At 40.7% G+C, this 72,089-nt stretch overlaps 1 long non-coding RNA gene across 1 annotated transcript; it reads right to left on the bottom strand.

Annotated features, from left to right (window-relative positions):
- Positions 1-33,079: 33,079 nt before the first annotated feature.
- On the bottom strand, positions 33,080-67,987 carry LOC132405138 (uncharacterized). The gene is made up of 3 exons (XR_009515773.1): positions 67,848-67,987; positions 35,118-35,272; positions 33,080-33,365 (listed from the first exon to the last, which is right to left on the bottom strand). It is a non-coding gene; the product is annotated as an uncharacterized LOC132405138 (long non-coding RNA).
- Between the last annotated feature and the right edge of the window lie 4,102 nt (positions 67,988-72,089).

The raw sequence follows: 72,089 nt of genomic DNA, 5'->3' as shown, positions 1-72,089 counted from the left end.
CACTTCTACCATCCTGAAATGGCGCAACTTGTCAAGGCCACCTGCCCTTTTGAGCGACTGAGTGTTGACTTTAAGGGCCACCTTCCCTCCACCGACCGCAATGTCTATTTTCTCAATATTATCGACGAGTACTCACGGTTCCCCTTTGCCATTCCCTGCCCTGACACCACTATCACGTCCGTCATAAAACCCTGCGCCAGCTCTTCACTCTGTTCGGATATCCCTGCTATATCCACAGTGATAGAGGGTCCTCCTTTATGAGTGACAAGCTGCGCCGGTACCTACTAGCTAGGGGCATTGCTACTAGTTGGACCACGAGTTATAATCCCCGGGGAAATGGACAGGTGGAGAGGGAGAATGCCACAGTGTGGAAGGCCACACTTTTAGCCCTTAAGTCAAAAGGGTTGCCGGTCTCTCGATGGCAGGAGGTCCTCCCTGAGGCACTCCACTCTATCTGCTCCCTGTTATGTCCACCAATGCCACCCCTCACAAACGCCTATTCTCTTTTCCCAGGAATTCTGCCACTGGGACCACCCTACCAGTTTGGTTGACATCCCCAGTGAGGAGCAATAAATACCTCCTGCTGCTCGAGAGGGTTCACCTTCTACATGCGAACCCCCAGTATGCCTACGTGGTCTTACCTGATGGGCGGGAGGACACGGTCTCCGTCCGCGACCTGGCGCCTGCAGGAGCAGCAGACCACTACCCCAAACACTCCCCGGTAACTAGAAACCCTGCACCCGAGGTGACACCACGCACACCAGGCCCTACACAGACTCCTCATGACACTCATATACTGGGCGTTTCATACGCGTATATACCATGCGCCTCGCACGTGCGTGAGGGATCACTGACGCCTCGTGGGCTAACACCTCTAGTTAGGCCGGAACCAGCACAACCTCCGTCTCTGGTACAATCACCACCGGCACCTGTGCAATCACAGCCGGTGCTACGTAGATCGCAGCGACAGATTCGACCACCTGATAGACTTAACCTGTAAGAAACTTTGCCACATGGGGACTCTTTTTTAAACAAGGGGGTGGGGTGAATGTGGTGAACTACATATACCTGTCTGGACACGCCCCCTTCTGACTGCTCCTGTGGCTCCTCCCACAGACCCTGTATAAAGGTGATTGAGGCCGGAGCCCGGCCTCTCAGTCTCCAGGATGTAGTATGGTGGTCACTCACTGCTTGTTCCTTCTTCCAGTCAATAAAAGCCGATATCTCGCCTTTACGTCTCGGAGTGAGTTATTGATGGTGCATCACCAACTCACCCATGCTTATCCAGATGTCTGTCCCATGTGCTTGCATTTGGCCACATCCCTTTCAACCTTTCTTTTTTTTAAATATTTATTTATTGAATTTTCAAAATTACAAAGAATAAATGTAAAAGTAAAATAGTAAGAAAGATAATATTAACTCCCCTCCCCCTAAACCCCCCCCCCCCTTAACCCTTATCTAAAGAAAGAAAAAAGGAAAGAAGAAAAAGATTGCCTGGATATCGGAGGATCCCCACATGCTCCATGGAGTTCAAAATAATTTTGATATTTATTTTTTACTTTCCCCAATTACTATAATTTTATCTTCAAAGGACCTATGTATTTAATCCTATCTTTTGTAAGTATGGGAGCCAAATTTTCAAAAATATATCATATTCATTTCTTAAATTATACATAATTTTTTCAAATGGAATACAACTATGTATTTCATTATTCCAATGATCCATAGTTAAATATAAATCAGATTTCCAACTGATTGCGATAACTTTTTTGGCTACTGCCAATGCAATTTTTATAAATTTTTTCTGATACTTGTTCAACTTAAGTTTCGGTATTGTCCCTTCAATGTCTCCTAATAAAAATAATATTGGACTATGTGGAAGTTGTACTCCAGTAATATGTTCCAATAAAAGTCTTAACTTTATCCAAAATGGTTGAATTTTAAAACAAGACCAAGTAGAATGTAAAAAGGTACCAATTTCTTGATTACATCGAAAACATTGGTCAGACATATTTGAATTTAATCTATTTATTTTCTGTGGTGTTATATATAATTGATGTAAAAATTATATTGTATTAATCTAAGTCAAACATTTATTGTATTTCTTATACTATCAAAACATAATCTTGACCAGTTTTTCCCTTCAATTTTAACATTCAAATCAGATTCCCATTTTTGGCTTGATTTATGAATTAATAATTTAATTATTTGCTTTTGAATCAAATTATACATACAAGATGTGAATTTTTTAATTTTTCCTTTCTGAATCAATATTTCTATTTCACTAGGTTTTGGCATCAACATTGTTTGTCCCAGCTTTTCTCATAAATAGGCTCTTAATTGAAAATAACAGAAAAGAGTGTTATTTGATATTTTATATTTATTTTTTAATTGATCAAACGACATCAATATACCTCCTTCGAAACAATCACCTATATATTTAATCCCCTTTTGGAACCAATTATGTAAAAGTTTATTGTCCATTGTAAAAGGAATAAGCCTATTTTGGATTAAAGTTCTTTTTGCTAATAAAGATTTCTTTATCTCATCATCTATATTTACCTTATTCCATAAATCAATCAAGTGTCTTAATATAGGAGATTCTTTTTTTTCCCGTATCCATTTGGATTCCCATTTATATATAAAATCTTCTGGTATATTTTCTCCTATCTTATCCAATTCTATTTTAATCCATGTCGATTTTTCTTCATCAAAAAAAGACGCAATAAATCTAAGTTGATTTACTTTAGAATAATTCTTAAAATTTGGAAGTTGTAACCCTCCTAGATCAAATTTACATGTCAATTTTTCCAATGATATTCTTGACAACTTACCTTTCCAAAGAAATTTCCTTACATATTTATTCAGTTCTTGAAAAAACTTCTGAGGTAATTGTATTGGTAAATTTTGAAATAAATATTGCAATCTAGGAAAGATATTCATTTTTACAGCGTTAACTCTACCTATTAATGTTATTGGTAACATCATCCATTTATCAAGATCCTCTTTTATTTTTTTTAATAATGGCAAATAATTTTGTTTATATAAATTTTTTACATCATTATCAACTCTAATACCTAAATATTTTATCCCATTCATTGACCATCTAAATTGAGTTGCTAATCGACATTGATTATAATTTCCTTTGGTGAGGGGTAAAATTTCACTTTTATCCCAATTTACTTTATAGCCTGATACTTTCCCATATTCTTCCAATCTAAAAGATAATCTTTGCAACGATTACAATGGGTTTGTTAAATAAAGCAAAACATCATCAGCAAATAAATTAATCTTATATTCTTCTTGATTAACTTTAAAGCCCCCAATATCTAAATCTGTTCTAATTAATTCTGTTAATGGTTCTATTGCCAATACAAATAAAGCAGGTGATAATGGGCAGCCTTGTCTGGTTGACCTCGTTAAGCAAAATGGTGTTGAAATCTGTCCATTTGTAACTACTTTAGCTTGAGGATTAGTATTTAAAGTTTTAATCCATTGTGTAAAAGATTTTCCTAACTCATATTTTTCCAATACCTTAAATAAAAAATCCCATTCCAATCTATCAAATGCTTTTTCTGCGTCTAAAGCAACTGCCACACTTATTTCCTCTCTTTTTTGTGCCAGATGCATAATACTAAGTAACCGAGTTATATTATCCATTGATTGTCTATTTTTAATAAAACTTGTTTGATCCATATGTATTAATTTTGGTAAATATTTAGATATTCTATTAGATAAAATTTTTGCTAGTATTTTATAATCTGTATTCAACAAAGAAATAGGCCTGTATGATGCTGGTTTTAAAGGGTCTCTATCTTTTTTTGGCAATACAGTTATGATCGCTGTTAAAAAAGATTGCAGAAGTTTATGCATTCTTTCCACTTGGTATATTAATTCCATAAAAGGAGGAATTAATAAATCTTTAAATTTTTTATAAAACTCAGGAGGAAAACCATCTTACTCTGAAGTGATCCTAAAGCTTCTTTCAACCTTTCTGATCCAAGCACCTGTCCAAATGACTTCTAAATACCATTTGCACAGGCCTGAACCACTTCTTCTGTCAGCTCATTCCACACATGCAGGATCAACTTCTTTAAATCTTTTCCCTCAAAACTACGGCCTCTAGTTTTTCAGAATTAGACAGAGTCAGAAATAGATTTAGTCAGAATCAGGTTTAACATCACCAGCAAATGTTGTGAAATTTGTTAACTCTATGCCAGCAGTACAATGCAATACATAATAATAGAAAAAACTGTGAATTACACACATATATATATATAGACAGATAGATAGTTAAATTAATTAAGTAGTGCAGAAATAGAGATTTAAAAAAATTGAGATGTAATGTTTATGGGTTCAATGGCCATTCAGAAATTGGATGGCAGTGGGGAAGAAGCTGTTTCTGCTGTGAGTCAGCAAGTGGAGCAAAAAAGCAGTTCCTGAATCGTTTGTGTATGCCTTCAGTTTTCTGTACCTCCTTTCTGTTTTTGATACCCTTTCCCTAGAAAAATACTCTGTCTATGAACTTATGATCTTATATATTCTCAATAAGGTCACCCCTCAAAGTCCTATGTTCGAATAATTAACTGCTCAACCTCTCTCCATAACATGAACACTCGAGTCTCAGTAGCATTCTTGTGAATCTTCTTTGCTTCACTCGCTGACTCACAACACAATAAGCATGTGCACAGTTCTTGTTGATGGAGACCCCAGTACTCACCAATGAAATTCCATGAACCCAAACCATGGTCTCATTAGCCCCTTTATGTCAAAGAGACAAATCTTTTATTGAAATTGCTAATTCAAAATGCAACCCTTCCTTTGAGATACCATGTGCTGATTCATTGATGTGCAACACAGCCTTTAGCTCCAAATTGCTCTTTCTCAAATTTTTTTGCAAACAATACATACAAAGTTTTACCAAACTGTTGGCTAACTTCATCCCAAAAAAGCCTCCTGTTTCAATGTTTACTTCTTTTTTCATACCAAGGAGATAGAGGTTTACAGAGGAATGATATACCAAAAATCAAATTCCAGCAGTTTATCCTATTTTAAGTCCTAAACTGTTTTCCTTTGAGTTGTTTTCTTTTGAACATCATTGCAAGTGGAGGGCAGGAAACTGCACCCTTGTTTCATGTCTGATCTCTGTAGCTGCAGTAACTTTTCTTTCTGAATCTCCTTTCAGCCCTCAACCTTCCTCCATAAAACCCGATTGTGACAAATTTAGAAAAAACTCACAGACTCTCTCTTGTCAGTTCTGTGAAAAGTTGAATACCTGGACAAAGAAGTTCATAGATCTGATCTGTTTTCTATACTGAGCTTAAGTCTCAGTTTAATTATCATTGAACTATTCATGAATATCCATGAGTATAGCTATATGAAAGCACATTCCTCCTGGGCCAAGGTGAACCCACAGCACCCACAGTCATACACAGCATGAGGCACAAATAGCAAATATAAGATAGCAATAAACATACAGTCATACACAAAAAAATATAAGTAGCCCACATTCCTGAGTGAGCTGTCCTGTAAACTGATGGTGAATGGGTGTTATCAGCCTGAACAAGCAGCTCTTAACAGTCTGCAGATGCACTACACACTCAATCCAGCTTGTCTTCCACCAAGCAAACACTGGATGCAGCATCAATGGGAGGGGCTAGACCCTAATCTAGTGTGGACACTGTGCAGCATCACCTCTGGCATCTCCTCTCCTGGACTACTGCAACAGGCAAGCCTGTGGCTTGAGGCCTAATCGCCATACAACTGAGGTAATGCAGCTCCCCTTGCTATCGGCCTTATCAGTAAACAAGGGAAACAGACTTACTGCATTTTACATTACCAAAGTCCAGCAGAGTCTTGTGATCACAGGAGAAACGTCCCAGATAAGCACTCGCTGTTAGACCGCACACCGCCTTCACACACTGACGCCAAAACCTTTTTGTAGCAGGCCCCTCCACCAATGAGCAGCTCGCTGCTGTGGTAGACCTGCAGTGCTTGAAGTTCTTATGTCCAACATTGTCTTGCAATCATAAAAAAAATACAGTTTAAAAAGATACAAACACCATTGGTTTGCCCCCAAGAGGCCATGGTGTCCAAGCATTCTGCCATCTTACAGGAATTCAAGAGGTGACTTTTCTCAAGTTTCCTAAAAGGTTAGTAATCTCAATTAGGAAGAAGTCAGGCACTCAGAAAAATTTAACTCCATGACACTTTCTGAAAGGTCTGCGGAAAATTATCTGATGCTGCTGAGATACTCACTACTAGATCCACTTTTAAGCAGCAATCACATGAGTGAGGTTCCAAAGGGTCTAGAGGTGTCTTGTGATCCTTCAGGAGTAGCTCTTCATCAACAGCAGTCAAGAGCTGGATTTTCAGATGTATTTAAGGATGGGCAATAACTCATGGCCTGGCCAGTGATGCGCAGATCCCAAAAATTAATTCAAAAAGACAGCTCCCTTTGGAAAGCAGGGTAGAAATAATTGAAGGTGAGTGCAAGACACAACAGTGTCATTACATCAGTGATGTCTATTTAACACTTCAGTAATATTTGGCTAATATTGTAAATATATCATTTGATTAAATATTATTTGTTGTTCACAAAATACATTGTGGGGTGTATGTAAAAGTAAGTGAATGGCATACATCACTATGCCACCACATCACATGTGTGTGTGTCATTATATAACCATGTAACATGTTTTACCTTGCAAAAGTAAAAAAAATTACACAGATCTCTTGGGTACCCTTGTTTTTCTTTCAATGAGTTTTATGTTTTAGAGTTTCAAAGCGTAACAGTGGCAATAAGGAAGTTTTAAACAATCCCGAGGTGACTACCTGCCTGTTGAAATGTGGCGAGAAATTTGAGTTTACAATAAATCACAGCAAAATGTTTTTCTTCCCAAGTGGAGAAAGACATTGATGTTAAAAAAAAGGCAGAAAATGGACAAGTTGACAGGTTCATAAGCAGTGAGTACCAAGTAATAGTAACAATAATAATAAAAAAGAACAAAAATAGCATCAGAAAGATAGATGTGTTTGATTGCACGAAAGATAACTGGAATATATATACTGAGTGAATTGAGCAGTACTTTGAAGCAAATAAAATAGCTAATGGAGAGCAAGTGCCAGTTTTGCTGAGTATAATGAGTGGAAAAGCATACATGTTGCCTAGAAATTTAACTGTTCCAACCAAACCAGCCGAAATTCGCTTTGCTGATATCATGGAAGTAATGCAGTAATAATTAGATATGAAACTATTGCTGACCCGAGACTGTTTCAGGGTTCATAAGCAGAATCAAAAGGAAGGGGAGTCCATTTCAGTGTACATGGCTGAACTGAAGTTAACTAAGCATTGTCAGTTCAGTGCTAGGCTTAATGTTGCACTGAGGGATAATTTAGTTGGTAGAATATTGCAAGAGAGCATTCAAAATAGCTCGTAACTGAAGCTCAACTCACACTTAAAAGAACAGTTGAAATCACTGTGTCAATGGAAACTACAGACAGAGATGCAATTGAGTTGTAGTCAGGAATGAAAGTGAACGTGAAGAAAATTTTAACCTCTAAACAGAAACCTACCTGGCTGAACAAATTGTGTTACCATTGTGGCAGGGGTTCACATACACCCAACCAATGCACATTTAAGGGTGAAATTTGCAGAAAATGCAACAAAGTAGGATGCATACAAAGAGCACGTTGGGCAGACAAACATAAATGGACTGCATGGGGAAGAGAAAAAGCTAAGAAGTCAGTTGCAGTTGTAAAAAGAATACTAGTCTGCAGGCTGTGGATGAAAAATCTGATAATGATGAGAGTGACACAGGATTGGGTAGTCTTAAGATTTAAAATGGGAAAACTAACAATAGACAAGAAATATGGCTTACACCAAAGTGAATGGCAAATTAATTAAAATAGAATTGGACTCTACCTTGGCTGTTTCAGTTACTCTACAAAATGAGTTGGAAAGCCATTTCAAAGATATAGCTCTGACACCTGCAGATAACCAACTCAGAATTAATTCTGGAGAAAAGATAGCTCTTGTGGGAATGACATTTGTAGCAGTGAAGTACAACAACCAACAAGGCACGTTGGGCTTGTGTGTGGTAAAAACAGGAGGACCAGAATTGTGCGGTCATGGGTGGCTGAGACAACTACAACTTGTTTGGCGATCTGTTCTCCCTTCGCAAGCCACACTCCCTGCAAAAGTGTCAACTAAAAGCAAATTATCAAAGGTACAGGATGATGCCACAACAGTATTTGGGGATGGCAATGGAGAAGTAATACTGTCACAACCACGGATTTGGCAGCACAGTAGATAAGGCAATTGCGCTAATGAATATGCACTTGTCAGCTAATTATTATTTCATTGTGATGGTATTTAACTCCATTCTTCTCGTCATAGCACTTGTCGAGACTTGAGCAAAGCACAGCAACATTTCACAGCCTGCTTGCATTTGTCCTTGCCTGAGAAATTGGACAGTCGATTCAACTGACTCTGAAGACTAGCGATATTCATTTAATATTTAGTTATTCCTTTCAGTTGCAGTGTTGGCTTCACTTTCCTTTTGAGAGTTTTAGCTAATGGCTCTGTTTGGCCTAGCATTTATTGTTTTCTTTTCCCTCTAACTGTTTGTATTAACTATTTGTGAACTATCGACCCACTTCAGTGTCTCTCGCTCTGCACATGGGTTATATCTGAACATAGTAACGCATACATATCAAGCGTAAAGTAGCATTAAATGAAAATGCCACACCCAAGTTTTACAAAGCCTATTCAATTACCTATACCAAATGTGATAAAGTAGCCAATGAACTGAATTGCATGAAGACTGAAAGAATTCTTTCCGAAGTTGAGTGGAGTCCATGGACAAAGCCAGTGAATAGGTCTGCTTGTCAGTGAATAGATCAACACGGTACTGAAAGTAGATAATACCCTCTGCCCAGGATAGAGATACCTTTGTAGCCCTTTCTGGAGGAAAACACTTCAGTAAAGTGGACTTAACTGAGGCTCACCTACAGATGGAGATGGAAGAAGGGTCTAAAATATTTCTCACCATAAACACTCAGAAAGGGCTTTATTGCTACAATAGGCTATTTTTGGAGTAGTATTTGCACCTGCACTCTGGCAGAAAGCTGTGGACCAGGAGTTGCAAGGCTGCCCAGGAACTCAGTGTTACCTGGATGACATCATTGTAACTAGTGAGGATGACTAGGAACATCTACAAAAATCTCAAGACTCAATGAAAGGATTAGGAGATAAAGTGCTCAGAGAATAATGCAATAAGCATGAATTTTTAAACAAATGATAACTTACTGTGGTCACATGGTTATTACAAGTGTGCTGGTGGATGCCCCAAGGCTAAAGGATATATCCTAGTTGTAGTTGTCATTGCTTCTCGTGCCCCACAAATGACCAGGAGATGCAGAAGATTCTTCAAGAAGTATTAAACTTTAATTTGCAAATCAAAGCTGAGACAGTCATTGAGCTAGTCGCTGATTGCCCACCAATCCTTGTACATAGCATTTTTTATAGCAATCTCCTGGTTTAGTTGTATTAGCATATCCAATCGGTCTATAGTTGCGTATCACAAGTACATCCGCCACTATTGTTTCTACCTATTGACTTAATCATGTTCTAATCCACATCTCTTAGCTACCACTTATTAACACACCATTGTCTTCTACATTCTTAAGATTTCATTCTCCTACTAAATTGGATACATGCGTAGCAAATAGCAAACTCAGACTACATAATCTACATCAAAGCTGACTACATAGTTTTGGTTACACAGCAAACAATGCAACTTTTATACTCCAATATATCTCCCCTTTGAGATCCATGGGGTCTCACACAGAGAAAGAAGACTAACAGTCCGCGCACAAAAGCCCCAATAAACTCAAGCACTTATTCCCAAATCTCGGGTTAAACGATAATTTTCTGTGCCAAGACCTCAAAGTATTCTCTCTCTGTTACCCTGGGCCGCTGAGCCAAAAACCTGTCCCTTTGTACCTGAGACAGGGAAAAAAACTCAGAAGCCCTTACATTCTACTCCCACACTGTCGTTTTGCTCTTGTTCATCCTGCAGGTGTTGTAGGCTGTAACAATACATTTTCGGTGTTTCTTTCTCCACTAAGCTTGCTTCAGTAATTGCCATGAGCATCGGAAATTGTTTGGCTGCAGCACGCACTACAAGAGACTTGGACAAGGAAGAAAACAGCACAGCACAAGTGCACAGCTCAACAATACAATACTGACAGTTATTGCCATTTTAGTCAGCCATGCTCCCCATCCTCCGAGTCTACTTTCTAACCAGTCAAATAACTGATGTCCGAACCCTGCATTCTGTGCACATACCTCACACTGTGACAAGACAAAGTCCACTGAAGCCTGTAAATAAGGTGACCAAAACCCATCCTTCTTTATTTTCTTTATCACTTCCCCCCTTGCACAATGGTCAATCCCATGCGGTTCTGAAATCAGAATCGTCAGTAGAGGGGTGGGCGCTACCAACAAACCGTTTTCCATGCTCCACAAGCCTTCCGGGTTCTGCTTGACCCCCCTTCGTCTCCACATTGTCTGTTCTGCTAAAGTTGCCTTACCTTGTATTTCAATTAGATCCTCTACCTCAGGTTTTGGAGCTATGCTTATCTGGGGGGTAATGACAGCTGATGTACATCCAGATGCTTTTCTGGCTGCCTCGTCTGCAGCTTGATTTCCCTTTGTTATTACATCATTTCCCTTTTTATCTGCCTGGAATTTTACTATAGCCAATGCTTTAGGTTTCATTATGGTTTTTATTAAGTCTAGAATTTACTGACAATGTTGTATGGGATCTCCACTGCTTTTTTTAAAAAAACCTGTCTGTTTCCACACTGCCCCGAACAAATGGCATACTCCATGAGCATATGCCGAATCAGTATAGATGTCTACTTTCTCACCTTCCATCACTTCACACACAGCTGTCAGGGCTTTGATTTCCGCTAGTTGGGCAGAACACGGTTGGGGACAGGACTCCATCCTAATAATCTTATAGCTCGACTGATCCTGCTGCACGACTGAGAACCCTGCATGATTTCCATCATAATCCCTATAACAAGAGCCATCTACGAACAGAACCTTTTTATCTGTATCCTCTAGTGGTTCTGACCAGAAATCTGTTCTCAATTTGGCAAATGCCATCGTCTTCCCTACACAATCATGTGGTTCTCCTTCATAGCCCAAAGGGACAAAATCAGCTATATTACTGGTAGTGCATCTCTGTATAGTTATGTCTGGAAATGTCAATAGCATCTGATACGCTGCTATCCTGGCTGGCGTCAGAACAAATTTCCCTCTTTCCAGCAATTCTGCTACTTTGTGGTGTGTGTACAGAGTCACAGGATAGCCCAGGGTTACAGATGATGCCTTTTCATATGCATAGTACAGCGCCGCCAATCCCTGATAACAGGGTGGATACCCCTGAGCCACCTCATCTAGTCTCGTACTGTAGTATGCTATTGGCTGCTTTCCTTTTCCTGTGCCTGTCTCTTGTGTTAGAACCATTGTGACATAACCCTCCTGTCGGTTTGATACATACAAATGAAAAACCTTCTCGTAGTCAGGCAAAGCTAATGCTGGTGCTGACTGCAATTCCTGCTTAATAGTATTGAAAGCTATCTCCGCCTCTTCATTCCACTGTAAGCCGTTCTTCAAATTTGTATGTCCTGCTTCTTTCATTATCTTTCTCAAAGGTGCCACAATCTCAGCATATTCTCCTATCCAATCTGAGCTGTACCCTGCCATTCCCAAAAACATCATCATCTGCCCTACAGTCTGCGGTTTTGGGGCCTTAGTTATTGCCTGAATCTGATCTGGTGCTATCGCCTTCACTCCCTTGGATATTACCCTGCCTAAGTATTCCACTTGCTGCGTGCAAAATTGCAGTTTCTTCTTGGATACTTTATGTCCTCCGTGCGCCAGCTTCTCTAACAGAGTTATAGTGTCCTGCTCACACTGTTCCTTACTGTGGGAGCAAATCAACAGGTCATCCTCATACTGTAACAATGTACTTTCCAATGGTATGCCCTCTAGGTCTGCCTTCAACACCTGATTAAAAACATGTGATGAATGTCTAAACCCTTGCGGCATTCTGGTATAGGTATTCTGAGCACCTCTGTAAGTAAATGCAAACAGATACTGACACTGGTCGGCCAGAGGAATGCTGAAGAAAGTCAAACACAAATCAATCACTGAAAAGTAACTTGCTTCTGGTGGAACATCAGTCAAAAGTGTGCGTGGGTTGGAGACTACCGCTGGCCAGTCCTCTACCACATCATTTACTGCTTGCAAATCATGCACCAATCTCCACTTAGATTTATCTGCTTTTAAGACCGGCAGCAACGGGGTATTGCATGGACTGTTTATTCTTCTAAGCACTCCTATTTCAAGCAATCCCTGCACTGTCGATGCTATTCCCTCTTCTGCTTCTGGTCTTAGAGGGTATTGTGGTCTCCTGGGTGGAATTGCTCCTTTTTTCAGCCTTATTTCCACCTGACTAACTGTTTTTATTTTCCCTACGTCCATGTCATGCTGTGACCACAGAATAGATGGCAACTCATCTAACCTTCTATCTTTCTGCTGGCCTCTTTCCTTTCCCAGCAATGGCATGTGTGGTTGGGGAGTTATTTTGACCTCTTTCACTGTCCCTACAATATCTACACTTACCATTATTTTAATGCAATTGTTGTCTTCTGATATCCACACCTCTGGCGTGATTTTCCTCCACACTGTTACGGTTTCAGCACTCTTAACTAAGGGTCCTGAGTCTTTAGACTGATATCATTTGTTTACCAACAATGTTACGTGGGGTGCAGCCTCCGGTATCCTGTACCATTTTCCTAAAAAGGTGTTCCACTTAACTTGTAAAGCTGCCCCTTGCTTTCCAATTATCACAGCCTCCCCTTCCAGGTGCTTTGGGGTACATGCCTCCAGGTGCCATCTCTCCTCTAACTCCCTGTTCTGAGTCTCGTCAAAAATCACTGTACAATGTAGCTCAGATTTGGGCATTACAGCCCTGGGTAATATAGCCTGCACGCCCTTTTTCCATTTCTCCCAGGTTTCCTGAATCTGATCTGCGATGTCTCCTATCCAAATGACATTAGCCTTCTTGTCTTCTCGCACTATCAATTGAGCCCCTGCTCTTTCCACACTCAGCCCATTTCTGGTGCATTCTAATTTTAATTACAGTTTAAATAAGGCATCTCTGCCTAACAAATTAATCAGAGTTCCTTTAAATACTAGCAGCGGCAAAACAATTCCTTTATTTCCCATTCTCAACTACACTGGAGGCGTGCACTGTGTCAACTGTGTTTTCCCTGAGAACCCTACCATCTTAATAAACTTTCCTGACATGGGAAGGTGAAGGGCATACTGTGGCTGTACACAAGTGTACGTGGCTCCAGTATCTATCATCATTGGTGTCAGTTGCCCTTCTAACATAACCTGAACAATGGGTTCCTCATCTGCCTCCCTTGTTATCATTGGGTAATGTCCCTTCCCACTTGAGTTCTCCGGGCACCCCTAATAACTCGCATAGGGGTTCACAGGTCTGCTTGGGCCTGTGGGGGCTGGTCTTTGGCTAGACTTTAGTTCCCTTCTTATCAGTTCCTGTTGGTGTATGACCGGCCAAGGGGTAAACGGACAATCTCTTCTCATATGACCTGGCTGATTACATCCCCAGAACAATCTCTCTACCTCTCTTTCCCCGTTTATTCACTGGTCCCATCTGCCCATCGCTCATCTGTCACCCTCCTTGGGACTTCCAGTCCTGTCTGGGCTGTTTGAATTTAGTCTGTTCCTGATAGGGCATTTGTGGGAATGCTCCTCCAAAGATGTTGATTATTGGCATGGGGTTTTCCGGCCCTTGTCTTACAGTATGATCGGTCCCTCCATATAGCAGTGCTTTGTCCAGTTCGATGGCTGTACTCGGACCGGTGGTTGCTGGCAGCATCTTTTTCCTTCTTTTTGAGTTCTTCGAGCTGCATTTGTATTAACTTTCTTTGCACCTCTTCCTGCTGCTCAGCCAAACTTCGTTTGTCTTTCCGGTATTTCTCAACCGCATGGACTATGTGGTCTTTAAATTCTTGTGGGATCATTGACGTCAGCCCAACCACTTCCTCCATTTTGGATTTTACTTGCGGAGGCATTGCATCCAAAATGCTATGTCGGAACAGTGTGGTGATAAATAAACTATTTTCCCCCTCTTGCTCAGTCCCCAGTCAACACCTTTTCAACTGGTTTTCTACGTAGGCTGCTGGGTTTTCAGTGTCTCCCAGTGGATCCCCCTTTAAGGCTATGGGGTCCACTTTGGGTGGATAAAGCTTCCTGAGGGCCCGCCATACCCTCTGCCTCACTCTGTCAACCCCGTCTCCATCAGTTCTCGGGTCATTCGAGTTTACTATGCCAGCCATTTCCATTAGTTCGTTAAATTTGGAGGTTCCCATCAACCTTATCAATAGTGACTTCAAATCTCCCATAGCCAATAATCGTCCCGCCGTTTCTTCTTCAAAGGCTGTAATCCATTTTCCTGCTCCATGTAGATTAGGCAGAGTGTTTTTCAGCCCTTCTAGGTCCTGGGATCCCCAAGGGATGTACTGTACTTGTCCTGATCCCTTAACTAACAACGGCATCATTCTTCCTCCTTCTTCCCACCTGCCCTGGCTCTCCTCCTCACCTGACTCCCCATCTGTCTCAGGGTATGTCTTTACTGCCTCCCTCACAAATTTCTCCAGGGTCCTCTTCTTCCCTCGGTCTCCCTGTGGAGTCCTTCCTTTCCTGATTCAATACTTGGTTGGCCTCTGGAGTATTTTTCGCATCTCCTCTGGCAACCCCCTCTCAGTAACTTATCTAGCTCGCTCTCTACTTCCGCAAGTCGCTTCCCTACCGCCTCCTTCTGCTCTTCTAGGCTTCTGCCTCCTACCTCTTCCCCACAAATTCTCGCATCCTCTGTCTCTCCACTTAACTCTTGCTCCTCCAATGAGTCACCTTCTCTTTCTTCCTGCCCGTGTCTGTACACCTGTGGCAGGGACTCCTCATGATCCTTACTCGTGCTTGACTCCCTTCTCTCGTGTTTCTCCAAGACTCTCATCTCCTATCTTTTTTCCACTTCCTCTTGAATGCCTCATCTCTTCCTGCCCTGATGAGCCACTTTCTTTTCTAGTCTGTTTATTTCTATGGTATAACCAATACTCCTCATACTCCTTTTCCTCTCTCAAGTATTTCATCCGTTCAATCTCTTCTTTCATTTCTCTCTGTGCCTGTTCCACCTTTATCCTTTCTGCCTGTATCTCCTTCCATATTACTGCTTTTTCCTTCTCATATTGTCTTTTTCCTTCATTATCCCAAACTTGTACTTCTCCCTGCATGTTTACTGTTCCCGTCAGCAGGGGGCACTGCTTAGGGGTTCCTTCCTCATTATAGGGAGGGGGCTTTTCTGTTTCTTTCGCATCCGGGTACGGAGCTGAAGCCAGTTTCTCACCGTACCCTCCTCTCTCTCTAACAGGCTGTTTCTCCAGCACCTTAGTGTCTTCCTCGCTTGTAATCAATATTCTACCTGTCCACCTCAGCCTTTCTCCCTCCGTTCTGAAGAGTTTTAGCACTTCCATTTCTCATTCTCTTTTTTGCCCTCTTTTCTTAGATTTATCTTTTGGTTTGTAATTTTTAATTAGTGCCTCCATTTCTTCGCACAAGCTTACATCAAACATTCCTTCTCTTGGCCATTTTGTGACCAGGTTTTTGGTTCTTTTTTCCCATTTTTCTGAAGTTTTTGTGATTTTTGTGATTTCTCTACTGCCATTCCTTTACCTGTCATGTTGTTCTCTCTTTTTAAGGTATTTCAGAGATTCACAGTTCTGTTACTGGATAATATTATTTACTCTAATTCTATGCCTAGTCTATCGTCTATCTACCAGCGCTTTAAACTATATATTGGACTGTCCTTGTTTCCTATTCTGTTCTGCCCGTACAGACCTCTATTCAGAGCGGTATCCAGAGAACTTTCTCTTTGCACCTCGTCTATTCAGACCCTTATCTCTTAAGGCGGTATCCACGAGGATTTTCTCTATTTTTCCTTTCCCTGCCCGTTCAGACCTTCGTTTCATACGAAGCGGTATCCACAGGGATTTTCTCTATTTTCCCTTTCCCTGCCCGTTCGGACCTTCGTTTCATACGAAGCGGTATCCACAGGGATTTTCTCTATTTTCCCTTTCCCTGCCAGTTCAGACCTTCGTTTCATACGAAGCGGTATCCACAGGGACTTACCAACACCACGTGGAATTTTTCTTCACTTAACTTCTTATTAGCTTATTTGTACTTACCCTCACTGCAGAGTTCTTGATCAATCCTCTGAGCCTCCTGTTAACCCCCAATTCTGCCAGATTCTTTGGACTGGAGAGACCCTTCGGCAGTGGTTCCACACTTCTGAGACTCCAAGACCTCCCCAAAACCAACAGTCCAAATTGTCGCAAAAAGCGCTTACCTTTCGTTTGGGTGCACCCTTAATTCTGTTAGCCTTGTGGGGGTCCCTAGAGGACTGGGAAGCGACCCCAATCTGTCGTTCCCTTTCCGTGGATCTCTTTCCAGTCCTGCCATGGTTGTCAATTTTGTCATGGTTTCTCATGCCCCACAAACGACCAGGAGACGCAGAACATTCTTCAAGAAGTATTAAACTTTAATTTGCAAATCAAAGCTGAGACAGTCATTGAGCTAGTCGCTGATTGCCCACCAATCCTTGTACATAGCATTTTTTATAGCAATCTCCTGGTTTAGTTGCATTAGCATGTGCAATCGGTCTATAGTTGCGTATCACACGTACATCCGCCACTATTGTTTCTACCCATTGGCTTAATCATGTTCTAATCTACATCTCTTAGCTACCTCTCATTAACACACCATTGCCTTCTACATTCTTGAGATTTCATTCTCCTACTAAATTGGATACATGCGTAGCAAATAGCAAACTCAGACTACATAATCTACATCAAAGCTGACTACATAGTTTTGGTTACACAGCAAACAATGTAACTTTTATACTCCAGTATGGTCCTTTTTAGAAATTGTCAATTACTATAATAGGTTCCTGCCAAACCAGGCCACTATGCTCCTCTCCTTGAATTCATTACTACAGATCAGGAAGAAATGGCAATGGATAAAGCAGTGTGAGGTGGCTTTCTAGAAGACAAAGGAAATAGTGACATCAGACACTGTTCTCACACGTTATAATCAACATCATCCCGTAAAGCTTGCCTGTGATGCCACGCCCTATGGGACAAGTGCAATCATGTCACATGTTATGAGTGATGTAAATGAACATCCTATAGCCTTTGCATCATGTTCCCTTACCGCTACAGAGAAAAACTATGCACAAGTTGACAGAAGGGCCTTGAGTCTGGAAGAAGCCCCAGAACCTGAGATTATTAACAGCCGCAAGTCTCTCCTGCCATGCAGAATGACTCCCCCTTGTAAGGAAAGGACAATATCCCACAAGATTAAGAAAGCCTCCACAGCGATAAAAACATTAGGCCTGAATGGGATAATTTTAAATTGATTATGCTGTGGCTGTCTGCATCTTAGCTGTATTATATATACTATGTATATAGTTGAGGTGCATTCTATATTGAGTGGGATTTGATACAGTAGAAGAGAGTTGCGTATTTAATATTTGAACGATATTATAAATACTCCGTTTTATTAAACATTGTTTGTTGCTAACAAAATGCACTGCAGTTTATATGTAAAAGTATGTGAATGGCATACGTCATTAGACCACCACATCACGTTATATGTGTGCATCTTGCAAAAGGAAAAAAACAAAGTTTACACACGTTTCCGTGCTTCTTTGTTTTTCTTTCAATTAGTTTTATGTTTTGGAGCTATAAAACATAACAATTAGCACTTCAACCTGGTTAAAATTGTCTCTGATTTCTTTGCTTACCAGTCATAAGTGTGTGTGCTTTTTGAAATAATGTCACTTTTAGATTGTGAGTGAAGCAATTTTTCTCTTTCCCACTGCCTTCTGTGTAGCACTGGATTGCATCTAACACTGAGATTGTGAGATAGCCTTTTTAAACATATCCATATCCAGGAACTGATCCTTCACGTGGTTGGAAAGTGTCCCATGCTAACCCTATCTACACAGGTCAAGATCTGTGACCCAGATCAAAGATATTTTGCCAAGAAAGCCTAAGGGAATGGCCATGTCTCTTGCTGTAGGAAGAGCAAAAAGAGAAGTTAAGTTAAGTCTCCAAATAGGCTTGCAAACGTAACAAAGCATGATCTGCTGAATACTGCAAATGATGATTCTGAATGGGTTCAAATGGTCCAGATCAAGAAGAAAATGTTTGTCTTTGTGCCACTCATCCCTGAAGCTTCTAACTATCAAGCCTTCGAACTGACCTAGCAGAATCAGAATCAGGTTTATTATCACTGGCATGTGTCCTGAAATTTGTTAGCTTAGCAGTAACATTTCAATATAATACATAATATAGAAGAAAAGAAGTACATAAATAATAAATAAATAAGTAAATCAAATACAGTATATGTATATTGAATAGATTAAAAATGATGCAAAAGAACAAATAATATATATTTTAAAAGTGAGGTAGAGTTCATGGGTTCAATGTCGATATAGAAATCGGATGGCAGAGGGGAAGAAGCTGTTCCTGAATCGCTGAGTGTGTGCCTTCAGGCTTCTGTACCTCCTGCTTGATGGTAATGATGAGAATAGGGCATGCCCTGGGTGCTGGGCGTCCTTAATAATGGACGCTGCTATGCTAGTTCTAATGTACTTTGTAGGCTAGTACCCAAGATGGAGCTGACTAAATTTACAACCCTCTGCAGCTTCTTTCGGTCCTGTGCAGTAGCCACCCCCCCCCCCGCCCCCCGCATACCAGACATTGATGCAGCCTGTCAGAATGCTCTCCATGGTACAACTATAGAAGTTTTTTTTATGATACCAAATCTCTTCAAACTCGTAATAAAGTATAGCTGCTGTCTTCCCGTCTTTATATCTGCATCAATATGTTGTGATGAGGTTAGGTCCTCAGAGATAATGACACCCAGGAACTTGAAACTGCTCTCTCTCTCCACGTCTGATCCCTCTATGAGGATTGGTACCCTTCCTGAAGTTCACAGCCAGCTCTTTCATCTTACTGATGTTGAGTGCAAGGTTGTTGCTGTGACATCACTCCACTAGTTGGTATATCTCACTCCTGTACACCCTCTCATCTCCATCTGAGTTTCTACCAACAACACTTGTATCATTAGCAAATTTATAGATGGGATGTGAGCTATGCCTAGCCATACAGTCATGGGTATAGAGAGAGTAGAGCAGTGGGCTAAGCACACACCCCTGAGGTGCACCAGTGTTGATTGTCAGTGAGGAGGAGAGGTTATCACGAATTGCGCAGATCGTGGTCTTCCAATTAGGAAGTTGAGGATCCAATTGCAGAAGGAGGTACGGAGGCCCAGGTTCAGCAACTTCTCCATTGGGATTGTAGGGATGATGCTATTAAATGCTGAGCTATAGTTGGTGAACAACATCCTGACATAGGTGTTTGTATTGTCCAGGTGGTCTAAAGCTGTGTGAAGAGCCACTGAGATTGCATCTGCCATTGACCTATTGTGGTGATGGGCAAATTGCAATGGATCCGGGTCCTTTCTGAGGCAGGAGTTCAGTCAGGTCATGACCAACCTTTCAAAGCATTTCATCACTGTAGATGTGAGTGCAACTGGGCAATAGTTATTAAGGCAGCTCACATTATTCTTCTTAAGCACTGGTATAATTATTGCCTTTTTGAAGCAAGTGGGAACTTCCACCCGTAGCAGTGAGAGGTTCAAATGTCCTTGAATACTCCTGCTAGCTGGTTGACGCAGGTTTTCAGAGCCTTACCAGGTACTCCATCGGGACCTTCCGCCTTGCACGGGTTCACTCTCTTTAAAGACAGCCTAACATCAGCCTCTGAGACAGAGATCACAGGGTCACCATGTGCAGCAGGGATCTTCACAGCTGCAGTTATATTCTCCCTTTCAAAGCAGGCACAGAAGTTCATCTGATAGTGAAGCATTGCAGCCATTCATGCTATTGGGTTTTGCTTTGTAGGAAGTAATATCTTGCAAACCCTGTCAAAGTTGTTGTGAACCCGATGTCACCTCCAACCACGTTCAAAATTGTCTCTTTGCCCTTGAAGTAGCCCTCCACAAGTCATTCCTGGTTTTCTGGTACAAGCCTGGGTCACCAGACTTGAATGCCACAGATCTAGCCCTCAGCAGATGACATGCCTCCTGGTCCATCCATGGCTTTTGTTTTGGGAATGCACAGCAAGTCTTTCTGGGCACACACTCATCCACACAGGTTTTAATGAAGTCGGTAACAACTGCAGCATACTCATCCAGGTTCGAAGATGAATCTCTGAATACGGTCCTGTCCACCGATTCAAAGCAGTCCTGTAGCTCCTGTGTTTCCCTTGTCCAGACCTTTGTGGTCCTCACTGCTGGTGCTGCAGTCTTCAGTCTCTGCCTGTACCACGGGAGTAGAAGTATAGTTAGGTGATCTGAAGTGAGGGCGTGGAATAGCACGGTAGGTATTCTTGATGGTGGTGTAACAATGGTCCAGAGTGCTGTTTTCTCTGATATTTCAAGTGATCTGTTGATGGTAATTGCTTAGTGATTTTTCAGATTGGCTTGGTTAAAATCTCCCAAAACGATGGTGAAAGCGTTAGGGTGCGCTGTTTCGTGCATGTTGATCCCATTGCTCGGATCATCTAAAGCCTGACTGACATTGGCCTGAGGTGGAATGCATACTGCTACCAAAATGATCACCATACCTAACACTTGATTCCAGCAAACCTAAAATAGTAGCAGCCACCTAATAAAATATTGTAAAGTAATAATATAAACCTTAATAATATCTAAACTGTCCAGGTTCAGAAAATGACTTGACATGTAAAATGGCTCCTCCTACTGGCTTTATTTTTTTCTGTTTGTTTTTATTGAGATGCGGTGCAGAATCAGCGCTTGTGCCTCTTTGAACCATTCCGCCCAGCAACCCCCATTTTAACCTTTGCCTAATCATAGGACAATTTACAATGACCAATTTCAACCTACGAACCGGTGCGCCTTAGGACTGTGGGAGGAAACCCAGAGAAAACCCTTGCATTCAAGGGGAGGACATACAAATTCCTAATAGATGACATTAGATTTGAACTCCAAACTCTGGCACTCTGAGCTGTAATAGAATATCAGATCTAATAATAATGGAGCCCAATACTATTTCATAACAGTTCTATTTCACAGCTGAATTTAAATGCACGAAAACGCTGCTGCTTCCTTGTGTGTGTGTGAGAGAGAGAGTGAAATATTAGTCTGATCAATGCAATATAGGCAAAAATTCTAACTTACTTTTGTTATTTTCTATTTTTCTCTCAATTCAACTTGAATTTTCTATTTTAAAGACTTCAGACAAGATTTGTGTGAATTGCAGACTGATGATTTACAAGAATTAATCTTTAGTTCCTTCAAGTTAACCACATATCGGAGGTGAAATTTTATTTTGAAAACTGCAAAAATATATATTGTGGTATTCTACTGTTAAAGTATTGGTCAGGCTGTTGATATTAGGTGGAACTTGGTGAAATGAGGTCTATTAAATGTGGTGCATCAAATTCCTTAATATTTCAGGAAAGTCACTGAAAACTGAAATAGAACTACAGCTGTTCAACTTTCTGCACCTCATCTTCCTTGATGTTTGCTTTCTTGTGTTGTTCCAAAGGCTTGGATGTGCAGTTAGATAGCTAAAACTGTACATATTGTTATAATATTTGTGTAACATCCAGGTTTGGCCAGCTGCGTTGATCTAGGGGGAGACAGCCCTCCGGCCTGGCCAAACTTAAGAAATCTCATTTGCGTGGATGCTGTGTGATGTTTCCCCTGTTACAAATCAGTACCATGAAAAAACAAATCAGTACACAATATGCAATTAAATGATTATGCTTTAAAATTCTTAATTTGACTATAGGGTTAGTAAAGAAAACAAAAAGAAAAAGGGCCTATTTTAGTGAAACGTTCTAATGTGCACATTGGAGCTCACAATTTCCTGTCTGTTCGTTCTCCATCGATTTCCCCCAGCATCGATGACTCCTGACTCTATTCCAAGTCTGCTCAGCCCTGCAGTCTACGACTTCTCTATTCCAGCATCTTCTCTCTCCATCTTCTCCCGAACAAAAGCATGTGAGTCCCTCCCTCTCGAGCACACAAGAAAGAAAACCACTCCCCTCGTGGGATGCTGCAAATTCCAAACTCCCATTATCTTGAGTCATAACCCAAACATTGCTGCTACAGAGAAACCATTACATTAGCAGTGAAACCTTTCCTCGGGTATTACATTTGTATTGTATTGATTAGCTGCATAATGTAATTATTGGAATGCATTTTCAAAATTATAATTTCCATTGATTTTGTGCCCCAAAGCTTCTTCCCAGTCATAAAAAATTGTAGAAAAATTAATTTATCCATAGATAGGAAGTTATACATTTTCAGTTTGGCTGATAGAAGTTTGATTTTAAATCATTCCAGTGTTGATATTAATGAGGAGGTATGAATAATGTGTGTTCAGGAAATAAGACAATGTTTGGAAAATTGGGCATCACCATGAATGTGCAAGATTGAAAATAGAAATAATGAGACAATTAAGATAGAGAAAAAATAGCAAAGCTGGACACAACTGCTGTTAACCAGAGAAAAGTACGTGCTCTGAAAAGTATAGACCATGGGAGACATACAGCAGCAGCACACGTTCGAGGACTGACATGGAGCAGAGAGAGACTGCAGACTGTGTTCAGTTTAGTCACCTTCTCTATCATCATTCTCACCTCTCCAACATCCTGATGAACCACAAATGGAGGAGGATTGAGAGCCTGATTTTCCGAGTTCCTTTAACTGACACTTTACTGTCACCATGGAGACCTGGAGGGAGGTGGATAATGGAACAAACAAACACACACACACACACACACATACACACACACACACACAGTTATTTTAACCATACAGCTCACACACTGTGTTCTGCACCAGCTCCAGTCGGCACTCCTCAGCTGACGTTCTGCCCTCTCCAATTCCCAAACAGAGCTCAAACCTCCACACTAGGCAGAGGGGAAGATGACTAAATATCCACACAAACACAAGGAAATCTGCAGATGCTGGAAATTCAAGCAACACACACAAAATGCTGGTGGAACGCAGCAGGCCTGGCAGCATCTATAGGAAGAAGTACAGTCGATGTTTCGGGCCGAGACCCTTCGTCAGGACTAACTGAAAGGAAAGATAGTAAGAGATTTGAAAGTAGAGGGGGGGGAGGGGGAAATCCAAAATGATAGGAGAAGACAGGGCAGGGAGGGATAAAGCTAAGAGCTGGAAAGGTGATTGGTGGAAGGGATACAGAGCTGGAGAAGGGAAAGGATCATGGGACGGGAGGCCTCGGGAGAAAGAAAGGGGGAGGGGAGCAACAGAGGGAGATGGAGAACAGGCAAAGAGTGATGGGCAGAGAGAAAAAAGGGGGAAGGGGGGGAAATCAATAAATAAGGGATGGGGTAAGAAGGGGAGGAGGGGAACATTGAACATTGATTTCTCAAACTTCCGTTAATGCCATTTGCCATTTGTTCAATCCCTCCACTTTTTTCATCGTAACTGCTCACGAAACTCGCCCACCCTTCTAATACTCCTACCACTCATCTAGTGTAACCATTTAACCTGCCAGCACTATAGACTGGAGAACCCTGGGGAAATCCAACAGTCACAGTGAGAGTGTGCAGTTATCACAAAGGTATTATCAATAAGGTCAGATTTCTACTGGAAATAGGTCATCTGAACAGTTATTGCTGTAATCTGCAGCCTGGAATTTCCCTTTAAGAAAAGCATTTTCAATTCTTTCTAAATGCACTAGCAATCTTTACGATCTCCTGATGAGTCTCGATGGGCCTGACTCTCTGGAATGCAGGTATAGCCTCTGGAACCGGTCAGATGGCTGCCATAGTTCTAGAACGTGTGGTCATTGCTGGGGACTTCAGGCCAGGCTGAAGCGACAGAGAACACGAGCACTGCTCCCCACGTCCACCTAGCTAATGTACAGTCACTGAAGAGCAAGAGAGAGGACTTAAGACCAAGATTTCTGTATCAGAGGGAAACGATAAATTGCTGCATTCTTTCTCACTGAGACATGGCTCACCACACACACACAACTACGCCCCAACCCACCCCCCCCCCCACATAGTCTGGACACAACACTCCAGCCCAAGGTTTTCCCAAACCACTGGATGGACCAGATGACTGCATCAGGAAAGGGCAAAGGTGGCAACATCTCTTTCATCATAAACTTATTGAAGTGCTTGGATACATACATCAGGATTCTCTTTATCGGCTACAGTTTGGCATTTAAAAATATCATCCCCTCAAAACTAATCAATAGGCTTCAAGACTGTGGTCTCAATACTTCCTTCTGCAATTGGATCATCAATTTCCTCACTAGCAGTCCCTAGTCAGTTCAGACTGGTAACATCTCCCCCACATCCTCCATCTGCATCAGTGCACCACAAGCATTTAGCTCCCTACTCAACTCTCTTTACACCTATGACTGTGAAACTAAACGCAGCTCCAATGCCATATTCAAGTTTGCTGATGACACTGCTGTAGCGGGCTGAATCAAAGGTGATGATGAATCACCGACTTTGACAAACTTCCATTGACGTGTGGTGGAGAGTACACTGACTGGTTGCGTCACAGCCTGCCATAGGAACAGCAATACACTTGAACTGAAATCCTACAAAAAGTAGTGGATGAAGCCCAGTCCACCATGGCTAAAGCCCTCCCACCATTGAGCACATCTACATGAAACGCTGTCGCAGGAAAACAGTATCCATCATCAGGGACCCCCAGCACCCAGGTCATGCTTGCTCCTCACTGCTACATTCAGGAAGAAGGTGCAGGAGCCTCAGGACTCACATCACCAGGTTCAGGAACAGCTATTACCCCTCAACCATCAGGCTATTGAACCAAAGGGGATAACTTCACTCAACTTCACTTACACCATCATTGAAATGTTCCTACAACCTTATTTTCAATGACTCTTCAACTCAAGTTCTCGACAGTAATTGCTTATTTATTTATTATTATTACTATTTTTTTTCTCTGTATTTGCACTGTTGTATGTCTTTTGCACACAGGTTGAATGCCCAAGTTAGTACAGTCTTTCAATGAATCTGTTGTGGATATTATTCTATGGATTATTCTATGGTTATGCCACAGGATTCTGAATCTTAGGGTTCTATATGGTAACCATATATATTTTGATAATAAATTTAATTTGAACTTTCAATTTTGAGCATATGGAAGAGAGATTGAAAATTTGGCTGAGTGGTGCCACAACAACCTCTCACTCAATGTCAGCAAGATGAAGGAGCTAATTATTGATTTCAGAAGAAGAGAATTAGACATCCACGTGCCAGTCCTCATCAGAGGAATTAGAGATGGAGAGGGTTCATCTGTATTAATTTCCTCTGTATTATTATTTTGGAGAATCTGTCCTGAGCCCAACATGTAAGTGTCATTACAAAGGGAGCACGCCAGCGCTTCTGCATCCTTAGAAGTTTGTGAAGGGTCAGCATGTCATCTAAAACTTTGACAAACTTCTGTAGATGTGTGGTGAAGAGTATATTGACAGATTGCATCATGGTTTGGTATGGAAACACCAATGCCCTTGAACAAAAAATCCTCTAAACAGTAGTGGATACAACTGAGCCCTTCCCACCATTGAGCACATTTATACAGAACACAGTCACAGGAAAGCAACATCCATCATTAGGGACCCCACCATCCAGGCCATGCTCTCTTCTCACTGCTGCCATCAGGAAGAAGGTACAGGAGCCTTAGGACCCATACCACCAGGTTCAGGAACAGTTATGACCCCTCATTTATACCCCTCATTTAACAGATATAGTACCATCATTCCCACAGACCTGATTGATAAGCTGCAAAACCTGGTCTTTTGTACCTTCCTCTGCAATTGGATCCTTGACTTCCTAACTGGAAGACCACAATCTGTGTGGATTATTGATAATATCCCTCCTCCTCACTGACGACCAGCACTGGTGCACCTCAGGGGTGTGTGCTTAGCCCACTGTTCTACTCCCTCTATAACCATGACTGTGTGGCTAGGTATAGCTCAAATACCATCTATAAATTTGCTGATGATACAAACATTGTTGGTAGAATCTTAGATGGAGATGAGAAGGTGCACAGGGGCATGATATACCAGCTGGTTGAGTGCTGCTGCAGCAACAATCTTGTACCCAATGTCAGTAAGACCAAAGAGCTGATTGTGGTCTTCAGAAAGGGTTGGACAAGGATCACGAACCAATCCTCTAAGGATCCTTAGAATATTGGTTTGTGATCCTTGTCCTACCCTTTCTGAACAGTGGAGAGAGTGAGCAATTTCAAGTTCCTGGGTGTCAAGATCTCTGGGGATCTAACCTGGTCCCAGCATATTGATGCCGCTATAAACAAGGCAAGACAGTGGCCATACTTCATTAGGAGTTTGTGGAGATTTGGTTTGACAGCTAAAACACTTGAAAAATTCTACAGATGTGCTCAAGAGAGCATTCTGACAGGTTGCAAAACTATCCTGTATGGGGGTCTACTGCACAGGATTGAAAGAAACCACAGAAAGTTATAAAATTAGTCAGCCCCATCTTGGGTACTAGCCTCCACAGTATCCAAGATGTCTTTAAGGAGTAGTATCTCAGAAAGGCAGCGTGTTTAGCTTTGGAATTCCAGCATCTGCTGATTTTCTTGTGTTTGTGATCAGGGAGGGATGCTCTGTGAGAGGGCTTGCATGCTATCGCCTCCTACAAAGCAGAACCAAGCAACATAAACGACAACAAATTTTCACTCCCAGATGAGCTCAGTTCATTTTATGCTCACAGAACAGGAAGGTATCTTCATGAACCACCACAGCTCCCGATGACCAACATGAGAGCATCCTTTGGGAAGGTGAAGCTATGGAAGGCGTCAAGCCCAGACAGAATTCCTGGCTCTTGAGTCCTTGAAGACCTGGACTAACAAGTGACTGGAACGTTGACAGACATCTTCAACTCTTCAAAATTAGGCATACTGAGCGATCCACCTGCTTATGCAAGCTTCAATTATACTGGTGCCTAAGAAGTATGTGGTAACCTATCTTAATGACCCTTATCCAGTACATTCACTGTGAGGAAGTGCTTTGAGAGGTTGGTCATGAAGCACATCAACTCCTGCCTAAGGAGTGACCTGGTGCTTTCCAACTGGCCTACCGCCACAACAGGTCAACAGCGGTATCATTTCATTGACTCCTCACTCGGCTCTGCAACACTTGAACAGTGAAGGTGCATGCATCAGGGGACTCTTCCTTAATGGCAACTCAGTACTCAACACTATCATCCCCTCAAAACTCATTACTTAGCTCTAAGACCTGGGCCTCAATACCTCATGTTCTCAGTATCCTTTTTTAAATTTTCATAGTTCGTTTACTTTTGCATATTGGTTGTTTGTCAGTCTTCGCTTATAATTAGTTTCTCATAAATTCAATTGTATTTTTTAATTTTCCAATAAATACCTGTAAGAAAATGTATTTCTAGGTAATACATATGTACTTTAATATATATGTACTAATTAATAAATGTACTTTGAACTTTGAACATTGAGGTTGGGACCAATCATTAAAACTGGTGAAGGGTCTCAACCCGAAACATTGACTTTCCCTGTGTAATACTGCCGGATCTGCTGATCACCTCCAGCATTTTATGCATTGCTCTAGATTTCCAGCACCTGCACTTTCTCCTGTCTTCCTTTTTCGTTAGATCAATTTTCAAGAAACCATTGTACTAATCTGACATTTAATGCAATAAATATTTACTATGTCATCCAACCCATTTACTAGGAAAGGGCAGCTTTGTAATTTGGTTCCAGAATAAGTTGGTGCCAGTGATCAACGCTACCACTGACAATGTTCTCCAGGTGATCCGTGAAACCGTTACTTTCACTTCTTTTTCTTTTATATGTTGTTCCGGTACTGCAGGAACCTCTGACCAATAGCTTGATGGTCTGTTTTCATGCGATCGAATGATCTGGCGGTTTGCACTTTCCAGGAAGGTTCAGAGAGGTGAGCGGCCTCGAGGCCAAGAAATGGTGGGACAGGACCTGAGCCCATGATCAACTCCATTTCTCGCCGATCTAAGTGCCAAGGAAGATTGAAAACATTGAGGCGAGTGCAGAAGGTGAGCAAATGTTCAGCACCATCTACCATCCTCTCCCCCACTGCTGTCGGAGGAAGGTGATGGTCTCTCTCTGTCCCTCACACCCACTGCATCCGAGAGAAGCCCCCTGCATTCGAATGGTCTCTCTCTCCCTCAATGCTGTCCGAGGATGGTTCTGAAGTTCTGCATCTGTGGTTTATGGATTGGACTGTAGTTCCCAGTCGCTCAGTTGCTATTTTTCTATCTTGGTTAGCTTTGAATTGGGACGGCCTGCGGATAATGAACACTGAGCTGACTGAATATGGATTCTTTTGATGTTGTGTTTTTATCTCCTGTGTTTTTGCTTGTTCTAACTTGTTGCTGTTGGCACAATTAGCTTTTAGCATGGTGGGGGGGGTGGGGTTGTTGATGTTTCCCTTTGACAGGGGTTCCATGCTGTTCGTTGTTTTGTGGCTATCTGTGGAGAGGTTGAATCTCAGTGTTGTATATTGCATAACAAATGTACAAGTATTTTGATTAATCACCAAGCATTGAAAAAGAACATAAAGTACAGCATGAGGTAAGAGAGCTTAATGCACTGCAATGAACATTCATCAAAGTTATTCCACAACAAAATCTTTGCATCTCTAGAAAATGGTTCATTAAACACTTGCTGCCTGTATTGATAATGCCCACTGCCTTTTCTTGAAAATACTTGCTAAGTTGGCCAAAGTACATGAAAAATAACACTGTCACATTTTAAGCACCAACTCACATTGAGATGACACCTCTGTGCTTCCCTTTTTAGTCTTTATGAAGAATTTTGCAGCTGCCACATTCTGACCAAAGGGAAGCCTGCCATTGAGGGAGGTAAAACATGGGGGAGGAAGAGGATAATCCATTCTCCAGTGTGCCTGTGCACAGGAGAATGGTGTATCCCCTCCCTCCCCCATCAGATTAACCGGGCCAATCCACACTGTGATTTAGAGACCCCAGGACAATCTGTAAGCAAAAGCCTCAATGATCACATCACACTGCCCAGAACTGATTCTTCAAAAGAAAGCCTGTCCCCAGTAAAAGGACCTCCAGTGAATTAACAAGCATAAAGCTGTCCATTTGAAAATAAAGCTGAGTGACTAAGGGCGATAGGGTGTTCTGAACCTCATGGTGACCCCAACTTGTCATATCATTCCCAACACCAGCGGGCTTTGCTCCTGGCATTCTTAGCAATGAAAGTCATAGGCTGTCTGAAGGAGGAAGTACATATAGTATGTGCTGTGTGACCTCTCTCATTGTTAGCTGTCAATTAAAATAGGGTGAATGTCAAATATGATACAAGTGCCGGAACTAATTTCCCAATGGTTGATAATTACACAACAGTGGTGACTAGCACAAAGTGACTTTAACTCCAACGCACTTCATCATCACATGTCAATGGATCCAAAATGTAAACAGCAATGTTTTGCCGTTGCAGGACCCAATGTGTTTTATTTAATTTCTTTCAGGCATGTTTGTTCTTTATTCATGGAAGAGTGCACTTGCCAATTTTATTCACGTACCATCAATTGTGTGGTTTTACAATCAGTACAGTATGAGTTTAAAAGCAGCTCCTCTCAATGATTAATGCTGTCTCAGTGCACAAAACATAATAGCTGAGATAGAGGCGTGGCATCAAGATTCTTTATCCTCCAATTCTGCACCAGCCATCAATCACTCCAATCCCATCCCATTTTACTTTTCTCATATTCCCATCAATTCCCTGCCACCCCCAAGATTCTGTCACTTACCTACACATTTACAGTTGGCACTTAACCCACCAGCCTGCATATCTTTGTGATGATGGAGGGAACTAGAAAGCCTGAATCAATTCACATGCAACAATGAGAATGTCCAAACTCCACACAGAAGACAACAGAATTGAACCCAAGCTGCTGGAGTTGTAAGGCAGCAGCTTTACCAACTTTGCAAGCTGCACCATTCTGTTGGCATCTGAACGAGGTACAAACTGTGAATATTCACCATCATTACTCTTTGAAACTCAAGGTGACGTTTGTATACTTGTATGCATGCCAATAAGCACAGGAATACCAATACTGGTAACAGTGATAGCCAGCTTGCTCACTGTGTTAATTACTGTGAGGATCTCTGAACTCAAGGAATGGAAGGCATATTTATATAACCATGGCCAAAGCTGAATTTATCATCATATGCAGAAGCACATCTATGCACAGGTGTAATGAAAACTTACACTCAGTGGCCACTTTATTATGTACACCTGTAAACCTACTCAATAATGTTTGTGGTCTTTGGCTGCAGGAGCCCACCTACTTCAAGTTTTGATATGTTGTGCACTCAGAGGTGCTCTCCTGCACACCACTGTTGTAATGCATGGCTATTTGAGTTACTGTTGTTCTCCTGTCAGCTTCAACCAGTCTGGACATTCTCCTCTGACCTCTCTCATTGACAAGGTGTTTTTGCCCACAGAACTGCTGCTCACTGTATGTTTTCTGTAAACTCTTAGACTCTTGTGCATGAAAATCCCAGGAGTTTCTGAGATACTCAAACCACCCCATCTGGCACCAACAAATTATTTGAAGGCCGAAGTCAACTAGATCCGATATTTGGTGTCAATAACAACTGAACTTCTTAGCCATGTCTGCATGCTTTTATGCATTGAGTTGCTGCCACGTGATTGGGTGATTAGATATTAGCATTAATGAGCAGGCATACAGGAAGAGCTCAAGTGTTGAGGTGCAGCTTTTCAGCCTGTTCAATATGATGGAAATAAAACAACCAGAGCTCACTTCTCCTGGGGGCATTCTCCTATCCTCTTGCACTGCGGCACCATTTTGTACCAATACTCACTGTAACACATGGAGTCTGTTTGTATTATGATATTGAAAGTAGGTTGTGATGATCACAGAACTGAGGGAATTTGCAGCATTATTAACGTGGAAAGATGCACTAATGCCAACAATGTTAATTTCAGCATGGCTTTACATCGGGAAACCTGCTATTATTGTTCTTTAAACTTTTATTCGGCTTTCAGAAATAGAGTGAACTACAGTGTGGCTCATTAGAGTTCCTTGGCAGTTCATCTAGGAGAAGGAAAACTCTGATCTCAAACCTCTGCTGCCTTGCGGCTATACTCACTCATAGGGAAGGCTTTGGGAGTAAACCCCGAGGGAAACATTTGGAGCTGGAGTCCCTAAGGCAGTCCTACATGGAGTTCAATGCTGGCTGGCAACCCCTGCGATGCTGCTGGTACCAAACGGTATTGGTCTCTGCCGTTCCTTTGGGTTCATCAGATGCGTGGAGAGGGGGAGCTTGCTGCAGTGTAAACAGTTTGCTCTCCATATCGTACTGACAAGCTTGCACATTGAGACAGCTAGGATGTGGTACCCATGGCCAACTCTGACTGACGGAGGCCTCACCTCACAATGCCACTCAAAGCCAAAAATATAGTGTTGAACGATTTCTGGGACCAGGCATATGTGCATGGGTCAGGCTTTGTACAAAATTAACATAGATCCTTTTAAGTACATTGATTTGCCTTTCTAAGTATGAATTTAAAGTGTAGAGATAACAGCAATTAAAAATCCACAAGTTATGATGGGATCTGCATCACCTCAACCACCTGAAACAGGTTGCCTTCAACTCAGTCCTATGCAGTTAGATTTTCAGATGTCCACATGGAATCATTTTTTTTCTGATGAGGATGTCATCATAAAACATTCTAAACTCGGGAAAATGAAACATTTGCTGCTGTTGTGTCAGAAGTCACTTTTGCTCTGGAGCACTAATACAGTAGACGACAAAATTACAAACGTACATGTGGTTTCTTCGGAACCTTGAATTTCTGTCACAATGAGGTTTATCACAGAAGTACTTTATTGTATATTTGTGCATCAAGTTACACAAAATATAGGTAAATGAACCAGTTCATGTTAGCTTGGCATAATTGTTTTCTGGAACTAATTCATAGATCTTCAACTGCCTCCATCCTAATCTCCAACCAACGTGTGCATTTTAAAGGACCCACATGGAAATTTGGCGAGATGCATTACATTTTGAGTGCTGCTCAGTGGAATCTCTGCTAGGTATGTGCAGGGCCCAACCCACGCACATACAATATGTTCCAAAGATCTTTCCATTCCATATTTTTGACATTAAGTGGTTCTTTGGGTCACCCAAGGCAGTTTGCAAAAATTTAATGAAGTTTGAGACCTTAAATAATGGGGTTAACAGACTTACAGTGTCAATTTTCTCAGTGTAAGCTGCATTGTCAGCTTTGGTGCAGAATGTTGGAGACAGAGAAGCAAATCAGGGGGGTGGTGATGAAATGATCCACCAAGAATGCTGAAAGGCAGAGAAGAAGATGTGTCTGGCATGGGAATCTCACTGAAGGTGATGGAAATTTTGTTTAATGGTGGCATGGAGATGGAGACAGGTTAAATGCACCCTTGCACTGACTGCAAGGAGAATGGATGACAAGTTCAAAGGTTCAAAGGTACAAGTTAATGTCAGAAAAATGTATAGAATATACATCCTGAAATGCTCTTATTTTGTAAACATCTACGAAAACAGAGGAGTGCCCCAAAGAATGAATGACAGTTAATTTTTAGAAACCCAAAGTCACCCCCAGCTTCCCCTCCCTCCCGCGCATAAGTGGCAGCAAGCAACGATCCCCCTCCCCCCACCGGCAAAAAAAGCAAGCATTGGCTCTGCCACTGAGCACTCAAGCATGAGCAAAGCAATAGCAGAGACTTGCAGTTACCCCAAAGACTTCACAGGTATTCAACATACTGCAGGTTCTCTCTCTCCTTAATAAGTCTCCATGCACACAGCAGATATTCCGACTCTTCCGATGACACACTGGTCTCCTGTTGTAACACCAATCCTTGATCCACTTGATTCCAGAGCCGTGACATCCTAGGCTTCAGAATTCAAGCCGGACTCTTAAGCCGAGCCTTTGGTGTGCTGAACAACAGCCAGTTATGGAACCCTGAGACCCATTCTTGCAAAGAACCATAGTTAGCGTGTAACTCCAGATCAGGGTCTTCAAAAGAACCCTGAAAAGGAAAAGTAGAGATATTAAAGATGGAAATAGAGCAGTTTCTGAAGATGCAAGCAAAGGAGCTGTCATTAGGCGCCATTAACCCTCCTAAGCACCACTTTCAAAGGTTCAGGAATTAGATGAGGCTGTGCTCAGCCTCACAGTAATAAGAGTAAAGCGAGAAGAGTAGGGAATTAAGCTCACAGCCTTAAGGTGCACCTGTCATGGTGGAGATTGCTGAGGAGATGTTGTCGCTAATCAGAACTGATTGTGGTCTGCAAGTGAGGAAATCGAGGATCCAAATGCACAAGGAGCCATTGAAGCCAAGGATTTGAAGCTTACTGATTTGCTTTGATGGGATGATAGTATTGAATGCTGAACTGTAGTCGATAAAGAGTACCCTGATGTATGCATCTTTACTGTCCGGATGTTCCAGGGTTGAGTGAAGAGACAATGAAATGGCACCCACTGTTGACCTGTTGTGCCAGTAGGTAAGTTGGAGTGGACACTGCTTGGGCAGGAGTTGATATATCTCATCACCAATTTCTCTAAACACTTCATCATAGTGGATGTAAGTTCTACTGGACATAATCTTTGAGGTAGGCTACCATGTTATACTTACATTCCAGTATAATTGAAGCTTGCTTGAAGCAATAGGTTAAAGACATTAACAAACATTTCAGCTGGTTTATCAGCACAAACGTTTAGTACTTGATCAAGAACCTCATCTGGGCTGGATGCTTTCTGCAAGTTCACCCCGATGAGTATGTTCTCACATTGGCCTCAGGGACTGAAATCACAGGGTCATTGGGGGTTGTGGGAGTTCATGAAAGATCCTTCATTTTTGATGGTCAAAGCGAGCATAGAAAGCATTGAGCTCATCTGCAAGTGAAGCTTTATTGTCACCTATGTTGCTTGGTTTCACTTTGTAAGAGGTAACGGTATTCTAGCTCTGCCACAGCTGTTCAGCATCCTTTATTGATTCAAGTTTGGCCCGGATCTGCCATTTTGCATGCGAGATGGTTTTCCAGAGATGATTCCTGGATGTCTTGTACCTTGGTTACCAGACCTAAATGCTTCTGATCTGGTCCTCAGCAGATTGCAGCATTCATGGTTCATCCAGGGATTCTGGTTGGGAAGACCTTGAACGATTTTGTGAGGACACATGATCTACAACTGTTTTCATGAATTCTGTGACAATTGCAATGTACTCATTCAGATCTGCTAATGAGTCCTTAAACACAGTCCTTTCCACTGATTTGTAGCAATCTCACAGCTACTTTCTGCCTCCCAAGACCACCTCTTTGTTGTACTTAATTCTGGACCCTTGTCCTTTAGCGTCTCCTGTATGCAGGAAGAAGAACTGATCAGACTTCATGAAATGCAGTCCAGGCATGGAACGGTAGGCATACCTTATTGAAATATAGCAGTGGTTGAGTGTGTTGGAACTCTGGAACTGCAGGTTATATGCTGATGATAATTAGGCAGAGATTCCTTCAAACAAGCCTGATTGAAGTCCCCAACTATAATTTCAAATGTGTCATGGTGGGCTGCTTTTGTTTGGTGATGGCAGTATTTAATATCCCGAGTGCCTGGTTAACATTGGCTTTTGGTAACATGTAAACTGCAGTCAGGATCACGGAGAAGAGCTCTCTTGGTAAATTGAATGGTCAGCACTTAATTGTTAGATGTTTCAGGTCAGGGGAGCAAGTGTACAACAAAACCACCATGTTCAAGCACCACAAAGAATTAATCATGAAACACTTACCCCTACCTCTTGCCTTCTCCAAATCAGCAATTCAGTATCTCTCGTGTACTGAGAAGCCTTTGGGTCTTGCCAACATAGCTGTCATGTCTGGAGTGAGCCATTTCTCCATGAAACTCAGAACACAACGATTCCTCATTTCCCTCCAATACTGTGATCTAGGGGTCAGTCATCAATGATAAAAGAGAAGCCATTATTAAAGGATAAAAAAGACAATCCAAAGACGCTTATGTACAAAAACATATCAATGGATCAAAAATAACAGTTACAGAAGAAGAATATTGAGAATGAAAATTTTTACAGCAGGCATGATATAAGGAAGAAGAGTTGATACAGCTCTGGGTGTCTGTGACCTTCTAGTGAATATTTGTTATTAAACTACCATGCAAGACAGAGAATGTATAATTTAAAAATGAATGCCAACAACAGATGTAATAACATTTTCAAGTTCCTTTGGAGTGGAGTTAACAGTGTTAAAATGGTCTTTTTATTATTTTTAAACTAGTAATTCTAGGTAAAATACCTTGAGTGTGTTTTTTTCTAAATTTCTCCACCATAAAATTGTTGTTGCAATTTTATGGTGGTTTCTAAACAAGTCAATTAGAAATAATACTGCCAGGAATGGCACAATTAAGCAACCTCATGTTGCAGCCTTTGTTTTTTGCCGCCAAGGACCAATTGTTATATTTATTGGTGAGTTCAGAAGATCAATTAACACAATCTCTCCATTTGCTTTAACTCTGCAGCAATAATCTTTTATGGCTGGAAAAAAGTCAACTATAAAGCTTTTCCCTGCAAAGAGTAAATGTTAAATGTTTTGAAAGACTCTGGTTTCTAATTTTATTTTCATTGGTAAGAAAAAAAACCACAAAACAATAAATCTGGGAGGAGATTGTTGTTTAGACTTGTATCTCGTGTCTTTTAAAATGAGATGCTTACTTAATATTGTCACAAGCACATAGAATGAAAAATAATCTGTAAATATGTGAAGGGATTTATTTTTCTGATTGAATTTTAAGTTTTTTAATTGGCATTCTTAGCTAATTTAACTGATGAGGAAGTTGTGTCAGTTCAGTCTGTGGGAAGAACCACTGATTACAAAAATAGCCAGTCCGAAGCAGAAACCTGCAGCAATATGGTAGAAATAAGGAAACTGAGCTAACTGAAGGGATCTTCCCATGCTCCCAACACTGAAAAATCATAAATTTCGTTTATTTCGTTTTTGTGTATTGGTAAATTATACATGCAGTGGTCACTTAATTAGATACATCCTAATAAACTGGCCACTGAGTGTATATTCATGGTCTTCTCTTTCTATAGCCCAATCACTTCAAGGTCTGGTGTGTTGTATACTTAGAGATGTTCTGCACACCACTGTTGTAAATCATAGTTATTTAAGTTACTGTTGCCTTCCTGTCAGCTTGAACCAATCTATCCATTCCCAAGTTCAAGTTTATTGTCATCGGACTGTACATATATACAACCAAATGAAACAATGTTCCTCCAAATCACAATGCACCCACAAACATATATCACCCATGGCAGATAAACCAAAATATTACCGTAAATAAGGCAATAAAATATAATTCAAAATGCATGTTGTGTGCAGCACAGTTAAACAGTAAACAGTAAACAATACAGTAAATAGTAAGCAGCTCTCTGTCCTAGTGATAAGACCTCAGTGGTGGCAGGATAGTCATTAGTTTCCCAGCCTGAGGGAATAAGCTGTTACCCAGTCTGGCAGACCTAATTCTGATGATCCTGTACCTTCTTCTTGACAGTAATGTGTCAGAGAGATTATGGCTTGGATGGCAGGGATCCTCAATTATGTTTCAAGCCCTTCCTCTACAATGCTCCTGGTAAATGTCACAAATGGGGAGGGGATGAGAGCACAGTGATACTCCCAGTTGTTTTTTCTATCCTCTGCAGGGTCTTGTGGTCCAATGCCTTGCAGCTTCCGATTCTCACAATGACACAGCCTGACAGGACATTCTCGATGGTGCTCCTATAGAAAGGTGTGAGAACAGGAGTAGGAGACTTGCATGTCTCAGTCTTTCCAGAAAGACTAGATGCTGTTGAACCTTCTTGGCTAATGGGAAGGTGTTTTGGGTCCTGGTTAGATTATCCATCATGTGCAGACCATGAACTTTGTGCTCTTCACTCCCTCCATGTGTGAGCCATTGATGTGCAGTAGAGATTGGTCTACCTGCACCTTCCTGAAGACCACAATCATCTCTTTTGTCTTGTCCACATTGAGACTCAGGTTGTTGCTCTCATGCCATCTGACCAACCTCTCTGTATGCTGACTCATTATTGTTGCTGATGAGGCCAAAAACTGTTGTATCGTCAGTGAACTTGATGATACGGTTTGAGCTAGGTCTGGCAGTGCAGTCATGTGTCCGCAGTGACTGAGCACACAGCAGTGCTCAGCATGACGGAGCTAACTAAACTGGGGTCTGGGGTCTTTCCGTCAGGTAACCAGGATCCAGTTACAGAGAGGAGTGTTGAGTCCCAACGAGGACAGTTTACCCACCAGCCTCTGAGGGATGACAGTGCTAAATGCTGAGCTGAAGTTGACGAACATCTTGGTGTTTGAAGCATAATTTTCTACTTGGGATACCGAGCCTCTGGCATCATCTGTGGACAGGTTTGAGTAGTAGGCAAACCAGAAATGGTCCAATGTAGCTGGAAGGTGGGATTTTACACCATCTATTACCAGCCACACAAAGTACTTCATGATTGTTGAAGTAACTGCCACTGGGCGGTAATCATTTATGCCAGCTGGCATTGTTCTCTTGAGCTTCAGAATGATAGTGTCTGCCTTGAAGTCTGCAGGGACAGAGGGCTGCTGCAAAGAGATATTAAAGATGTCTGTTAAGACCTCTGCTAGCTGGGCCATGCAGTCCCAGACCAGGAACGTTAACCATTCCTGCAGGGACAGAGGGCTGCTGAAAAGAGATATTAATGATGTTTGTTAGGACCACTGTTAGCTGGGCACACAATCCCAGACCAGGAACGTTAACCATTCCTGCAGCTTTACTCAGGTTTACCCTGGCTAGGATCCTGCTCATCTCAGCTGCGGACAGACAGGGTGGGGGGCTTTCCTCGATGTCACGTCATTCATTGGGCATAAAAGGCACTCAGCCTATCAGGAAAGGAAGCAGTGCTGTCACTGACACGCACGGTGGACTCGTAACCTCTTACAGTTTGTATACCTTGCCACATGCCTCATGTGTCCCTGGTGTCAGAAAGATGTCCGTGAATTTTCTGTGAATATTTTCCCTTCCTGATAGCATGGTAGAGCACAGCTCTGCTGAACTTAGGAGTAGCTTTGTCCCTTGATCTGAAAGTAGCGCTCCTATCCTTATGTTAATCTCTGATATGACTGGACATTTCCCTTCCTACATTATGAGGTACATTGATGAAAAAATCCTAATGTAACTTCAACAAAGTTAGCAATAATTTGAAACATTGCCTTGGAAGAGGTTGTCCTATATCATTTACTGTTTAAGTGCAAATGAATTTAAAGCTAACTTTTAGACTTGCACGCTTTCAGAGCATCTGTAAATCAAAAGAATAGTTCAAGCCCAGTGCATTAGAGATCTGAGATTGTACAAATAAATCGTTGCTTTTGTTTCACACTGCACTGAAACAAAGGACAAATGGTAAACGTTAATCACAAATTCTAAGCTCTTATTTTAAAAAAATATGCTCTGAAACCAACACATAAAGTTCAGTTCAATTACTGACATCTACAATATATTTCTACCATGTTATCTGTCCATAAAGATAGTGTGAATAAAATATTATATTCTTGCACTGTTAAACTCTTTTAATTCTGAGTTGTATATTGGCATACTCTTGAATGGTTTCTTGTTCTTTAACCATAAGGTAATAATTTAATCTGCATCTTCCTGAAGTTCATTAGATAAGATTGGTATACACTAACAGGTCAAAGTAACAATGTAGCATCATTTCTAATAATTTCCTTTCCAGTGCTGACAGTTCTAGCTTTTCAATACCTGATGTAAATTCAGCTGATGCCTATAGGACGTAAGAGAATGGAATGAAATGTGAATAGAGAATTGGGAGAATCACAGTCCAGTGAGTTTTAAGCTACACACATGCTTGATTCTTTTTGTGTTCTGTCAGCAGTTTTCAAACTCTAGCCAGAGCTTTCATCAGCCAGTACATTTCCTTTCCAAGAAGCGATATTTTGCTGTATCAGCTTTACAATATTGCACCACTAATGCACTGTCCAATAGTTTGAATGTATTGTCAATTAATGAGCAGATGTTTATGAAGCTCATCTGCTTTATCAATATATATATATAATACTACATAATATTCCTAAATTATTACTGTCATTTTTGCACGTTTTAGTTATTCTGTAAACCCCCAGGGCTCAATTACCCTGCTCAGGGCTGAGTTTCTCAATCTATTTGCTGAAGGAATGCTCCCATAAGGCTTGTGCAAAGGTTAAGATCTGAAATACAGACGCATTATTGTGGTGTCAGGTCCTTTAAACTGAGCAGAGGCTTGGTACGAGGCAGAGCAGATGGCCTGAGGAGCAACACAGATTAAATGCTTAAGGGATTTCAGAGTGGTATTTGGATGTGTAGATTTCTAATCACAACAGAGAGTGTGAATACTTTGATCTTTACAGGAGCTTATAAAACATGCTATTATTTCTCTGTTATTGAGGTGATAAAGGGTAACAGCAGATGAGTTGTAAAAGCACACAGGGAAATAATTCTTCAGCAGTTCTTCTGTGAACTTACTTGGGTTGATGATATTAAAAGGCAGAGGAGAGGGAGTCTCCAATTATTAAGTGGACGGATGAGTAACATATATACTGGAGGCATTCATAAAATCAATAAGTTAATGTATCACAACTGATATAGTGAACCATTGCATCCTCTTGGAACAGATAACTCAGTTGTGTTAGAAGATTCCATGGTCAGAGGAGCAGAGACGAGATTCTATGGGCACCGTAGAAACACACAGATGGTATGTTGTCTCCCAGGAGTCAAGGTCAGGGATATCTTGGATCAGGTCCACGGCATTCTAAAGGGGAACGGTGAGCAGCCAGAAGTCTTGGTGCATATTGGCACCAACAACATACATAGAAAAGGTGAGGAGGTCCTGAAGGGAGATTTTAGGGACGTAGGTAGAAAGTTGACAAACAGGACATGCCGGGTAGTAATCTCTGGATTGTTGTGTATGTCACATGCCAGTGCAGGTAAGAAAAGGAGATTTGGAAGGTGAATGCATGGCTGAGAAATGGTGCAGGGAACAGGGGTTCAGATTTATGAATCATTGGGATCTGTTCTGGGGAAGGTACAACCTGAACAAAAGGGATGGGTTACACCTTAACCCGAGGGGGTTCAGTATCCTTGCGAGCAGGTTTGCTAGAGCTGTTCGGGAGGGTTTAAGCTAATTTGTCAGAGGGATGGGAACCATAGTGATAGTGCTGAGGATAAGGTAGTTGGTTTACAAACAGAGGCAGTGTTTATTGATACTGCTAACAAGGAGAGGCTGATGATAGGGCAACATTGCAGTCAGCAGGATGAGTTGCAATGTAAAAAGTGGGCTGAAATCAAAAAGCATGAATACAGGACTGAAGGTATTATTTTTAAAAGAGAACAATATACAGAATAAGGTAGATGAACTTGTAGCCCAATTACAGACTGGCAGGTATGATGTTGTTGGCATCACTGAAAGAAGATTATAACTGGGAGCTCAATGTCTGAGGGTACATAGTGTATCGTAATAAGTAGGCAGAGGGGGTGGCTTGGCTCTGTAGATAAAAATAGGAATTAGATCATTAGAACGAGGTGACATAGGGGCAGAAGGGGTTGAATCATTGTGAATAGAGCTAAGGAACTGCAAGGTTAAAAATACCTTGATGAGAATTATATACAGACCCCCCAAACAATAGTAAAGATGTGGTCAACAAATTACAATGGAAGATAAAAAATGCATGTCAAAAGGGTAATGTTACAATAGTCATGAGGGATTTCAATATGCAGATAGACTGGGAAAATCAGGTTGGTGCTGGATCCTAAGAGGGGGAATTTCTAGAATGCCTATGAAACAGCTTTTTAGAGCAGTTCATGGTTGAGCCCACTAAGGCATCAGTTATTCTGCATTGGGTACCAATTGATTAGAGAGCTTAAAGCAAAGGAACTCTTAGAGACAAGTTATCATAATATGATAGAATTCACCCTGCAATTTGAGAAGGAGAAGCTAAAGTCAGATGTACCAGTATTACAGTGGAGTAAAGAGAATTACAGAGGCATGAGAGAGAAGGTGGCCAAAATTGATTGGAAAGGAACACTGGCAGGGATGATGGCAGAGCAGCAATGGGTGGAATTTCTGGAAGTAATTCAGAATGCACAGGATATATACAGCACAAAGAGGAAGAACTATTCTAAAGGCAAAATGGCACAACTATGGCTAACAAGAGAAGTCAAAGTCAACTTAAAATCCGAAGAGAGGTCATATAATAGAGCAAAAATTAGTAGGAAGTTAGAAGATTGGGAAGCTTTTAAAAAACAATAGAAGGCAACTGAAAAGTCATTAAGTAGGAAGAGATGGAATACAAAGGTAAGCTAGCCAATAATATTATAAAAGGTACCAAAAGATTCTTCAGGTACATAAAGTGTGAAAAAGAAATGAGAATAGATATGAGACAGCTGGAAAATGATGCTGGAGATTAGTAATGGGGGTCAAGGAGATGGTGGATGAACTGAATAAGTATTTTTTTATCAGGCTCCACCGTGGAAGACATTAACAATATGCTGGAAGTTCAAGAGTATTAGGGGGCAAAAGTGTGTGAAGTTTCCATTACTAGGGAGAAGGTTCTTGGAAACTGAAAGGTCTGAAGGTAGATAAGTCACCAGGGCTAGATGCTATGCACCCCAGGGTTCTGAAAGTGGTAGCTGAAGAGTTTGTGGTGGCATTAGTAATGATTTTTCAAGAATCGTGGTTCCAGAAATGAAAAGCTGCAAACCTCACTCCAAGAAGGGAGAGAGGCAGAAGAAAGGAAATTATCCACCAGTTAGTCTGGTCTCAATGATTAGGAAGATGTTGGAGTCGATTATTAAGAATGTGGTTTCAGGGTATTTGGAGGCACATGATAAAGTAGGCTAGAATCAATGTGGTTTCCTGAAGGCAAAATCTTGCCTGACAAATCTGTTGGAATTCTTTGAAGAAATAACAAGCAGGATAGGCAAAAGGGAGAATTGGCAGCTGTTGTGTACTTGGATTTTCAGAAGTCCTCTGACAAGGTGCCACACATGAGGCTGCTTAACAAGTTAAGAGCCCATGGCATTACACAAAAGATACTGGCATGGATAAAATGATGACTGATTGGCAAGTGGCAAAGAGAGGGAATTAAAGGAGCCTTTTCTGGTTGGCTGCCAGTGGCTAGTGGTGTTCCACAGGGATCTGTGTTGGGACCACTGCTTTTAATGTTTTTTTTGCCAATGACATGGATGATGGAATTTTTTGTTGTACTTCCTCTAATGTTTTATTCCTTTTCTTATATGAAAATATCGCTATAATTTTCCCTCTTAAGACCACCTTCAGAGTATCCCACAGAATGGGAAGTGAAACCACTCCATTATTATTGAATTCTAAGTAAAGGCCAATTTCATTTTTAATTTGTTCCTTAAAGTAGGGATCATTGAGTAGACTTGAATTTAGTTTCCAAATAGTATTCTTTGGTTGTAGGTCAAAATCAACAGATAAATATATAGGTGCATGGTCACTTACATCTATTGTCCCAATTCCACAGATACTTATTTTGTCTTTGTCTTTTCCAAATATAAAATATGTACAAGAATGGATGATGGAATTGGTGGCATTGTGGCAAAGTTTGCAGACTGTGCAAAGATAGGTGGAGGGGCAGGTAGTTTTGAAGAAGCAGAGAGGCTATAGAAGGACTTGGACAGATTTGGAGAATGGTCAAAAAAGTAGCAGATGGAATACGGTGTGGGGAAGAGTATGGTCATGCACTTCAGTAGAAGAAATAAAAGAGTAGACTATTTTCTAAATAGAGAGAAATTTCAAAAACCTGAGGTGCTAAGGTACTTGGGAGTCCTCCTGCAGGATTCCCTAGGGGTTAATTTGCAGGTTGAGTTGGTGGTGAAGAAGGCAAATGTGATGTTAGCATTCATTTCAAGAGGAGTAGAATATTAAAGCAAGGATGTAATGTTGAGGCTTTATAAAACACTGGTGAGGCCCCACTTGGAGTATTGTGAGTTTTGGGCCTCTTATCTAAGAAGGCATGTGCTGTCATTGAAAAGGATTCAAATGAGGTTCATAAAAATGATTCCAGGATTTCTTTAGCCAGTAAGTAATGAATATGTGGAAATTATTGCCACAGCCAGCTGTGGAGGTCAAGTTGTTGGGTATATTTAAGGCAGAGGTTGAATGTAACTAATCAAGAATCATAGAAACATAGAAACTCTATAGCACAATACAGGCTCTTCGGCCCACAAAGCTGTGCCAAACATGTTCTTACCTTAGAAATTACCTAGGGTTACCCTTAGCCCTCTATTTTTCTAAGCTCCTTTTACCTAGTTACTGCATGAATGGATAAAGGGTGAAGACAGGAGATTGGGGCTGAGAGGGAAATGGATCAGCCATGATGAAATGGCAGAGCAGCGTTGATGGGTCAAATGGCCCCATTCTGCTCCTATATCTTATGGTTTTATGTTCTAATTAGGATAAATTTATCTCTGCTTTAGAAACAAAAAATTTCAATGTCTTTTTCCTGCAATTTATTATTGTTAAACAGTATTCAAAATGGTCTATTTGCAATTTTAAAATGGATGGCCTACATAATTAACTGCACAGTTCCATTTGATTGAAAGCACATTTGGCTTGGAGTGAAGCGCAATAATAGCAATTTCTGGTTCCAAAAACATGATTCCAAAAACTTGTCTGGACATTTCCCAGTGTATGTCACAATGGTGCGCTAAGCATGATGTGCATCAATCATGTCAGTTCTCATTCTACTTTCGGAGATTTATTGAAAAATTAGCCCACTTAGTTGTAGTATAATCTGTCTTTGTTCACTCCTGGGAGTGCAGTGCTGGTTTGAAACCAACTCGTTTCATTCCCATAGTTACCCTCTATTCTGTAGTTTTTCATTGAGAAAAGTCTGCAAAATCATAGCCACTGGAGCAAACCAAATGGACTCCTCACAGCACAATCCTGAGTACTGACAGAATTTACTAATAATCTGCCGGGGAAAGTTAATTGACCTATAAGGTTCTCTCATGTCTGGTGTGGGAGTACTCCTGTACTGATCCAAACACATCAGTGAATGAATTTCTGAAACATCTCTGCATTTACTGATGACTATCCCCTTGTTTAAACATTCTCCATAACAGGTCTAAATATTGGTTGTGACATGCTATCCTGCATAAGCAATCTCTTTTAATTAACGTTTCTTCACTTTTTCCTCCTGCTGTGAAGTCTCCCAGAGAAAGGGCAACATTGAGCAGATGTTTCATTTCACCGTGAGACCTTGCTCATATTTTGACTCCTCGAAGGATTCACCTCAGAGGTCGCTATGGTAAACACTGCACAAAGAGAAAGCAGAAAAATCCTGAGACAGTAATTAACTTTAATCTGGAGACTACAGAACAATTATCAAATAAGATAGCAGCCATGGCACGATTTCAAAATTATATGTTCTGCTGCAGCAAACCTATTATTTTTAATGTGAAAGTATCAATCAATATTGGGAAGGCAATCAATGTTTTCATCAAGCTTGTTGACATGGCAGTGTGAGCTTTCTTGATAAGGCATCTCAGGGTATACAGCAACACAAACAGCTACCACATCAGGTGAATTGTCTCTGCAATGAAACGTTTTATTTGTCGTAAAATAAGAAGCATATTTGGACATTCGAACTATATTTATTATCAAAGTATGTAAAGCCTGTTAAAAAAGATTGTCATACACCCAGTGCGCAGAGCAAAAACAAATCGTGCATACAATAAAAGTATGCAAATAATGTTCAGTACTGACATTTGTGAAAGTGAGTCCGCAGTCACGAAACCAGTCATCAGTGCAGCTGATTCAGGAGACCATTAGTTGCAGGCCACAGCCTCAGTTAAGCGGAGAGGTGAGTAAACCTGACAGAGCAGCGAGCCGAACCTCGCCTCTGGCCCCAACACCGTGACCTTTTCAATCAGGCCTTGTTCTCATATCGTCCAAACCTGCAGCCACTCCTCACTTTCACACAGGCTCTGCTACGACAATATACTCTTGGGCACGGGCCCATCCACCTCAGCTCAGCCCTTATCTGACCTTTCCTGTTCGACTCAGCACTTAAATCAATCAAACCTCAGTCTTTCCTCGCTCTTGGGCCTGGGCCAGGGCCTCGCCGCCCTGACTCCGCATTGTCTCTGCTCTCTTTGCCGCATTGAATCACCTCCAAGTCCACTCCAGCAATGGCAAAATATTGGCCGGTTATCCGCTCCAGTGCCTGGGCCAAGCCGCCTCAACTCGGCCTATACATGCCACACTGCAACCGTCCTGCACCCTTGAGTCTTCAATTCATACCACAGAAATGCCAGGTCAGATGGCTGGTTCAACAGCTCAGCTCCAGAAGGGAACTTATAGGCTATTGATTGCAATGATCATATCTGAGTAGAAGTATGAGTAGTACAGTAATTTTTTGTTTTGTTTGCTACCCTCAAGTTGTTGCTGTTCTTCACCTGTGCCATCTTCACCAAAGTCAAAAAACTACTGAGATTGAAAATGCTAACAGTCTTCTCTCAGGTAATATAGCCCAATGCCCCTCCCATTTGACAACTAGTGCTGGGTGGTGATGAATCAGCATATAGGAGAGAGATAGAGCATCAGGTTGAGTAGTGTGCCATCTCAAGCTCAATGTAAATAAAGCCAACAGCTAAACATGGCCTACAGAAAGTCCAGAGACCACAAAACAGTTCCAACTGATGAGCCAGAGGTGGGGAGAGTACACAGCTTCAAATTCCTGCATGTTACCATCTTGAAAGCCTTATCCAGGGTCCAGCAGAAAGACCGAATCATGAAGATTTACTTTCTTATAAGCTTAAAGAAGCATAACAACAAATACTCTAACAAACTTCAACAGAGGCTCAGTTGAAAGTATCCCAGCAGGTTGCAATATGATCTGTTACAGCAGTTCCAATGCACACAAGCACAAGAAGCTGCTAAGTGTCGCAGACGCAGTCTGGCCAATCATGGGCAGTGCAAGATCAGAGCACTGGAGTAATGAAATTAAATTAGTGCAAAGGAGAGTTAAAAAATTGTGATGTAGTGGTCATGAATTTACTGTCCCTTCATAATTCTGATGGTGGAGGGGAAGAACTTTGAACATGTCTTCAGGATCCTGTACCTCATCCTTAATGGTAGCAATGAGAAGAGGTCATGTCCTGGGTAATGGGGGTCCTTAATGATGGATGCTGCCTTCTTGAGGCATTGCTTTTTGAATGTGTCTTCATTGCTGGGGGTCTAGTGCCCATGATGGAGCTGGCTGAGTTTACAAATTTCTGCACCATTTTCCGATCCCGCCCCTCCATACCAGATGGTGGTGCAACTGGTTAGAAGACTCTTCGTGGTACATCGGTAGAAATTTACCAGCATCTTTGGCATCAAGATTCTGGTCTCTCGGTGATGAAGTCAAGGATCTAGTTGCAGAAGGAGGCACGGAGGCCCAGGTTTTAGAGCTTGTTGATTTGAATTGATGGAGTGATTCTGTTGAATGTGGAGCTGTAATCAATAAACAGCAGCCTGACAAAGATATTGCTATTGTCCAGGTGATCCAAAGCTGTGTGGAGAGCCAATGAAATTACATGTACTGTAATGATAGACAAATCTCAGCAAATCCAAGTCCTTGCTTAGGCAGGAATTAATTCTGACCATGACCAACCTCTCAAAGCACTTCTTCACAGTAGATGTGAGTACAGCTGGGCGATTGTCATTGAGGCAGCTCACCCTGCTCTTCATGGGCACTGGTATGATTGAGGCCCTTTTGAAACAGGTGAGAAACTCGACTAAAGCAGTGAGATACTGAAGATTTCCTGCCGGATGGTTGGTTTTCAGTGCCCTACAAGATACATCATCAGGGCCCGATAGTTGCAAAGGTTCACTCTCATGAAGATTTTCTGATGTTGACCTCTGGGACAGAGATTACAAGGTCACTAGATGATGCAAGGTTTGGGACAGGTGTAACTTTATTTTCCTTTTCTAAGGTGTTGAACTCATCTGGAAGTGAAGCATCACTGCCATTCATAATGTTAGGTTTTGCCTTGTGAGAATTAATAGCCTGCAAACGCTGCCAGAGCTGGCATGCATCCTATTCTATCTCTAACTTTAATTGGGATTGTTGTTTTGCTATTAAAATAGCCTTCTGTGGGTCTCACCTGGCTTTCTTGTGTATTCTGGATCACCCATCTTGAATGCCACAGGTCTACCCCTTGGCAGACCATGAATCTCCTGGTTTATCCATGGCTATTGGTTTGGGTATGTTCAGTACATTCTCAAAGGCACACACTCATGCACACAGATCTTGATGAAATCGGTGACAACTGTGGTGTATTCATTCAGATTCGAAGATGAATCCCTGAATATTCTCCACTCCATTGACTTAAGCAGTCCTGTGGGCACTCGTCCACCTCCCTTGATCATACCTTCTTGGTCCTCACCACTAGTGCTGCAGTCTTTAGTCTCTGGCTTTACTCTGGGAAGAAGCACAGCCAGGTGATCAGATTTTCCAAAGTACGGGTATGAGATAACACAGTGTGCATTCTTGCTAGTAATTAACACTGGTCAAGTGTGTTGGCTCCTCTGACCGCACGGATGATAAGTTGGTGGAAGTTGTTCAGAGACTTCTACAAGATGGTCTGGTCAAAATCCTCCACAATGATAGGAAGGCATCTGGGTGTACAGTTTTGTGACTGCTGATCGTGGTGCTCAGCTCCTCCAGCGCCTGCCTGCATTGGTCTGAGGTGGAATGTACACCACTACCAGACGATGGCAGAAAACTCTTGGCAGATAAAATAGATGGTGCTTAGCCGCTAGATCTTAGATGCTGGGTGAGCAGGATTGAGACAGAACCATACTCTACCTTTAAAGGCGAGGTTGTCCTATTGTTGCGTTGAATAGGAAAGCCATCAGGCTGAAGCATTGCAGCTGAAATGGCAGAGGTGAGCATGTTTCCATGAAGCAAAGTACACAGCAGTTCTTGGAGTACATCTGGTACTGCAACCTTGCTCTGAGGTCTTCAATTTTATTTTCCATTCACTCAGTCCCTACTTAATGCTGAGATGTGTTCCTCAGAGGTGGAGCACTATGTAAATCAGTGCTATGCAGGGTCATTATAGCATTACATACATGGACACAATTGTCTGATTAAAAAAAATCAAATCCAAGATATATTATTTTATATGTACACAGTAATTTGTGGAGTAACAAACACGCAAATCGGTCTGACCTGTACTCCGGTGGAGCAGCAACACATCCCAGCAGCAGTGGAGGGAACTGGGTGGTGGTTACCTCTTACAGGAGGGACCAGGCTGGCGGTTTTCCTCGCACCTTGGCTTCTTCTTCAAGTAGGTGTCAAGATTTGACTGCCTTAAGTTTCCTCTCATGAAGCTATTCTCTGTAGGCTGAAATCATGTCGAGAACACCTCTCTTTGCCTTATTACTTTGTCAGGACATTATCGATTCGTGTGGTTGCGGTGATGCTAGTGCTGAGTAATTTTGTGGTGAGGTTCTTTGCTGGTGTTTCTTCTTCTCCATCCATGTTCTCAGGTTCACCAAGGGTGCATTGCTCTGCCAATTCTCGAAGCTCTTTGTTATTAAGGCTCTTGATGTCTGCACTAGCTGCTTCACTAGCGATACGAATGCTATGGAGGTTACTGCATACTTTAAATTTATCAAACCAACCTCTGCTGTCTGTGAATGTTACCAATGAATCTTCTTCTTCTTGTTGAATATGATTGAAGGTGTTCCTTGCCTTTTCCATTATTAGCTTGTTCAGGGGCATGTTTTGTTGTGTTTGGTCAACTACCCACATATTTAGTATATTTTCCATTATTTAAGCAAATGGCTCCCTGAATGAGTCACCTTTATTGATGATAACTTTGAGGTAGTCATTGTGGGAGCTTTTATCTTGTCTGCAATTTTTAATAATTGTTCTGATCATTAATGTAGCCAGCTTCAAAGAGGCACTAACAATAACCTGACTCTCAACAGTGTCCAAACTCCATATCACATGCAGTTGCACATCCATGACATCTTTTCCTAGACATCTTAGATGTACAATCCTTACTGGAAGTTGCAGGTCATTTTCCAGACATAATGGGTGAAAAATGTGGAATAAGTTGACAAGGGAGCAAGAATGTTTACACACGCGGGGGAAGGCAGAGTGTGAACTAATACGTGATTGGCTTTGAGAGGCTCAGAGCGTATGTAAAGAGCTCTCATTGGTTGATTAACTATTTACTGTAATGGCAGCAACTCTTGCGAAGTTTTAAGTGTTGTTTAGAATTAATTTTTGTCATTTAAAAAATTTTCAATGAAGAATTGAATAACCACTTTGTAATGAATCAATACTATGCGTGGGTGTGTTATGCAAGATCTGAGTGTAGTTGGTAGCTGGGGCCCAAGAGTTCTTTGTTTCAATCGTACCTGCAGACTGGCTCATCTTCCATGTATCTGTTTTCTTAAGGGGAAATGAACACACGACTTGAGTCTGTATTCTGGGATTTGCTGATTTTGAATATCAATAGAATGTATAAATAACTTAAACGTTGCTTACTGAATTACCCCAGGCTGTTACTGTGGATTTCAGCTATAGTAGACCTAACCGAGAATATTTGAAGCAGGGTGGAGAGAAGCCTGAAGTCTCATACCACCAGATTCAGGAACAGCTACGTTCCTAAAACCTTCAGTTTCTTGAACCCCACTCCATAACCATAATTCTACCTCAACACTGGAACACAACGAACTGCCTCATGGACATGTGATCTTGCCCCATGATTCTGTTTTGCATAGTGTTTTCCTTTCTCTTCACGGTTTTGTCTAATGTATGAGTAATTTATGTTCAATGTGTTGAATGAACCTCTGTGCCTGTGATGCTGCTGCAAGGAAGTTTTTCATTGTATCTGTACCTCACAGTAGTGGTGCTCTATAACAAAAATCTCGTCTTGGCCGTTAACATCTGCTTTCTGTGTTTGGTTGCTAGGAGGACGATCCTTTCCACAGTTGCACGCCCTTCCACCCTGCTAGTGCTAGAGAGCCAGCTCAGACTGCTGCCAAGTACCAATTAAAGAGAAAATCCAACATGATTACTTGGACCATGGATGCACATGGTTCCAGAGGATATGTAGTGGGAAGTAAGTTGTGAGTGAAAATATCAATGTTTTGACCATACAAATCAGCTAATCCCTCAGGGGACTGATTAAGCAATGATGAAGTGACTCTGTCAGTACCCATACCTCATTACCATCATTGCAATCTCCATTCCTGGATCACACCCAGCTACTGGGTTCTGAATCAGTTCCTGGTCCTTGGTGGCTTCACCTCTTCCTGGGGTAAGATATCAACTATCTGAACAAGTGTTCACACTAAGCTTTTGTGTGAAGGAATATTCCTTGATTGTCTTTGCTCTGCAGAAGGTAAATCAATTTATCTTTGCTCATTCTTACTCAGCAATGCAAAGTGAGCAATCACACAACTAGTATAAGTGCATCATATTGTGTGATGCTTTTATATAGATTGGATAGTCAACTATGTAAGTCGATACTCAGACACTGGCAATCTAAAATAACTTCTCATCTGTTTATTCTTACACATCTGATTGCTCTTCCTTTCTTCTTCTTCCTGAGACCAATGATTAGGTTAAATTGGTAGCACTCACTCAGTCAAAATGTGTATTGTTCATGAATGCCTTAGACATTGTGAAGTTACCAATTGTATTTGCAATTATACTGTAATGATCTCCTTAGGCTTGTGCAGGGAACTGGACAGCATTGGGCTCAAAGGCTTTTAGAGCACCTGAATTAGTTAATTGTTGTTTAATGAGAGCTGTTAATCATTTAGAGTTCCTTGTGTCTTTTCCAGAGTGACTTGCTCTTTGAAATGCAGTCTCCTGATGTTTTCTGTTTGAATTTGTTAACTTTATGTTGAGAGGCTCGCGGATTCTGTGTTACTTGTATTATTTAAGTGGATGCCCGCTTAGTGTTAATCACAGGATCCTAGTTTTGAGAATGTTACATCTCGCAGTGTCGCTCAGCCGAGCCACTGACGTTCTGTTGGAATAAACTCTGGTCACTGCCTGGAACCGGAATCTGTCTTTCCTCTGCACTTGGGGTCCGACATTGTCAGCACGCATCGTGACATATACCGGTTGGCAATAATTGGAGTGGGTGTGTTGCTAGGGCAGGGTGGCGTGGGCATGTGCTTTGGTGGAAATAACTAGAACACAGCATTTTGTGATTAGTAGTATTGATTTAGCTCTGAATTCACACCTGTTCTTATTTTAAAGGAAAGCCTTGATCCAGTTGGAACTTTGGACATTTGGGACACTGTCACAGTTCTTGCGTCTATTTACATTTCTGTCATCAGTTCCTGGTACCACTCAAGGGCAATGTGTGGCAAAGATTGAAAGGCAGTCTCTTTCAGCAACTTTTTTATGAACCTCCTGTGCGGTTTTACTGTATATTCTTTTCCAACGCTATTATTGCTGAAAAATGTTCTGGACTCCAAGGGTATTAGAATATTTGGCTTTATCACTCAATAAAGTTTATAAACCTAGAAACGTACTGTTCATAGAGCATGAATAGAAAGGAGAGATTATGTCTTACTGTGATAGTTAGATTTGATAACCCTGTAGCCAGTTGACACAGTTAGCACAGTGATGTTAGTCCTAATTAAGATCACTGTAGACTTGAATGTCTTTAAATTGACCTTTTTCCAAGCTGTGCTATAGGATATCAGCATCATCTGCCAGAGTGAAGTTTGTTCTTTAATTAATCTAATGACATTTTCATCAATTTATCTACAAACGTGTGAATGGGAGCAAGGTGCCTAACACTCCATAACATCACAATCGTTCCTTGCCGAGAATCCATATGCAACAAAAGGGTCAGTCAACTTATTGCTGAAGTGTTTAACTAAAGTAAGCCATGTCACTACTACTGAGTAAACAAACAGGTCCATGAGAATAAATGGGTCATTTAATTATGAGAATTGATTAGAATCATAAAATCACAGAAAGGTTACAATATGCATGGAGGCTCCAAGGCCTGACACCTCTGTACGAATCCAAAGGAAGTAGAGTCCAGCTAGACCCAGTCCCTTATTGGTGCTATGGAAACACCAGTGCCTAGCAATGGAAAAGGTTACCGAAGGTGGTGGATACAGCCCAGTTCATTCCAGATGAAGCTTTCTCCGCCATTGAGTAAATTCACATGGAACGCTGTCACAAGAAAGCAGCATCCATCATCGAAGGTCCTCACCATCCAGGCCATGCTCTCTTCTTGCTACTGCCATCAGGCAGGAGGTACAGGAACCTTAGGTCCCACACTACTCAGCTTCAGTATCAGATACCCTACAAGCATCAGGCTCCTGAATTGGTGTGGATAATTTCCTTCACCACTACTCTGAACTGATTCTCTGACCTACAGACTCACTTTCAAGGATTCTTTACAACTCCTGTTCTGAGTATTATTTTTATTTGCACAGGTCGTCTTCTTTGGTGCTGGTCAGTCTTGGTCTGTCTATGTATAGTATTTTTATAAAATTGTATTGTTTTCTTTTTTTCCTGTAAATGCCTGCAAAAAATGAATACCACAATAGTATACGTAAACATACATGTATGTACTTTGATAATAAACTTACTTTGAACTTTGAATATAGCTCTGCAAATTGTCTCCTTTTGGACATTAACCCAGTTCCCTCAGACTGCTGCAGTTTATTTGACCTCCCCTATAACCCTTGCTGGTGTATTCCAGTCCCTAACCATTCATTATGCAAGACTGTTTATCCATGGTCCCTTATGCTCTTTCATTTTATCTTCCTTGGTTTGTGACCCTTGTACCATCGGCAGTTTCTCCCTCACTGCTCTGCCTGTAATCTTCTTAAATTTAAGTACCCCGAAGAGATGGTCTGGAGCCTCTTCTGTTCCATGAGAACTACCACAGTTTTCTCATCGATGCACATAACAAAAATCTATTATCCCTCAATCATTTTAGTAAACCTTTTCTGGATCTTGACTAAAGCCTTTACATCTTTTCTAAGGATGTGGTGCACAGACCAAACATATTCTAACTATGGCCAAACCAGCTTCTGACAAAGTTTCATTAGCTTTAGTAATTAGTGCCCAGGGTCCTATATGCCTATTTTATAACCACTTTCAATAACCTATTTCAATACTATACTACCAGAACTTTTAATATTCTTGAACTCTTTTAGAATATCACACCTTGGCTTTTATCACATCTCATACACTTAAACAATATCATATTTGACATTTCTTAGCTTATTTCATTGACCCACTGCTAACAGCTGTAATCGCTCTCTGTTTCTATGTCTTTGGAAAGATTTAGAAATAGTAATAAATTATCCTATTGTGTTAATAAAGTAGTGGTCCCTGCATTGACTGTTGGGAACTCCTCCTTATACTTCTCTCCTACCCAAAGTACAACCTTTCTCCACAATTCCCTGCTTTTGGTAAGGAGCTGCCACGTGAGATTGCAGCGCTCTCTCACGGGCCAAACAAAAGTGCTTTTTTTTTGTAGAAGTTTTTTTTCCGATCCAAAGGCAATTCTGCTCCAAGGACATCGGGTACTGCAGGGCTACTCCATCAGTGAGCTGCTCGTTGATTGAAGTAGCTGGACTGGCGTCGGCAGTGGAGCCAGCCAAGGTGTTGAAGGGGCCAGCTGGGAGGTGTCGAAGAAGTCGGTCAGGGTATTGGAGGGGCTGGTCGGGATTCCGGAGGAGCTGGTTTGGGTTCAGAAGAGCTGACCTGGTTGCAGACTGTGTTGCTCTCCGCTACTCGGAAGCTGGGGCAGCGTAACCATGGGAGACAGTCTCAGACATTACACTTGCGATCACAGGACTCTGTTGGCCTCTGATAATGTAAGTTTCCACAGACCTGTCACCCGTGTCTGGTGGAGGGACAGATGACGTGGGAGCTGTGTAGTCTCAGCTGTATTCAGGAGCAGGCCTCAAGCCTCGGGCTTGCCTGCTGCTGCAGACCAGCTGAGATGCAGAAGCATTCACACAATGGCGTCTGAGCTCGGTTGGGGCCTGGGCTCTCACATCAGTGCTGTCCTCCCCTGTTCAAGTGATGGAATGAGAGGCTGGATTGCGCACGACTGTATCCTGCCAGGAGACTGTACCATCGACTGCTAGAAATTGTCACTCAGGGTCTTGGACCATATATATGTGTATTTTTTTGTGAGTGAATATGCTTCTTTGTTTTGAATCATGTTACTCACTATTTTTGAATGTTTGCTTGCTATTTTGAATGTTTTGCACTTTGGCCTCAGAGGAATATCGTCATTCAGCTGTATCTATGTATGGCTGAGTGATCATTAAAACTGATTTAATTTGATTTTGGTCACTCACCAGACTTTCTCTCCTTGGTCCTGCATTGCCATTCATTTGGAAGGCTTCAATGTTGATAGCAATCCCCTCACCTTATGAAACATTGTTCGGAAGTTCATTTGCCATTAACAAATCCGTGCTGGTTTTCTCTAACCAATGTATTCTATCTCTGGTTATTGCTCTAGAACCTTCTTCACCTCTGAGAGGAAACTGACCGATCAGTTTAGTGGGTTTCCCCCTACACCCGTTTTGAATAAGTGAGTACCATCTACAGTTATCCTGTCCTGAGGCACCACCCTTGAACTTAAAGATGTTCAAAAGTTTATGGATAGGGTTTCAGCAATTTCTTTCTTTACTCCCTCTACAATTGAAAATGCAGCCCACCTGGACCAAGTAATTTATCTGTTTCAAGTAGAACTAGCCTTTTTCAGTTTTTAGCCCACAAATTAACAACCGTATCTTCCTTGGCTGAGTATCCAGCAGCATCTTCTTCCTGGGTAAGTACTCAATGAGTATTTCAGCTGTGCCCTCTACATCCTCAAATGGACTTCAGTTTTGTTCTCTGATCATCCACTTCTCTCCAAACATTTTTCTTTACACCTGCCCATGCAGTATTACTCAGCCTCCTTTTATTTGTTACCTGACTAGTTTCTTGTTCTCGCTTTACCTCTCAATTTTATTTTTAATTTTTGCTCTAAACCTTGAGTAATAGTTCATACAGCCCTTTAGTCCAACTCATCCATGTTTACCAAGATGCTTTTCCAGGCTGGTCCTATTTGACCACAATCATTCCACATCCCTTCAAATCTTTTCTGTCCATCTATCTATCCAAGTGTTTTTTTAAATATTATTGTACCTGCCTTAACTATTTTACCATAACAGCTCATTCCATGTATCTTTTAAATGTTAGTGTACTTGTCTTAATTATTTTATCTAGCTGCTCATTCCATTTACCATATACCACCTTCTCTATGGAAAAGTTGCCTTTTAGTTTTCTATTATTCCACCCCCCCCCCCCCCACTCACCTTAAAACTACACTGTCTAGTTCCTGATTCTGCAGCCTCGGGAAGAAGGCTGCATGCATTCACCCTATCATAATTAGATACATCTCTGTAAGATCTCCCCTCAGTCTCCTACACTCCAGGGAATAAAGCCCCAGTCTGTCTAACATCTCCCTATAACCTAGTTCCTCAAGTCCTGGCAACCTCCTCATTAACTTTTTCTGCTGCTTATGTGTAAGTAATCTTGTATCTAGTAATACTTAGTGCCTAATCATCCCCACATTTTTACTCAGTCCTCTGGGTAATATAATGACATTTTGCAATCCTTTGATTATGCCTGAACTCATGAAACTCATTTACACACTTGTTCTCAAAGGCTACCTTATTCTTCTCTCTCTCTCTCTCTATTTTTTCTAAACTATTTTTTCCATTACTTTTGGCATATTTTCTCTCTTCTTTGCTTCAGTGCTGTTTTCGTGTAGAGACGTTCTTGCCAAATTAGCTTATACCTTACCCTGCAGCATAACAATCCCCGTGAAATTATTGATTCTCTTCCGTTGAGCCAAATCAGTTATTGAGAGAATTTTTTTGCGTTTTTCTTTCCTTGCTAGTTAATTCTATTTATCCTATAATTTTAATAGGAAACTCAAAATGAATAGGATTGGAGATATGGCATGAATATTGTAACACCAGTTCTTTGACAAATGTTTCTCATTCAAATCATTCAGTTACATTAAAGTGGTGTTGTTAAGTGCACCCTCTGGTTACTGGAGAGTTCTTTATATGCTATGCTTATATTGCATTTGTCAGGCTTCCCTTTGTTAGAATATTAATAAACTACCTTCAATGAGTTTCTCTCCTCATTCTTCTGCTCTTGCTCATTCTCTTCAGATGGACCTATAATGGCCTGGACAACTTCAATCCCTCTGTGCATATAACAAAGAAAACAAGGAAGACTCTGCTTCTTTTCTGAGATCATTTGGACAACTCTTTCAAAGAGTTAATACAGTATGTGTGATGTTTTAAATTGCCTACTTTGCTTTATCATTCTTCAACTCCATGATTGTAAGCAATTAAGGAATGAAAATGTATTCTGGCAGGGCATAGACTGGGCTCCAAACAATCAACCATACCAGAGTTTTGACAGCAATGAAAAGAAAACTCAGGGAATATATAGAAAAGGCTGAGTCTCCACCAACAACCATTTTGAACTCGATGGATTGTACATTCTATAATTCTAATAGATTTATGATTTGTAGCCTGGGGAAAAATACACACGCAGGACAACAAATTTTTTTTGGGTCTTTAATTCCTTCATCTGTTTTAAATATCTTAAAGCAGAAAGAGGGTTTCAAAATAAACCACAACAAAATGAATTTTAAAAAAAAGCACATTTCCTGCTGTTACAATCTCAGTTTAATTTCAGACCGGATCCTTGTTACGTATTCAGTATAAAAATAACTAAAACAAAATATACAAAACCAATATGGTAGTGGCAATTCTTAAAAAAAATCCAACACAAACAACATTAGAGTCCCACCAACCCTGTACCTTATACACAAAATCAAAAATATGAATAAATACGTTTCATGTTATTTAAAGAGATATACTCACATTGGCACACACGTACTTAACTTCCAAACACATATAGGATAGACCCTGAAACGAGTTCCCCTCACTCACACTACGTAAACATAGATTAACACATTCACATTACTCCGTTACATTCACATTCAGTTATGAAACAATAAAGTAAGACAAAAATAAACTTTTACAATATACGGCATTGGAGTTTAAATTTTAAAAACTAACCTACTAGGCCGATAAGGAAATTCTCACAACCATGCTATTCCAGCGCTGATCAACTTACTCACAAAAATCTAAAGAATCCACGTGTAAAACATGTCCAGATTTACAAACAGGTATAAATGAATTTACATGAATATTATCAAGAATTATTCACCTTTCCTCACCCATCCTAGGAAAAGCACTCGAACGTCGTTCTCTCTAGAACATGGCAACACTTCACTCTACTCCACACGTGCAAAATGACGTCATCGTTTTCTCTTAAAGGCACAGGCAGTTCTTTTAGCATTACCAAGGTGAATACGTAAGTGCACTTCGACAATAAAGAATTATATTCAATGGTCACCTAGTTACATTAGTATTTTCAATCTAACCAGCTAGAGTAGGGATTCCCAACTTCTTTTATGCCATGTACCCTTACCATCAGCCGCGGATTCCGTGGAGTCCAGGTTGGGAACACCTGAACTAGAGTATTAGTAGAAAAACATCTATCTTAGTTCAAAGTTTTACAACCACTGTGAAGATTTGGGAAGTTAAACATACATAATGTTACACTTGTGGGTGTTCGAGATAATTATTTTGCTGCTTGTAATGTTACAATTACGCACTAAAACGGTAAAAAGAGCTGATGGAAAACATTGTCTCCAGGCACAGATTTTAAAGCCAGTTCTATTAATTCCAATTACTCTTATCTTTGCTGTTTGATGACAGGATTGCATAATAAGTGCTCCTCTGTGACTGTAAAAGTAATGAAGTTAAGAACTTCATAAGCATTTTGTTCATTTGATAAAGAAAGCAAAATGTTTTACTGAATACTTAACCACAAGCAAAACCAAAATCATGAAGTTATAAACATATTACAGATATTCTGTGACAGAGACAACTAAGCTGGAGTTTAGTTCACTGATATTTTAAATCAGGATTGAAAAAGATAATGTGACATGGTGTCAGAAACAGTGGTTGATGAGATTATGATACTTCAGTATTATGCCTGTACAGAATACTGACTGCCTGGTCTAATCTCTGTCAACGTGTAATGTGTATCAGTGTAGAGTGACAGCAAGGTCAGGGATTCAGCTGAGATCACACAATGCGATAAATATGGATGCCTGAGCTGCTGAAGCAGAGAGATACCAATGAGAATAAAGATATCATTACATCTCATTGGTCATAAACATGTGAGAATTGTACTAAATCTTCAAGCAGTGGAGAAGGCTTTAGATGCATTACAGAAACATATAGCATTTTTAAAAAGTAATTTCTTTATATTCAACCACAAAGAGAAATGATCCTTTGATGAATTTGATGGAACTAAGATTGTTATTACACACTTGATGATTCAGATATTTGAATGCTTTCAAATATTCAAAGATTCAAGATTCAGAGTACATTTACCATCAAAGTACATATGCAGTATACAACCCAGTGAAATGTCTTCCACAGACAGCCACAAAACAAAGAAAACCAAGAAAAACATCAAAGCCCCAATGCACAAAAAATAAACATAACTCACAAACAGCAAAAAAAATGAGGAAAAAACATGGAATATAAAACACCAAACCACAAATCATCAAACCAGTCCAGGCGTATTTAATTCAGCTCAGTTCGATTCAGTCTAGTGCTGTGTTAATCATTAACTTTGGCCCACAGGGTCCTGATCACAAATCACACAAAACAGCAAAAAAAAGGAATGACCATGATGCACCATCAGTAATTCTCGGAGAGGGGAAGTGACCAATAGGCTTTTATTAACAGCAAAAGGGAGCACGACATCTCGGAGACTGAGGGAGGAGCAGTGCCCCAATCGCCTTTATACAGGGGTCTGTGGGAGGAGCCACAGGAGCAGTCAGCAGAGGGGCGTGTCCAGACAGGTCCAGACAGGTATACCTAGTTTATCACAGACCAGAAACCGAAACACATCATAACATGAACTATGGAGTCCAAGCCACAAACTACGTCTATTAAACATTGCCCAAGACTCAGGAATTCGGGCCCCATCCTCCGGCAGCATCGAGCAAGAGAGAGAGTGACCATTTGAACGCAGAGATCTTCCTCTGGGGAGAGGGACCATCACACACAGACACCTTCCTCCAACAGCAGGAAGCAGAGGGAGAGAGAGACCAAACACCCACAGGTGGACGGTACTGGGCACCTGCTCTCCTTCCAGTCTGGTCTTTGAGTTTGTTAGTCTTCATTGATACTTTAATCAGTGAGATCAGTGACAAATGCAGTTGATCATGGGCTCGTGCCAAGCAAGGAGGAGTTGTGGTCAAAAGCAGCAGTTAAGTTCAGTGAAATGTGAGACAAAATCCTTAAAAGGAAATGTATTGCAGTGGCCCAGATATTGCATGTTCTGAGGATAGTAACATCTGTGGCTCCAGAAGAGATGCCCGATGCCTGGGGAAAGTTTATGAATATTGTGGCTTGGAAAATCACTTCTTTAAACAGTGCACAATTAAAAGCTATGGAGTGGACAATCAGAGCTGAGCAGGGACAAAAACAGGGTCTAGATTCAGAATTCCACTTGAAAATAATGTCTGGTGCTATATAAGGCCAGTTTTGTGGCAGGAAGTACAATTATGAGTCTCTGTACCAAAATGTTAGTGCAAGAGCAACTACTGACAACTTCCCTCGAGATGACGCTGATAAGTGGCAACTCTATGCGTGCAGCTCCGAAGGAAATCATCAAAAGTTCCCGTTTAGGTCCACTACAGCTGAAATCCACGGTCACGGCCATGCGTAAGTCAGTGAACAACATTGTTTTAACATCTATTGACTGTCTATTGATCCTCTAAATTGATGGGCCCACTGATGGCAGACCTAAGTCATGAGTGTAGTTCCCTTTCAAGAAAACGGAAGCATACAGGGGTATGGGTATGATTAAAACACAGAGGCCTTAGATCCTCACTCCATATTACCCTGATAGTGAATGTACAGTCTCTGGAAACTAGAACTAAGACCACAGAAAAAGATTGCAGTACCAAAGGGACATCAGGGACTGCTGTGTACTTTGCTTGATAGAAAAATGGCTCACCCCCGTGATTTTGGTCACTGTGATACAGCCTGTTGGCTTCACCATTCTCCAGAAAGACAGGTCAGTGAGACTTTTCAAAGTAGAGGAGGAGGAGTATGCTTTATGATTATCTCATCTTGGTGCATAGGCTCTGTCTCAGTTCTGCTCGCCCGATCTGGAATATCTATTTGGTCATCCATTTCGTCTTCCAAGGGAATTTCCTGCCGTTATCCTGGTAGCAGTGTACATTCCACCTCAGGCCAACATCAGCCAGGCACTGAAGACTTTGAGCACCTTGATTAGAAGTTATGAAACAACACATCCTGGTGCCTTCCTTAACACTACAGGGAACTGCAACCAGGCCAGCTTTAAGAGGCCTCTGAACAACTTCCACAAACATATCATCTGTGGAACCAGAAGAACCAAAGCACTTGACCACAGTTATATCACCATCAAGAACACTTACCATGACATCCCATGACCTCACTTTGGAAGGCATGATCACCGAGCTGTACTTCTACTTCTAGCACATCGGCAGATGCTAAAGAACACAGCACCAGTGGTAAAAACCAAGGAGATATGGTCAAGGGTGGTGAATGAGTGCTTACAGGACTGCTTTGAATCAGTGGACTGGTGAATATTCAGAGATTCATCTTTAGACCTGAATGAATGGCCACATTTGTCACTGAACTCATCAAGACCTGCATGGTTAGATGTGTGCCTTCGAGGACATTCTGGACACATTCAAACCAAAAGCCTTGGGTGAACCGGGAAATTCATAATCTGCTGCAAGCTGGATCCGTGGCATTCAATGCCAGTGATCCAGAACTATACAAGAAGTCCAGGTACAACCTATGGAAGGCTATTGTAAAGTAAAAAACAATTCAGATTGATGTTAGTGACAGAATTGGGTGCACATCAACTATGGCAGAGTTTGCAGGCCATTACTTCCTACAAGGTAAAACTTAGCAGCATGATGTTTCACTCCCAGATGAGCTAAATGCCTTTATGCACTCTTTGATAGGAAGAATCAAACTTCACTGCAGCATCTAGTGACCCTGTGTTCTCTGTCTTAGAGGCTGACATCAGGACATCTTACACGAGGGTGAAACCTTGCCAGGCATCATGCCGTGATGGTGTAGCCGAAAGCTTGTGCAACTGCCTGATGGAAGTGTACAAGGACATCATTAGCCTCTCACTACTGCAGTCAGAGTTTCCCACCTGCTTCAAAAGGGCAAAAATCATACCAGTGCCCAAGAAGAACAGGGTGATCTGCTTCAATAATTCTCACCCGTTGGACTATGATGAAGTGCTTTGAGAGATTGGCCATTGCCAGAATCAGCTCCGCTCAAAGCAAGGACATGGACCCACTGCAATTTGCCTATTGCCACAATTGGTCTATAGTAAATACAATCTCACTGCCTCTACTTGGCCTTGAAGCACCTGGATAACATCAGTACCTACGTCAAGCTGCTGTTTATTGATTACAGCCCAGAGTTAAACACAATCATACCCTCAGTTCTAATCAACAAACCCCAAAACCAGAGCTTCTGGACCTGTCTCCGCAACCAGATCCTTAACTTCCTTACTGAGAGACTATATTCAATGCAGATTGGAAATAACATCTCCTCCTAGCTGACAATACACACTGATGCCACACATGGATGCATGCTTACAATACTGCACAACTCTCTACACCCACGGTTGTGTGGCTAGGCAAAGTTCCAATGCCATCTGTAAAGTTGCCGATGACACAATTATTTTGTTGGCACTATTTTGGATGGTGATGAGGAGGCATGCAGGAGAGCTTGTCAGCTGGGTGAGTGGTGTTGAAACAATAACCCTGCACTTGATGACAGAAAGACCAAGGAACAGATTGTGGACTTCAGGAAGGGGAAGTCGAGGGAACACACACTTGTCCACATCAAAAAGCTGGCAGTCAAAGGAGTGAGTAGTTTCAAGTTGCTGTGTGTCAACATCTCTGAAGATCTATCCCCAATCCAACATATTAATGCAATTATGAACAAGACATGACAGCAGATCTCTTTCATTAGGAGTTTGAAGAGACTTGGTATGTCACCAAAGACTCTAGCAAATTTCTACAGATGTACCGTGAAGAGCATTCTAACTGGTTGTATCACTGTCGGGTCCTGAGAAGCCACTGCACAAGATTTGAAAAAGCTTCAGAAAGTTGTAAACCCAGTCAGCTCCATCACTAACCTTCCAGCATCGAGGACACCTTCAAAAGGTATGCCTCCAAAAGGGGGCATCAGTCATTAAGGTCCATGATGACCCATGACATGCCCCCTTCTCATTGCTACCATCAAGGATGAGGTACGGGAGCTTGAAGCCACACACTCAGAATTTTAGGAACAGCTTCTTCCCCACTGCAATCAAATTTCTAAATGGACAATGAACCCATGTATGCTACCTCATTATTTTTTGTTCTCTTTTTACTCTACTTATTGAACTTATGATATATATTTCTTATTGTAATTTATAATTAGTTTTATTATGTTTTGCAAATTACTGCTACTGTAATCAATCCACAGCAGATACCATCTCATTGGCTCTTCACACAATCTTGGAACATCTGGATAGCAAAGATGCATACATCAGGATGCTCTTTATCGACCACAGCTCAGTATTCAATACCATCATCACCTCAAAACTAATCAATAAGCTCCTATGCCTTGGCCTCAATACCTCCTTGTGCAATTGGATCCTGAATTTTCTGACTTCCAGATCCCAGTCAGTTCAGTTGCCATAACAACAACCTCTTACTCAACGTCAGCAAGACCAAAGAGCTGATTATTGTCTTCTTTTTGTCAATCAATCTTTTTATTAATTAAATAAAAGTGTGCGTGTCTCTCTCTCTCTCTCTCTCTCCCTCTCTCTCTCTCTCTCTCTCTCTCTCTCTATATATATATAAACAAGAGGAGAATTATCTCAAATATCTATATCAATAGCAATTCATATAAAAGGTAAAATAAACATTATCAGGAGCATACATAGTATTAATCTAATAGTATGTAATAATGAAGAAGATAATTGATTCTCCTGTTATCCATAGTTATGAATGTACCACAGCTCTGAGGGGCCAAAGGGTGCGGGGTAGCCCCTTCCTTTGTGAGAATCACAAGATCACTATTGATTTGGGTCAGGAGACCCAGGAAATGAGAGAGAGACATACAGAATGTCTCGTTCCCTGGCGATATAAAGCTACGGGACACGGCCATTGTCTCTTGAAGACGAACTTGTGTATTGCAATACTGTGCTACGTGGAAGCCCTCAGGCAAATTGGGCTGATTGAGGGAGGGATTGCATCACCCCCAACCTGATTGACATCTGAGACCCTGTGAGTCAGGATAAAAGAGGGTCTGTGGGAACAGCCCCTCAGATGCACCAGAAGAAACGCTAGCGATCCCGTAATAGCGGAAGCCAGTAGGGAAGAGGCCACGTGCGTTCGGTTCCATTTGCCCCGGAACCAGTGGCTCTTATCACGGGAGACTGACTTTTAGCTAACAATGGGGAAACCAACTCCCCACGACTCAAAGGATTGGCATCATAAAAGAACCGGGCAAGTTTAACCCGTCTCTCTCTAAAACCCAAAACACTGCAGCTTAACAGTGACTTTTATATTTCCATCGGACAATACATTATCCCCTAGACAATGATAGATCTATTTCTTATTGATTATTATTATACCTGCACTCTTAGATTTAGTATTGGCGACGTATATTATCTGTATGTTTGCATTGATCTTATTTTTGTGTCTCTTTATCAATAAATACTGTTAAAAATAGTACCATCAGACTTCAACGGACCTCTCTATCTTTGCTAGTAAGTGACTCAGTTACGGGGTTCATAACACTGTGAAAAGAAGAAAAAAGATATAGAAACTTTTATTATTTTAATATACATAAAAAACCCCACTAAACAAAAAAAACAACAAAAGAAATTAGAGGGAAAAAAGGGAACTGGGCATCTCAAACTGAGAGTGAAAGCAAAAAAAAAGAAAAATTATCTGATCAAGTGCAACATTTCAAGGAGGTAACTGTAAGAGCCATTAATGATAATGTCATAGGACACCATTTATAAAGTACTTGTTGCGTGTACTCAATTAATGGAAGAAAGTTATAGTTATACAGGTCCTTAAAATCTTTGGTAATTTTAAAACCAAAATAAGTGAAGTTATTTTTAGCAATACTAAAAGGAATTTGGTCATATTGATCCAAATAGTTGTTAATAGGAAATAACTCACATTTGCACAAATTTAATTTATATCCAAAAAAACTATTAAATTCAGAAAATATAGATAAGATGGAAGGAATAGATTTCTTAGGATCTGAAATATAAACTAACAAGTCATCCGCATACAGCGAAACCTTATGCACTTTATCTCCTCTCTTAATACCTTGAACCTTACTGAAGTCCTGAAGAGCAATAGAAAGATGTTCTAGAGCCAGGTTGAATAACAATGGACTAAGAGGACAACCCTGCCAGGTACCTCTGTATAGCCTAAAATAATGAGATATTTGATTTTTAGTTATAACTGCCACCATAGGAGCTTGATAGATCAGCTTAAATGGAAATAAAACCTGGACCAAAATTAAATCTTTCTAAAACCTCAAATAAATAGGGCCATTCTACCCTATCAAAGGCTTTCTTTGCATCAAGGGAAACAATACATTCAGATTCTTTAGATGGAGAGGAATGAATAATGTTCAATAATCTCCAAATATTAAAAAATGAGTATCTATTTTTAATAAATCCAGTTTGATCCTTAGAAATAACCTTAGGTAAAATATTATCAAGCCTGTTAGCCAAAATCTTAGAAATAATTTTAGAATCCACATTTCATAAGGCAATTGGTCTGTAAGAGGCAAACTCAGAAGAATTTTTGGGGGGGGGGGAATTAATGAATTTGATGCCACATAGAATGTTTTCGGGAGGGTCCCAGAAGATATAGAATCAGTGAAAATTTGGCATTAATGAGATGTAAATATTTCAGTAAAGTCTTAAAAATTTCTACTGTAAATTCATCCAGTCCCAAAGCTTTACCTGATTGAAAAGAAGATATAACTCTTGCTATTTTCTCTCAATTAATGGGTGCATCTAATGTATTCATATCTTGGGTAGAGATTTTGGGTATATTCAATCCTTGCAGAAATTCATTCATAAAAGTAGTGTTGTCTGGAAAATCAGATTTATAAAGATTAGAGTAGAAGTTCAAAAATGCCTTATTAATTTTCTGATGATCTGATGGTTCAGTTCTATCAGTTCTTCGTGTTTTCAAAATCTGCCTTCTAGCCATAGTTGCTTTGAGTTGAGCAGCCAACAATTTACCTGACTTATCTCCATGTATATAAAATTGACTTTTAGATTTCAAAAGTTGCTGCTCAATGGGATAAGTCAATAGCAAGTCATGCTGTGTTTGAAGTTTCACCCTTTCCTTATATAAATCTTCAGTAGGTGACTCTGAATAAACTTTATCTATTTCTTTAATCCTGTTAGTAATCACTAAAAGCTCCACTTTTATTTTCCTTCTTAAAGCTGCTGAATATGAAATTATCTGTCCCTAAGATTTCATCACATCCCAAATAACCAAATTTGACATAACCCCAATTGTATTTAATTCAAAAAATAGAGAGATTTACTCTTTAATAAAAGTTAAAAGTGCTGAATCATGGAGCAGTGCAGCACTAATTCTCCACTGAGATGCATTCCATGTATTATCAGAAAGCTTCAGTGTTAGTCTCATAGGCACATGTTCCAACAATGCAATAATGTCATACACACAATCAGCAACAATAGACACCAATCACGTATCTAACAGAAAACAATCAATTCTTGAATATTTATGACGTACATGTGAAAAAAAGACAAATCCTTATCTTTAGGATAAAGAAATCTCCAAATATCAACCAAACCGTATTCTAGTAAAAAGGAATTAATACAGGATGCAGCCTTATTAGGAAGGCACAGATTGGTTGATGACCTATCAATTGAGGGATTGAGACAACAATTAAAGTCACCACCCATAATCAATTTATATTCATTTAAATTAGGTAATGCAGAAAATAACCTCTTAAAAATACGGGGTTATCTACATTAGGTGCATACACACACACCAAAGCCACCTCTTGACCACATAACAAGCCAGTAGCAATTAAGTATTCTCCAATTGAATCAGTGACAGTATTAAAATGGACAAAAGAGACTTTAAAATTAAAAAAGACACCTCTCTAATTGTAGTTACTGATGAAGAGTGAAACTGAGAGCCCCTCCAAAATTTAAAAAAATAGTTTTCATCTTCAGTACGGATGTGGGTCTCTTGCGCAAAAATAATATCGGCTTGAAGTGTTTTAAATTTCTTAAAGATCTTCCTATGCTTAATAGGTTGATTCAAGTCATGCAGGTTCCAGGAAATTATATTAATTTTATTAACATCCATACTAAGACTTTAATGTAAGGATTTATAAAATAAATTAGCGCGCCGACACAAACCAAACCCGCAGGGAAGAACAAATTGTGGATTCGATCAGAGAGAAAAAAAACAACATAATTGACAGGAAAACCTGTCTGGACTGCCCAGTTGAAAAAACCCCTCTCCCCCCAAAGCCAGAAAAAAAAACATCCAATAGGTGGACAGCACGCTAAACTAAACACCCTAAACCCTTTGTCTCTAATAGGCAGACTCTTTTAAAAAAAACTTATATACTGACATCACTGACTAAAGACGTAACATCAGATACGTTAAAAAAGAGAAATTCCAAGTATTTTTATATTATGTCTAACAGAGGTTAGAACATAGCTAACAGCAGCCATCTTAAATTCATTTAATAAAAATTGATCATATATTCAAAAAACATAGATCCAACCAAATAATATATTATGACTGATATTAAACTCTTACAAATCCTAAAGGAAGAAGAAAAAATATAAAACAGCCCAAACAATGTCTGGACTGACATAGAACATAAATTGAACTTTCAACGCTTCAGCTGCAAACAACTCTCAGCTAAAGATTAAATATGATACTATGTCTAATAGATATTAGAACATAATTAACAGCTGCCATTTTTAATTCATTTAATAAAAATTGATCATACATTCAAAAAAGATAGATCCAAGCAAATAATATGTTACAACTGGTGTTAAATTCTTACAAATCCTAAAAAAAAGAGTCAAAGCGATGTCTGTGCATACATAGAATGTAGATTGAACTTTCAACGATTCAGCTACAAATGACTCTCAGCTAAGGATTAAGTGTTGGAGTTGCTTACACGACAGTAGTTAAGTTAGTTGACAAATTTCCAAGCCTCCTCTGGGGAATCAAGTTGTTTTGGATGGACGTTAGGTGGAAAAATTATCAAACGAGCTGGATAATGCAGAGGGACAACAGTTCTTCTTCTAAGTCTCTTATAGGCAGCTCATGGAGTAAGACGCATGTTGCCTCTACTCCTTCCTTTTATAAGCTACTTTAAACTTTTGTTTACACTTTGAAGATTCATTACTTTCAGTGAAGGATTTACAATTTAATTACAATGGCTGGAACCCAAACTGGTATGGAATTAAGACGTATCAAAATTGTTTCTGAAACTGAACAAGCTGAACAAACAAAGGAGGCAGAGGAAGCCTTTACTCCAGAAAGAATGTTTTCTTTGATGCAAGATATTAATACCAAGATCAGAATGGTGGACTCTAAAATTGATAAACTAACAAATGCTAATGAAAAGCTTGAAAAAACTATCTCTGCTGTACAGGAATCTTTGAGGAATCTGGAATCTCAATATCAAACACTTAAGAAGGACACCTAGAATTGGAAGACAACAGGAGACAATACGTCAAGTGATTAAAGAACAGGAATTAAAGATTTCTAACATGGAAAAGAAAATTGTTGAGGTTTCTTTGGAATTATCAAGAATTAAGTAGAAAGCAATTGATCTGGAAAGCAGAAGTCAAAGAATGAATTTACGTATTCATGGGTTTGCCTGAAAACATGGAAACCAGTGAGCCATTAAAGTGTTTTTTTACAGATATGTTTTACTCACTTTTTAGTGTGATACTCAAAACTTCTCTGTTAATAGATAGAGCTCACCGAATCCCCCGCCCGAAGCCGGTCGAGATGAAGCTGCATTCGGTGATTCTATGTCTGCATTACTTTGCTACTAAAGAAGCAATTCTTCAAGATGCTAGGAAGCAAGGGAAGCTAACTTATAACAGAGTAGAGTTTCATATAGTTGAAGATTTTGCCCCTGAGGTTTATGCAGAAAGAATTAAATATCAGGAAGTGATGGCTGAACTTTATACGATTATTGTCTTCGGGGAAAGAAACCAGAGGACCATGAACCAGTCCTTATTGGAGGATCAGGGATGGAGGAGGTCAACAACTTTAAATTCCTTAGTATTATTATTTTATAGGACCTGTCCTGGGCCTAACACCCAAGAGTAATTATAAAAAAGCATGGCAGTGCCTCTACTTCATTAGGAGTTTGCGAAGATTTTCATGACATCTAAAACTTTGACAAACATCTGTAGATGTGTAGTGAGAGTATATTGACTAGGTGCATCACAGCCTGGTTTGAGAATAGCAATGCCTTTGAACGGAAAATCCTGCAAAAAGTAGTGAGTATGGCTCAGTCCCTCCCTACCATTGAGCGTATCTATATGAAACATTGTCACAGGACAGTGCATCCGTCATCTGGGTCCCCCACATGCTCTCTTCTCACTGTTGCAATTAGGATGAAGGTACAAGAGGACTCACACAATAGACAATAGACAATAGGTGCAGAAGTAGACCATTCGGCCCTTCGAGCCTGCACCACCTTTCTGAGATCATGGCTGATCATCTACTATCAATACCTGGTTCCTGTCTTGTCCCCATATTCCTTGATTCCCCTATCCATAAGATACCTATCTAGCTCCTTCTTGAAAGCATCCAGAGAATTGGCCTCCACTGCTTTCTGAGGCAGTGCATTCCACACCCCCACAGCTCTCTGGGAGAAGAAGTTTTTCCTTAACTCTGTCCTAAATGCCCTACCCCTTATTCTTAAACCATGCCCTCTGGTACTGGACTCTCCCAGCATCTGGAACATATTTCCTGCCTCTATCTTGTCCAATCCCTTAATAATCTTATATGTTGCAATCAGATCCCCTCTCAATCTCCTTAATTCCAGCGTGTACAAGCCCAGCCTCTCTAACCTCTCTGCGTAAGACAGTCCGGACATCCCAGGAATTAACCTTGTGAATCTACGCTGCACTTCCTCTACAGCCAAGATGTCCTTCCTTAACCCTGGAAACCAAAACTGTACACAATACTCCAGGTGTGGTCTCACCAGGGCCCTGTACAAATGCAAGAGGATTTCCTTGCTCTTGTACTCAATTCCATTTGTAATAAAGGCCAACATTCCATTAGCCTTCTTCACTGCCTGCTGCACTTGCTCATTCACCTTCAGTGACTGATGAACAAGGACTCCTAGATCTCTTTGTATTTCTCCCTTACCTAACTCTACACCGTTCAGATAATAATCTGCCTTCCTGCTCTTACTCCCAGTTTCAGTTTCTTACTCCTCATCTATCAAGCTCTTGAACAAAAGGAGGTAAATTCACTCAACTTCATTGCCCCCAAAATTGCAATGTTCCCACAACCAATGGACTCATTCTCAAGGTCTCTTCATCTCATGTTCTCAATATTTATTGCTTATTTATTTCTTTATTTTGGTATTTGCACAGCTTGTTTCATTTGTACAGTGGTTGAATGTCCAGGTCCGAGCAATCGTCCATTGATTCTGCTATGGTTATTATTCTATGTATTTATTGAGTATTCCTGCAAGAAAATGAAAATTGGGGTTGTATATGGTGACATATGTGTACTTTGGTAATAAATTTCCTTTGAAATTTGAACTTATTTTACAATATATGTCAGTAATATTAAACCTGCTACTGATTCTGATTTAGTGGAAGATGTTTTAACAAACTGAACAATTTTTTTTCAGTGTTGTATACAAAAATAGCATTTGGTATATAAAGTTCAAGAAAGGCACTCATGTTTAGTTGTTTCAACATACCATTTTGTAGACACCATTGGAGATATTGTAATTAACAGAGCATCATAGGAACTTTAGCTGGGCACTACCTTCAGAGTAAGGGCTTTAAAATGTAGCCTATTAGTTTTGGAGACAGAAAAACAGTGGAAGAGGCAGAATAGGCACCATTTTCAGATAGGCCAGGAGACTTGCTTGATGTGGAGAGACAGGAAGATGAATCATGACTGTTCCAGAGCAGTCAAACAGCTCCAGATTAGGTCTTAGAAGAATTGCAACTCATTTGGATCAGATATGGAGGGATAATTGTCAATCGGTTTATATGGAAAACGTTGCCTCAAAGTAAAATGCACAGAGACAGAATAAATATATTGGATCTCTTTTCCCCTGTTTGTTGTTCATTATCAAAGGGGTGGAGTAACATATATGGCATTTGCCATTTTGATTATGTGCCACTTTAAAGTTTACACCATATTACTGACTCTTTACTGCAACAATAGAAATCTACTGTATGTAGAAAGTTGGTTACCTCTGCACAGCAAGGACAAAGGGCAATTTTGTCTGAGCTTTCTATAAATACATTTAACACTTTGTTAACTTAATTTGTGTGCTTTTCTTCATTATCCTGAGGAAGGACTGGAATAGACTCTAAGAGAATACCCAGTGAGGAGAGTTTATCAGAAGCACCATTACTCTTTTTCATGAATTCTCATGGTGCAACAATTCACTTAAGCTTCTTGACTTTGCCATGTAACAAACCCTTCTCCATAAGAGGGCCAAGATCTGCCTTGTCATATCAGATTATAAAGTCCACAAATCTTTTTAAACCTTGTTTCGTGTTGCAGTCCACATTATTAGAAGTCAAACTTTCTCCTGAATTCTCAAAGATCTTCTCGATGGTTTGACTGTCCAACACAGTAACATCAGTAAGAAGGATATTAGTAGCATCATATCCATACTACCAAAAAATAGCCTTTAAAACAAATTCTAATTTCTAGATCTTGCTTTGTCACCATCCAGTTTACAATCTTGTCGATGCTCACCCAGGACATTTACTTTCAGTCACCACCATGCTTTCAGGCACTGAGTTCCAAATCACTTTCACTCTTTGAATGAAGTTTATTTCCCCAACTCTGAATGTGACAGAATGGTGCAGCTGACGGATCTGTAAATGACAGCTCCAGGTTCAATCCTGATCTTTTGCACTTTCTGTTTGTACTTGGCATTCTCTTTCCATGACTGTGTGATTTTGCTTTCTGCTGGATGGCCTACTTTCTTCTCTTATTCCAGGCTGAATTAGTTGCTGTAAGTTGCCCTGAGGGTGTAAATGAGTGGAAGGGTCAGGAAGAAGTTAATGGGAATGTGCATTAATGTGGGTTGGTGCTTGATGGTTAAAGCATATCTAATGGGCCAAAGCCTGCTGTGTTGCCTTTATGGCAGTTATTTAGTTTATAATATTTTTGCTTAGTAATTCATTTGTTA

Source organism: Hypanus sabinus, chromosome 15 (genome assembly GCF_030144855.1).
Source record: "Hypanus sabinus isolate sHypSab1 chromosome 15, sHypSab1.hap1, whole genome shotgun sequence".
NCBI lineage: Eukaryota > Metazoa > Chordata > Chondrichthyes > Myliobatiformes > Dasyatidae > Hypanus > Hypanus sabinus.
This window is presented reverse-complemented; position numbering and strand designations above follow the sequence as displayed.